This window comes from Sebastes fasciatus, chromosome 8, assembly GCF_043250625.1.
Source record: "Sebastes fasciatus isolate fSebFas1 chromosome 8, fSebFas1.pri, whole genome shotgun sequence".
Taxonomy (NCBI): Eukaryota; Metazoa; Chordata; class Actinopteri; order Perciformes; family Sebastidae; genus Sebastes; species Sebastes fasciatus.
In genome coordinates, this window is record NC_133802.1 from 9,975,386 (window position 1) to 10,031,051 (window position 55,666).

The 55,666-nt window shown below is 41.3% G+C and overlaps 2 protein-coding genes across 6 annotated transcripts; one reads left to right on the forward strand and one right to left on the reverse strand.

Moving 5' to 3' along the window:
• Positions 1-5,972: 5,972 nt before the first annotated feature.
• snphb (syntaphilin b) lies at positions 5,973-33,584 on the forward strand. Of its 5 annotated transcripts, none has more exons than XM_074643227.1 (7): positions 5,974-6,655; positions 18,344-18,475; positions 21,175-21,321; positions 23,871-24,050; positions 24,670-24,777; positions 25,318-25,464; positions 25,624-33,584. In XM_074643227.1, the coding sequence occupies exons 2-7, from the start codon at positions 18,426-18,428 to the stop codon at positions 27,737-27,739; spliced, it is 2,748 nt and encodes a 915-aa protein (XP_074499328.1). In that variant the 5' UTR covers positions 5,974-6,655; positions 18,344-18,425; the 3' UTR covers positions 27,740-33,584. The 5 variants fall into 5 exon arrangements, with proteins under 5 accessions (XP_074499331.1, XP_074499328.1, XP_074499330.1 ...); XM_074643228.1 differs by lacking the exon at positions 5,974-6,655 and adding an exon at positions 17,735-18,257; XM_074643230.1 differs by lacking the exon at positions 23,871-24,050 and having other exon boundaries at positions 5,973-6,655.
• Positions 33,585-33,740: 156 nt separating this feature from the next.
• Positions 33,741-52,131, reverse strand: sdcbp2 (syndecan binding protein (syntenin) 2). The gene is made up of 9 exons (XM_074643239.1): positions 51,942-52,131; positions 47,778-47,829; positions 46,690-46,786; positions 40,498-40,598; positions 39,390-39,554; positions 38,539-38,714; positions 38,040-38,211; positions 36,862-36,953; positions 33,741-35,525 (listed from the first exon to the last, which is right to left on the reverse strand). The coding sequence occupies exons 2-9, from the start codon at positions 47,826-47,828 to the stop codon at positions 35,471-35,473; spliced, it is 909 nt and encodes a 302-aa protein (XP_074499340.1). The 5' UTR covers position 47,829; positions 51,942-52,131; the 3' UTR covers positions 33,741-35,470.
• Positions 52,132-55,666: the final 3,535 nt, after the last annotated feature.

Consider the following 55,666-nt stretch of genomic DNA (forward strand, 5'->3'; position numbering starts at 1 on the left):
CATAATAATTCAAAGTGGTAAACACCCACAGCATCCAGTCAGCTGTCCTTCCTGCATTTGTCAGTTCAAACTGTGTTTTTTTTAGTCTGATTATGACTGTAACTTCTTCGTATTTATGTAATATCACCATACGATCTGCGCACCAAGCTCTGATTGGTCAGTAGGCGGTGCTTTTATACGAGTTGATCTCTTATCTGGAACATAACCTGCTCCGGAGCAGGTTAGCTGTTCAGCATAAGTTAACATGGCGATCTACCCCGGTAAGAAGTGATGCACTTTCGTAGGACGGAAAACCCTGAAGGGTTAACCCTGAAGTTACCTCGCTAAATGCAAATCCTGCTTCGTAGTAAAGGCTTCTGGAGAGACTTATTTTGTTTGCATACATTTCAGTTGCTGACAAAAAAATGCTTGAAGTCGATTGACTGTGTTCTGCTTTTTGCAAAGTTCTGACAATAACAAATAGGTCTATACCGTCATATATTGTCAGACTTATCCTTTAACACGTCAAAAATAATATTAGTTTAGAGTTGTGTACACACAATGGCAGCAGATGTTAAAATAATTGTATTTTCCATGTTTTTATTAGGTGCCCTGTGTAAACAAATACAGTATTGTTCTGTTGTCATTTTTTCTTACCGCTCGGCAGATTAAATATTAATCACATCCCTTATTTTCTGCCGCAAGTGCGTCTGTGCTGTATGAGATATAAATTAAAGTACCAGCCGCCAAAAAGCTGTTTTCTGTCAGAGATTACAGGACTATTTATTGCATTAAAGGTTACACACTTTTATTTGATACAATAGGCTGATTTCCTCAGGATGATCAGAGCAGCAGTGCATGCACTGAGCAGCACAATAAATCGCCCATGACGACAGATCAGAGTGCTACTGACAAACTATTGAGAAAAGTGATCCAAAAAAACAGAGATGCCATCACTGTATTGTAATAAGAACACAACAGAAAGGAGCAAAGCATACGCAGGCAGTATAATGAATGTAAGTGACTTGCCAGACAGATGATGAATAACCATGAAAGTATTTTTTTAGAATTAGATGTAAAATAGTGTTGATGAATGACAGGTACATGATAGAATAATCATAAAACCAATATACCTCAGCAGGAGATGAAGTCATTGTAAAAAGCGTGTTTTAAAAATAAATCAAAACGGGTTATTTCAGAAAGACAGTTTCCAGTCGTCATATATTTAGAATCCCATTTATGCCTTTTCATAATAAACATCCAGCTGTACTGGTTCAGTGGTTCACTATAATTCATTCTAAGAACTTCAATTTCTTTGTTCGCATACTTTTCAACTTCATCTTGTAGACTGAATTGAGTAGGCCTATAATTTAACGTTGTATTAACACAAAGCCTATTTATTTCCCCTTGTGGAATTAATAAAGTATACCTTCTTCTTTGATGCTGCCAGCTCAAATTCTTCAAGTATGAACAACTACAATAGAAATGTTACACCGTGTCCTAACTGGATGCTCTAACGCTATGAAGGTGCTCAGACTCTACAGGGAGATTTGTAATCAAGGGGCGTCTGCCCTGAGCAGCAGCTAGATGAATCCCCCCCTGGAGTTCAGACACTGGTAGCGATGGTGGCTGATGGTTCTGCTGAGACTGGTAGGCTGAGGGACACACATAACAACAGCAAGAACGACCAGAGGCAGAAAGCGAATCCTATTCAAAAAGAGACAGCAGCAGGTGATAGGTTAACAATGTAGGTGTGTCGCTGTGCTACTGGATAAATGAGAACAGCTGATAACGTGATTGACAGCCCCAGAGAATAACAGCAGGACATTCTGAGTGAGCATGCATGAGTGGAGTGAATGCAGGATGTATGAGAAATATACTACAGGCCTCAGCTATGCAGATGACACACAGTTTTATGTCCCACTTAAAATTTCCGATTCCAGCTGTTTAACGTCCCTCAAGGCCTGCCAAGCCGATATACATTGTTGGATGTCCCAGAACGTCCTTCAGTTGAACTCGGACAAATCGGAGGTTGTCCTATTTGGCCCCCTCAGTCACAACGGCAATTTACAAGACAGTCTCCATTCCCTCTCATTAAATATCAAACCAGTTGCAAGAAACCTGGGTGTTTTATTTGATACAACAATTTGTTTTGAGGCACAAATGAAACGAGTGGTTCAATCTTGCTTCCTGCATCTCAGAAATATTTCTAAAATAAAATCATTTGTATTTTCATTTTTTATCAACTCATGACCTCAATAGAGTAGTCAACGTTCTCATCTGCTCCCGTTTAGATTACTGCAACGGCCTTTACTCCGGTCTCCGCCAAACTTCACTACATCGCCTGCAATTGGTCCAAAACGCGGCTGCCAGACTGATCACTGGTACGAGGAGATTTGAGCACATCACTCCAGTTTTAGCTGCACTTCATTGGCTGCCTATCAAATTTAGAATTGATTTTAAGATTTTATTATTAACTTTTAAAGCTCTGCATGGTTTGGCACCAAACTGCATCATTGAGCTCCATACACCCTACGTGCCACCTTGTAACCTGAGGTCCTGTGACTTGGCTTTACTGGTTAAACCCAGGTCTAGGCTGGTGACTAAGGGTGACAGGGCCTTTTGCCATCAATGCCCCTAGACTCTGGAACAGCCTACCTCAGGACCTCAGGTTAGCCAGCTCTATTATCAATTTTAAATCTATTTTAAAAAAACATTATTATAAAAAGGCTTTTTTAACTCTGTAAGGCAACAGCTTGGTGCACCTTTTCCACACCTTATATTGTCCTCTTTTGGCTTATGTATTGATATCACTGGTTACGGGTTTTCGTTTTCTCATTATTTGGTCTTGATGTTTTGTTCTTTTATTGTTGTTTTTATTTTGTCTGTATTTCATTGTATCTGTACAAGCACTTTGTAACTATGTTTAGAAATGTGCTATACAAATACAGATTATTATTATATTACTTTATTATTATTATTATTATATTAACACTAGAGCTTCATTTGGAAAAAAATACTTGCTGTGCTGGCTCTTACTTGTCTACAGCGCCTCCTGGAGGGTAAAAGCTCAAAGTTCAGAGAAGGATGGGAAGGATCTAGAAAGCCTTACTCTCTATTTAATTCATATTTCTCACTTGGTTGCATCTGGAGCTTCTCTATAATTTCTCTAGCTATATTTGCTGTTGTCAGCTATTTCAGTTTATATCTGACATGCAGATTTCCTCAACCCATGACCATATTAAAGAATAAAATACTTTCCACCAGATTAAAAAAAAAAAACATCTCCAAAGTTTGATGACCAACATTAAAATCATTTGTCTTCCTAAGTAGATACAATCTAAACGATGTGTTCAGTATTCTCTGTGAAGTTAAAGTGTCCATCAATTCCCTTTACAAGACATTTAAAACTACTGACAATGGGATTGTCAAAGGTTGCAGTTTGTCAGGAGTCTAGTGTGTTGCTAAAATAACTGCTAAATTCTAAAAGGTAAAAAAAATTGCTATCTTTGGGTGCTTCTGAATATTCGTCTCAGCCAACCTTTTAGATTTTTTTTAATATGCAAAGCAGATGTTAAATGCATAAAATGATCTCCATATATTTGCAAAGAATGGGATGTAAGTGTCCTAATGGGCACTAAAATTGTTTAGCTGATTAGCTCTGGACTTTTAAAAATTAAATTATTTATGAATGATGCTTTTGACACCGATTTAAAAACGTCTCCGAGTTGACAGCCTGAACAGGATGCAGACCATTTAGAGAAAGTAATGTAGTGAACTCTGCTGGTGAAGGTTTAGTATTACAGACAATGGCACTGAGCAGTATATCTCTGATCTACAGTACGTGTTATCTCCATACAGTGGATTATAGCAAAGCCCCAACCCATCCATACACAGACACCATTTCTTACTCATAATTTTTTTCATAGTAGCATTTGTATATCCATTCACTCACAGTCATTTATTCATTTGATTCCAGTAAGCTAATGAAAGTTTGTCCTTTCTGAGCTCTGGTGGGATTTCTTCTGATTCTACTAGCACAACACTACTTGGAGTTGACCTCATTGCATCAAAGCTCGGTCTCAAGGCTTCGTTTTATATTCTATCAATTTTATTAAAGTGAGATTTGGCTGCTGTCCAATAAACAAAACACCCATAATCGATTGCTGTATCTCATCCCTCTGCGGATTCGGACCCTGGTAAGGACTCAACCTTGGTACATGGGGCACCAGGTGAACTAACAGAGCCCCCATGCAAGGTCTTTTAAGGTAAAAGACAAACCTTAAAATCAGCTCCAGCTTCTACTGGTAACCAGTGAAGAGAGGCCAGAATGGAGCATCGATCAATGTGTTGGAAAATTCATAGTCATTGTTCTGAGAGGAGAGTGAACCAGTGAGCTTATCTCTTTTATTTGTATTAATAGATTTAGATGTATTTGTCCCAGAGGGATATTTGTTTCCACAGCCAATACACAGAAACACTCAGATATACAGATACAGATATAGATATAGTTCACAAAATCTTCATGTATGCACTCATTCATCCCAGCTCACTGCAGGGTCAGTGAGGCAGATTGTTCAGGGCTGCTATTGCAGAAGGAAGCGAGCTCTTCTCCGTCACAGTGTTCTACAGTATATCTCCGACCAGATGGAAGTGTTGCTTTAGGGGGGTGATCAGTGTCATTTGATATTGTGAAGGCAGATGATTTCGCCGGCAGTGCATGTGATGCTGGCATGTTCATCAGATGAGAGAAATATGCTGTCCTATAGCTGCTGAACAGTGAAAGATTGTAGGCTATACTTATCTGACACAAGCAAGGTGAGAAATCTCCTGTTTTGTCACACAAAGAGACGTTGTGAGGTGTGTCCTGTATAGTGATATAGGCCACATTTTGGTATTAAATTTGAGTCACATAGTTGTTATTTAAAAAATACACATTAGCCTCATTATAAAATATATGTAAAATAAATGAATTACACATTAAGAATCAAAGTAAGTGTGCCAGATGAGACCAATTTAGTATATTCACTAATATTGGCAAGTTAGTATGAAGTATTACAAAACATAAAAACATGGATTTTGTGTTATTTAAACAGGCTAATGTAGTGAGAGTGGAGCGGATAACCTACATTTTTCAGTCAAGTCGTGCAAATAGTGATACAAGCACCAAATTTGTCATGATGATTCGAGAAGGGTCACTAAGCAAATATAAACGATTGGCCACTTGAAAATCCAATATGGCCACCAATTGAGCTGCTGATAATGGTTCTCTCATAGATATTCATCTACTTCCAGTTGGTCGATTTGAGTGATCTTGGTGTCAAATTATGTTTTATAGCATGCTGGATTTAATTTTGATAGTTTTAACAATTTTACCTGCAATATGGTGGCCATTTTGTGTCTGTTTAGTGTCTGCTTCCTCATGAGAGCACGGGGTCACAGCATCCAGGGACTTCCTATTGTAGCTGATGGCTTTGTCTCCTTGTGTCGCAATGACTCTTTTTCGGCGGGAAAATGAAACAGCTTGATGCTTGATTGCCTGGCCTCAATATTGCAGTTAAAAATTGTTAAAACTATCATAATTAGATCCAGCATGCTAGAAAACATATAATTTGACACCAAGATAACTCAAATCAACCAACTGGATGAATTTCTATGAGAGAAACCATTATCAGCAGGTCAATTTGGTGGCCATCTTGGATTTTCAAGTGGCCAATCGTTCATCATCATGCTAAATTTGGTGCTTGTATCAGTATTTGCATGATTTTTCCACTATCTGCTCCGCTATGATGACCCTCGGTCAGTTAAAGGGCTGGAGGTGAGCTGACTGTCCTCTTATGGTACGTGTCCAAAGCCTCCGTACTTTCCACGCTCCCCATTCATTGTCTATGTAAACAGCTACGCAATGCATTCTGGTAGCGGGGCATCGCGATTCGAGAAACGGAGCGTCACGACTCCCTCTCCTCATTTGCATAAAGTTGAGGGCTCGTTTACTTTATGCAAATCACGGGCGTCCGACGCGACTCGCCGCCTCTCGAAATTCCCGAGAATCTTTTAAAATAAACGTTGTCGATACAAAATAAAGACAGATTCAGCAACTGCGTGGCTTATTTCTTGCCTCAAATGTTTTCAGAAACCCATTTCGGTGAACTATTTTCGTGAAATAAGAGAAGAAAGTTTCTAAACGAGCCTCCATAATGTTTCCGGTTTGATAGCTGGGAGCAGAAGCCCCCTGCGGGAAAGCGTTCATCCAATCAGGTGGGGAGAGTCTGTGTCTAGCGACACGCCCATCAAGCGTCCAATGCTGGGAAGCGCAGCGTCCCCTCGCGATAAAAAACGCCCCTGTGGACACCACCAGAGGACCACCAACTTAACAGGAATTTCACCCCGGTGTGTTTCCCTTTAAAAGAAATCCAACGTAACGTGACGCAGATGCCTCTGTCCATATCCCCTCACACGCTGCAGCCATCCAGCACCTCCTGCACCTCCTGGCCCGGCCCCATCTCCTCCCCTCCTCTCCTCTCCTCTCCTCTCCCCGCCGGGTGTGTGTGAGCAGGATCTCCGCGCCATCCAGCGGAGCTCTTTGCGAAGGAGAACAAGCAGGGAAACAATGAAAACCGAGGCGATGGATCCGCGACAGGACTGAAACAGCTTTACGCGTAAAGGGGTTGCACAGGTAATTACGAGGCCCGGGCTTGTCATTGAAACCATCGGTGCCACTGTGCCGCTGCAGAGCTGACATTTTTGCGGCGGATGCGCCTGCAGAGTGGAGAGATGTGCATCAAGGAAACAGAATAGAAATAACAGTAGATGTGAGGAGGGGATGTGTGATGCCTCTTTGGAGCCGTGCGTATTCCGCAGCTATTTTCTGCTGTGTCTGTTTATATTTTGCTGCAGCTGATGGAGGGATGCTGCGCAGTGCGCTCCAACCAGATGTTTTCGCGTCTTGTTGTCATCCTTGTTTGAGCGTGTAGATCCAGGGCCTGTGGGCGTCAGATCCATGTTGTCCACCGGGGTCAGCCTCATCCTACTTTTCTTGGTGAATAGAAACGTCCCTGACTGCTTCCCTTTGCTCTGCATGGACAGACAGCTCTCTGTGTCTTAAACCCAAAGTAAGTGTGACATCCATGTTTGCAGGCAGGGAAGTCGTGACAGGTTGCCTGCGCTGCAGTTTGACCTTGCAGCATTTCTGTTTTTCCAGGAACGCAGGTCCCACCTGTCAGATAGCAGTGACACAGCTGCTTTCAAATGTTGCCACTGAATAGCTGCAATAATATCGAGGCTTTATCCGATTTCCAGGATGCTGTATGGGGTTAGCTCAGTGTTCATTGAATTTACTACCATTCTATTCCTTAATGGAGCAACACAGCTGCACACTCTCAGATATGGATGGGTATATAGTGTGTATGGCTGTTTTTTTGGAGAGTCTGTCAGATCTTCCTGAATAACCTTGGCACAAAAACACATGCTTAATTATGACAGCTAATTGCAGACTGATGGTCTTATAATATTCTTCCTCTGTACCAAAAAATTCTCAAATATTGCAAGCATTTGGGTACAGCAACTTCAGGCACTCTTAAATTACATATGAACATGGATGGACTATGTGACAATGGGCCCCTGGGCTCCCCACCCCATTACAGATAGGAGCAAGAGCCCCAGAATGAAAGAGGTGCTATGTGGTCATTTTTCAGTCTCTTTGTGGCTGTTTTGAGTCTCTTTGGTCGTTTTGATTTTGTGGTTGTTTTGAGTCTCTTTTGGGTTGTTGTGAGTCTCTTTCTGTTTGTTTTGAGTCTCTTTGTGGCTGTTTTGGGTCTCTTCCTGGTTGTTTTGAGTCTCTTTGTAATCGTTTTGAGTCTTTTTGTGGTTGTTTTGGGTTTCTTTGGTTGTTTTGAGTCTTTTTGTATTCGTTATGAGTCTCTTTGTAGTTGTTTTGTTTCTCTTTGTGTTTGTTTTGAGTCTCTTTGTAGTCGTTATGAGTCTCTTTGTAGTTGTTTTGAGTCTCTTTGTGGTTGTTTTGAGTCTCTTTGTAGTTGAGTCTCTGGTTATTTTGAGTATCTTTGTAGTCGTTTTGATTCTTGTAGCTGTTTTGAGTCTCTTTGTGGTTGTTTTGAGTCTCATAGTCATTTTGAGTCTTGTTGTAGTTGTTTTGAGTCTCTTTGTGGTTGTTTTGAGTCTCATAGTCATTTTGAGTCTTGTTGTAGTTGTTTTGAGTCTCTTTGTGGTTGTTTTGAGTCTCATAGTCATTTTGAGTCTTGTTGTAGTTGTTTTGAGTCTCTTTGTGGTTGTTTTGAGTCTCATAGTCATTTTGAGTCTCATTGTATCCGTTTTGAGTCACTTTGTAGTTGTTTTTGCCTCTTTGCCCCCTGGCCCTGTGCCCCTTAATCCTGTTCAGTAATCCCTCCATGTATAGGAACCTTTATTTTTATTAGGCCACATACAGTCTGTACAGCATCTGAAATGCTCGAGTGAGGAGAGCAGAAATACAACATGCTTTGACTATAGAGACAAAGCTCTGTGTTATTCACTGTCCTTTGGTGCAGGTCACTTTTGTCCTTTGCAGCATGGCCATCTTGTCTGCTGCAGGCTCCTCCATCCTGTTCCTCAGCACCCTCAGCCAATGGCAGCTCTCCTCCTGCTCACGTTCCACACAAGTGGCGGACCGACCGTCGCCATGGTGACTTGGCAATCGTTTTCACAGCATGGTGTTTGTTCAGATGCACCCATGGTGGGAAAATCCCTAATTGCATGCCTTTTTTTTCTCTCCTGTGATAATTCTAACTACAAATAGAAGGATTAAATGCAACAGTTCATTTCATTTCTTCATTTGTGTAAAATCTCCAAAGGCTCCTGCTTAATGTTTTTCATTCCGCTTTAGTGCAGTGCATTTAGTCTAATCTGTCTCCTCAGACTGGTGGTAATGCTAATCACACCATTTAACTCAATGGCTGCTCTTGCTGCAGTGGAGGAAACCGCATTTCCATGTAAGTGTTTTTTGCCGACTGGGGCCTTTCACTGTGGAGTTTGCATGCTCTCCCTGTGCCTGCATGTTTCCTCCAGGTGCTCCGGTATCCTATAAGACTGGAGTTGGAGTTGAGAGACGACAAAACGTTTCCGATGCCAAAATCGTGTCCTGTTCCTGCAGATTCTACATTAATATGCAGATATCTGTTTATAGAGATTATTAATTGTTGTGAGCAGAAAAGGAAAAGGGATGGATGAGTGCACCAGACATTTGAGATTCGCAGTAAGTATTATGAGGTTGTTTAGTTATCCTCCCTGGAGGACAGTGGTTCCCAAACTCTTTGGCTAGTTACCCTTTAAAGAAAAGCAGTGTCTACTCGTGATCCTTTGGTTGTATACGTCTATGAGTTGTGAGCAGGCCATTCAAACAGTGATGATCCGTTCTCAGACTTTTCGAGCTTGAGGCCTGAGCCGGTCAAACGGTATTTTACAGTTAAAAATATCATAGAAAAGTCTGAAAAACTGACAATTTGTGGAACAGCATTCGTTTTCTTTTTCATATTCCCTGTGATCCTTCACATGTATCTTGCCTTTTGGGATGCATGTTAAACCTGATTTAAAAAAAACTGTTTTGTCCTTTGTGTTTCAAAATGCCCTCCCAGCAAAAAGTGCAGGAAATGTTTAAACCAGCATTAATAGATTTGGCCTCTTGGGAGCAGCAGAAACAACACAACATATTCTCACCTTTTATGTTATGTTATATGGGAACTTGTTTGCAAGCAGTTGTTATCCAGCAGATATGGAATACCATTAGCTTTCATTTGGAGCCTTCTTTCTGGTTACCTGATGAATGTAAGTCCAATATTCACCTTTTAGCTCTGGTTTTGGTCTCCGCCAACTCTTTAGCTGTCATGTTGCTAAAGAGCTATGCTCACCAGCTAGTTGCTAACTGTGTCTGTCTGTTTGTTCGGTGTACTTTTTCACTGAGAACGGCTGCCTGCTGCAGCTGAAAAACAACGCTGATGATGAGAACAGTGAGACTGAATCAAATAAATTAAACAATGTGCTGCCAGTTGCTGTAAAGGTCTGTAGAGCTGAGGGGAACTGCAGAATTGGATGATGATTCTATGTGGGTTCGTCGCTACGAGCGAATCATGTCACATACAAGTAGTCATGTGATCCATTGTTAATGTAATAAATATTGGTTATAACAGCTTTAAGCTTTTCTCAAATTTAAACCCCCAAATCACTCTGTTAGGGTTTATTTTTAAAGCTGCAATATTCAATACTTTTATACTAATGTAATGTGATAGGGGTCACCCGTGTGACTTTAGTGTCTTTGAGCTCATTGTTTTGGTTTTACATTCTGCAATTTTATTGTTTTGTTCCAGTCTTACCATTTTCATCAACCCCATTTCCAACTGCACCTAACAACAGACAGTCAACGTTAGTGACCAGCTGGTGAACATAGTGAAGCATTTAAAAGCTGAAGTGACAGATATCTTTCTCAGGAGTTGGTAGAGACCAAAACAGAGCTAAAAAAGAGATAATGTTCTTCTAGTTGTCCAATAGACAGAAACACAACTTTAAATGCTAATGCTGCTCCGTGTCTGCTGAATGTGTAAAAAAAAAAGCCAACTGTTGGCTAACATGTTCGCCGTATCATTAAAAGGATATAGTACTATTTTTAACATAAAGCAAAGGATTTATTCAGATTTAGTGCTTTCATAGTCTATCTTTGCATCTTCCTCCTGAATGGAGCCTGATGTAGACGGCGACAGTGAAATAGATTAATGTGTGTAGACTTCAGTCTCCTTCTACCTCATAACTTGATTGTGAATATTGATTTCCTGTTTTTCTCAATGCTCTTTGCGTGTCTTGCCTCTGAGAGAAATAGTTCACACAGACTATTAGCATGATCACTTAGGCTGCAGCGCTCTGGCATGCTTTTAATGGCTGCTGCTTGGCTCACTAATGACAAACCCATGGTGTAAGATATTTTGAGCATTTGACCTGATTATATTAAGCGCAGATAGTCCCTCAGAAGTTATACTAACACCATGTGCTTTTTACCCCATTACTTGCAGCCAATGAGGGCTAAATCTTGTTCAAATCTTGTGGTGTGAGAAATCTGTGAAAGAACCCTTTGATGGGCTTAATGTCAAACAAATATGCAAGAAAATCAAGACCAAAACCCTGGTTATGATTAAAGTTTAAGATTTAGTCAAATTTGCTACATCATATTCTCCTCTCTCTTTTCCCTTCTCCCTCTGTGTTACGTGTTGTGTTGATTGATGGTCCAGTAAGAGCTGTGCTGTAGTTTTATTGCTGTGCTCGGCTAGATGTTAGCTAAGCCAGTCTGCATCCGCTGCAGCAGTAGGGTGACTCTGCAGGATTGGCCCTGATCTGTGCACACTGTGAAAACCAAAAGTCACTGCTCGTTATTTCCATCCTGCATTTACTGAGGAGAGATTTGATGTATGCGTGAGTATATGCCTGACTCTTCTCCAGTGATGTCTTACTTCACAACTACACTTTCACTCTTGAACTACATGCATGTCCAACAGAGAAACAGAGGCATGAAGGACAGTGTAGCCGCTAAACTGTGTTGTTCTCCAGTCTACTCTTGTGTTTTAGAAGTGTAGCCACTTTGGTGGCTTTAACAATTGCTGTGAAGGCTGTCTGAATGTCAGTGTATATACCAGCATGCATTGCACGAACTGCTCAAAAGCTAACAGTCAGAGTGGCCGGGAGTGGCGAGTGAGTATGTTTATGTGCTTCAGCGTGAGCTCTTTATGATGCGTACTGAAAGCCAGTGTTTTTTGTTTGCTTGACATAATGTGCAAACACAACATACACTGCATATACCGTACGTCCACAGTGAAAATCACAGAAATGTTGTGACTGAGTGGGCAATTGGAACTCAAATACTACCAGTCCGCTCTACCGAGCAGCTCTGTTTCTGTCATCCTGGCAGGGGACAGTATACTGTCCTAGATGGCACTGCTGCTGCCAGGCTCATTAGTTGCCCCTTGTGGCTGATGCGAGATAAACACCCGTCACACTGTGTTTCTCGGTAACCATAGATGCAGTGGGTGTTTCGTGCCCTCCGGCCTCACGGGGGCAATACTGAGCCCATTCCAGCTTGGTACTGTAGATCACAATGAGGCACAAAAAAACATACTGAGACAAGCAACACAGAATTAAGATTTCTGCTTTATTGGAAGTGTTTTCTTTTGAGCTTGAGGCCTTTTTTTCTTTACAAAAGAGGGCTTTGATGACGAGGTGGTTGGTTTGACAAATGCTCGTCTGGTTAACCGCCTCACCTCTGATGAATAGCAGCGAACAGTAGAGTTGGGTCGATTTCTGGTTTTAGTTTATTTTGGTTTCAGTTATTAGTAACGTTATACTGTAGCTGTGAACATAGCAGTGCCATGTGTGTACAGTTTAGGCTGTCGGTGAGTAAATACTACAACTCCTCAAGACCAAGCCAAGTTACCGTGCCTTGCTGGCCAACTGCTGATTAAAGTGAAGGAGGTTAGCCCAGAAGTTAGCCTCAACAACGGCCCGAGCTCACTTAAAGATCCCATATCGTACCCATTTTCATGTTTATACTTGTATTTTACATTTCTACTAGAACATGTTTACGTGCTGTAATGTTAAAAAAAACAACTTTATTTTCCTCATACGGTCTGCCTGAATATAACTGTATTTACCTGTCTGAAACGCTCCGTTTTAGCGCATTTCAATGGAATTGCAACGGAATTGCGTTGCTAGGCAACAGTTTGGGTCCATGTTTACTTCCTGTCAGCTGATGCTATTTACATACACTGCAACAGGAAATAAACTCGGACACATTTAGAATGTTTACGTTTAAAACCGTGTGATGATCTATATATTGTATATTTGTGATATCACAAATGGACAGAAATCCTAACGGCTTGTTTCAAACGCACAGTTTCTGAATACAAGCTGTGTGTATTTCTCTGTGGATTGAGTGTTTTGATAGTTTAACAGTATTTATATAATCACTTAAACCTGCTTTATAATATAAAAGACATGAAAATCTCACTTTTTACAATATGGGACCTTTAAGGTGGGCTGACCTTTAAGGCGGACCAGCTATTCTCATTTTTAGCTAGCTAGAAATTTCAGTAAGTTAGAATATATGGCCCCGACCACGGCTCTGAAATATCAGTAAGTTAGAATATATGGCCCCGACCACGGCTCTGAAATATCAGTGTCAGCATTGATAAATCCATGGTGCTGTCCGTGGTGCTGAAGTAGCAGACAGATTTGTAATTGTGATGTTTTCTCTGAGTCCCGCCCTTCTGTCAGTTTTGTCTTGGATCAAATAATGTTATCTGAACTAATTATATAGCTGAGGGGGAGATATTGGGTTTGTAGGCCCTCCCCTAAGAAAATTTGAAGGTTTTTGACATAAAACTATGCAAATTGACATAATTTTAGACCATTATTATTACAATAGATAACTCCAAAAAAGCTTGAAGACAAAACTTAGTATAGTTGAATAATTATTTTCTCGTTTATACATATCACAGCCTTCATCTGAAAATTAAAAAAATGTCAAAATATTCTTTAACATTATGCACCGTATTGTCTCACAGCCCTGCTGCAGGTTTATTATTATTTCTCATACGTAAAACTGTAAACAATGAATGGGTGAAAGCAAATGGTCAGCATAGTACATGGTGACAGGTCGCTGATGGACAACTCACCACAGCACCCTGACTCAGCACAACGTGGACCTCTGCATGACACAACATCAAGTTCAAGTTCAAGACCTTTATTTGTCGCCGAGGGGCAATTGGTTTTTGCCGCAGTAGCAAACAACAACAACAACAACAACAACAACAACAACATCAACATCTCATCACAATAAGACAATATACACATACTGTACATTCCCACATACTAAAACACTGAAAAAAGGTGAAACCTTGAAGTACCAAAAATATTAAAAGAGTTACAATATTAAGATAATGAAACAACAGATGTGCTGATACTACCTATACAACATGAACACAAACACAGAGACATAGATAATATGCACAGCAAGGAAAGAAAATAGCATTTGTCCATGATTCAGTTCCTCTCACTGATCAGTATCCGGACAGGAAATGTGCTGGGAAAGACCAGAGGGGCTTTGGATGAGCAACACTCAGCACACAGACACACATACGTACACACAGTCAGTGTGGAATGGGTCTCCTGGATTAACAGCAATGACTCAGTGTTGCAGACCCAGCCTGTAAAACTCTGTTTGTCACACAGTTACACCCCCCGCCACCCCCACCCTCCCTGTCCAACTTATGGGGTGAACGTCGTGAGTTGCGTTACCACTGCAGTCTGTCCGGACGAGGAGGGGAGCTTTATTACCCCATGTTGACATGCACGCTCCAACTGTGCAGTTGTTTTAGATATGCAGAGCTGAGTCAAGGTCATAGCATCATAGATAGTTAGGACACTCTGTCTTTCATAAGAGAAACCGCAGTGTCTCCTCTGCTGCAGACACTATGTGTGTGTGTGTGTGTGTGTGTGTGTATATGTGTGTGTGCCCCTCCTCTCTTTCTCACCTTCACAAGGTGCCTGACACGTGCCGCCTCCTCCTCTCATCTCATTGGCTCTCCTCTCCTTTCCATCTCTCCCCCTAACCCTCTTCCTCCCCTGTCTCACACCCTTATCTCCTCTCTTTTCGCTGCCTCTGTGTTTCCTTCACGTCAGCACAGAAGCTGCTTGCGTGTGTCTAACTCACTCAGGCTGTCGGTGGCTGGGGACGGTGTTACATAACACAGGCCTAACTTAATAAATCCTGTATGATGTGCTGTGATGTGGTTTCATCGGTTGTGACAGCAGCCGGAGCTGGAGAACACGCTGCCTTTCCCGGGTCTACGTCACAATATGTACAGTACATTATGATAACGTGATGTTACACAATAGACAGTGAATATGTATGCACTTATTCAAGTCATACTGATGTCATTACTACATTTAATCTAGTAAGAAATAGACATGACCATGATTTTTATTCTGTCTGCGTCTGTGATATGTACACGCATGTGTGCACATGTGAAAGGTATTAATTTAGTAGTAGTAGGTAGTTGTGATCTGAACAGCCCCAGCAGCCAATCAAATGTCAGTAATGTTGTTTGTTTACTACTACTACTGGCCCAATTTTCATGACACCTGGTCGAAGGGTGTACCTTGGGCCAAGGAAGAACCAATTACATTTAGGAGCGGATCCGAATCACAGGGTGGATACAGAAATTAGTTTTCACTGTCATTAACATTGCGTGATAGGGTTAGCCCTCTCCGAGTCCCCTTCTAGTTGTCTATATATCTATACTGTGAAATGTACTTGCATGATGAAATATTGAAAGCTGAGGAGCAGCTGCTGGCCAGTGCTGCTGGTTGTGTTGTACAAACTATGAATAAAATAATAGATTTAAACTCCACCACATAGCTGGATAATTGTGTTGTGTTAGCTACTTGGAAATGTGTGGCTGATGTAGGCCAAAAGCAGTAAAAACATGAAATGATAGAGAGCAGAGGAACAATGTTAGATGAATTAAAGTATAGAGCTCAGATATGGATAAAGTTATGCAGGAGGTGTGAACAGGATTTTAATGAATAATTAATATTTAAGTGACGCAGCAGAGAGATGTCCTCATTCACTGACTGTAGTGGGAGAGAGGACAGTCAGTGTTGGTTGGCACAGAGACAACACTGCATGTAGAGGTGTTACAGCAAGAGGGTGACTTTGCATTTACACACATACACAAACCTGGCACCCAAGAGCTGCACTCAGTTGTGTGTGATGTATTATTGATGTGAATAATCATCCTCTCTTCCTCTCCATGTGCTTTTTCCCTTCTATCTCTGTCTCTCACGCTCACCTCTCTATCTCACAATATCCTGGCAGGGTTTCATCACATACACTAGAGATGTTGACGGGATGATGACGAAGTTGCTCGTTATTATTCGGGGTTGGGGAAAGCCATGATTGACATGTCTGTGTGTCTTATGTGTCTTCAAATTGATTCATATCATTGTGGATAAAAATGCCCATTCTCTTTGCAACATAGGACTTTGATTTCATTAACTAGTCCTTTCATCTACTGCACACTTTTGAAGTATGTACTACCCTTTATTGAAAAGGGATTGCTATATTCTGTAGTCGCCCCACTGAGCCAGCGGGCTGACAGTTGACCGCTCCCGGCTGGATTTATTTCAAACTACCGCAACAAAATGAATTTTAGAACCTGTAGTTTTTAGCTGTATGTGTTAATTCCTCCCATTTAAACCTTTTCCACTCCCCCCTCTTTTTCATAGACCCAGTTTTGTCTTTTTTAGAGGGTGGTGGGGGTCTTTAGGGGGAGATAGCAGGTCAACAGATGTCACATAGTAGTGGTGTACATCATCTGAAAGATGGGAACCTGAAGATGCAGCTCAGCATGGTGTCAAGTTGTTCTCGTCATAAATAAAAGATAATAATTAATTAATTAATATACATTTTGAAAGTGTATAAGAGTTTAGAACATTATGATAGAAGTATATGATGATCATCCCCATGCTCACCTATGTCTAATAAGTTGTTGGAGCAATTTTTGGGTTGATACCATTTGTTACACAGATTTGGTGCAAAATTTAACAATTTTCTACAACTGGAGAATTTATAAAAATTATCAATAATCTTCCCAAAATACCACATTAAGACACCAAGACCTTGAGGAACACCATAGAAAAAGCTGACTAACATCATCACACATGAATACAGTTGGGCTCATTGGATCCACAAGAGTCTCAGCTTTACAGTGATACCCAATTTATATAATTAAAGACTGTTTAGGGACCCTAGTATGCAGAAATATTCAAACACACCATTTTAGAATTGGAGAAAATAACACATTTATACTGCATTAAAAAAACTGCATGTGATTATCATCATAAAGTGGGTATATCTGTAAAGGGGAGACTCGTGGGTACCTATAGAACCCATTTTCATTCACATATCTTGAGGTCAGAGGTCAAGGGACCCCTTTGAAAATGGCCATGCCTATTTTTCCTCGCCAAAATTTAGCTTAACATTGTAACATTATTTAGCGAGAATGAGAAAGTTTGTGACCCGGCAGCCACGTTGAGATCAGTTGAGGAAATACCAAGCACCGCCCACCAGCCGGAGCAAACTTTCTCATTTTACAGCTAAACAGTACACTACAAGATGTTTCTGAGAACATCTGAGGAGAGAAATAGGCATTACAGTAACAGAATATTGATTCATATATGATCAGCGCTGCCTAGTTTGACCGTTTGATTGGAGTTGGCGAGTGATTGACAGCTGCCTCTGTTTAATGAACAGCCAATAGGAACGCTCTCTCTCTGAAATGACCTGTGATTGGCCAAAGTCTCCCGTCACAGGCTAGATTTTTTTTAGCCTAAAAATAGAGCCATGAGGAGGTGCAGAAGTCTAGTTTTCTCTCAGGACACTTGCATTACAATATGCTGAAAGGTTATAATGGAATTTGTTTGCCCAATGATGCCAAAAACATTCTGCCTACTGCAAGTTTAAGTCGTAATGTGGAAACATCATGGATGCTACAAAGATGTGTTGTATTTTATTGCTTAAAAAACATGTTAGTTGTTTTCGAGTTGTTGTTCAGACTTGAGGGGGCGTTCCCATGACTTTTCCCTGTCGGAAGCTATTTTTTCCAATTATTCCGACATCACATGAATGCAGCACAATACCCTATCCTGAACTATTAATGAAAGTGAAACATATTGCGTATACAAAAAAAAAAAAAAAAAACGTGCCGAAAACATAACCTCCCTGGTGGAGGTAACCAACTTTTAGTGGTACGGAGTACCGGACTGTACCGGCCTACGCATGAACACCACGGCTGTGGCAGAAACCTATTTGCATTTGGCCTTTCCAGCAACAAAATGCCAGGGTGAGCTTTGTTCGGTCACTGACAGTGATAATGATTAAATCTGCCTTCCTCCTCCTGCATCCACACATCTGGTGGTCACACACACATGAACAACAAAAGCACACAGATATCTGTCCTCACATACAGATTCAGATGCAAATGTCAGTTCCCTTTGCTCACTTCTGCCACTCTCCCCAGTGTTCTGCCAGAGACGAGACAGATGAGCAATGATTGGTTAGGTTTCCCACATGGCTGGTACGTGATTGGCTGCTGAACCCTGATGTCAAGTCTTTGCCAGCTAGTTGTCAGCTTGAGTCAGCAGCATCATGCTGCATGCTGAGGCATCCAGAGCCGAAAGGAGAGGCAGTCAGCAAAACTCATCCCTTATTGTGTGTGTGTGTGTGTGTGTGTGTGTGTGGTTACTCACTGGTCATGTCTGTGTTTCCCTCCAGACGCTCAGTGTTGAGCTGAAGAACAGAGAGACAAAGTGAGGACAGAACAAGCCAAAGGTTGCACAAGAGGCTGTCTGGCTCCATGTCTGCCCCTGCTCCAGCCAATCGGAGGTCTGCGTTGGGCTCTCGCCGGTAGGTAGCTGATGAGGACCTGTTACCTGTTTTGATGTTATGGTTTTCAGTAAGATAGTCACAGTTGCATATCTCTAGGGAAGTAAAGTTTTAACCTCCATCATTGTATGTTGCAGTGGGAGGGGACCAGGAGTCTCATTTATAAAACCGTGTGTAGGATCCACACGAGACGTTTGCGTACAAACGTGCAAAAATATTCTTATTTATAAAAAACGTGCGTACGCCTGTCAGTGCGCAATTTTCCTTTAGAAATCTCAGATCAACTTGGAATTACCCGCTCGTGGATCAGCCTCATATCCCGCCGTCGACACACAAACGTGATGGTGACACAGCACTGATGAAATACTGAGTGGAATTTGATTTGAGATTTGAGTTGGCTTATATCTTTTACATTTGAATGGTGCTTAAGGAATAGTTCCGGCTCATTAGCACAAATAACACTGCTGGTTTGAATGTTCATGATAAAAGTGGATCTATGAGTAAGTAATGAGTAATATGATGTGAAATTAAATTTGTGAAAGGCATAATTACACGTTTAATTATTCCACTCATATTTAATTTCTACAATCTGGCTTCAGTTCACCACTTCACCATCTGCGTCACCAGTTCCTCGTCTCCATAATGTGCGTACGCATGGGTTAGAGTTTCCGTACAGCTGCACACATTCTCCCATAAAGTCTATTTTTGTACATCCCAACTTTTGCGTGCGTTGGAAGTGGCGTACGCACCATTCAGGCCCCGTTTCGTGCGTACGCAATGGTTATAAATGAGACCTCAGGTCTTGTGTTTATCAAGTGTCTCAGAGTAGGAAATCAGTCCTAACTGACTCCAAATCTGAATTTCGCTTAGGGCACCAAAAGGGCTAGAGCCGGCCCTGAGTCTCACTCTCAACTAGGAGTGTTTATAGTCACAGGTTAACTTGTAGCTTGATTGCTAGGAGTGATTCTGAGACGCTTGATAAATACAGGCCCATATGTTTCCTTTAAGAGTTTAGTAGTACATCCTACTTGTTCACATTTTTTCCTCCTTTCATCAATCTTTGTTGTGTGTCTCTCATTTTTTTGTAGCTTAGTTATGTTGCTCTTTCTCAGATTAGTAAATTAAACCCTGTGACATGACCTTTTGAGCATACTGTGTGTGCTCTGTGTGTGTGCAGAATATTTTTTTCTAAACTTAAACTTTCTGAACACAGCATCCTCCAACTGAACCAGCTGTTTTAAAAACCCAACTCAGTACCGCTTTCTAATTATGGGCTTATTCTAAAGGGTTTTTGAGTTGTAGCCAATTGCTTGATTAATGGTTAACACATCCTTTACCAAAGCTTTGTAGATAACCATTTATAAGAACAAACATTGGGTTGCCAGGTTGTGAAAAATCTCTCTGGCTGGTGTTTATCCTCATCCAGTAAAACTCTTCACAACCATAAAAGGTCATAGTATAGTATGTCATGAAAAAGTCATTAAAAAGTCATAGTAAAGTATGTCATAAAATTCATTAAAAAGTGATAGTATAGTATGCCATAAAAAGTCATAAAAGGTCATAGTATAGTTTGTCATAAAAAAAGTGTAGTCATAGCATAGTGTCATAGTATACTATAGTATACACGACCAAATACATAACCTCCTGGCAGTGGTAATAATTACAGATAACTTACTATGTTTTGCTGTGGGCTGTATAGAAAGTGAAGAACCTGTGACCCTTTCTTATTAATATTGATATCTGCAGACTATGTGGTTTGTTAGAAAGTGAGAAACATACCATTTATTAATAACTTTATTAATGGATTTACTATTAATAACTCAACAGTCAGATAGATGTTTCACAACCTGGCAACCCAACATTTCTCCCAATTAAAGCATTAATAATTAATTTTTTTAACATTAAGAAAACAATAATTTACATGCTAAAAGCCTCTTTAAAATGCGCCATGTTAGAGAGTGGTACGCTCTACTCTTACTCAGCTCTCTCGTTCTTTCTTCCTCTCTGTTGCTGTCATGGATATGTCCGCATGTTACCCCAATTTGTTTCTGTACTTTTTCATTTAGCTCTGATGATCCTTATGGAGGAGCTGTGGTATTGTTGAATAAAGTAGATGCAGTCAGCCACCTCCTGAAGTGAAAAGCTTCAACCTGGACAGTTTATTGAGGATATTAATATGTTTTCTCCTACAGCTTCTGGACCTCTGTGACCCGTTTACCCGACACAGGATGTAGCATAAGAGCGTGTTATTGAGGTTTCGTTGTCTATAGGGACCTTTTTCCACATCCATTAAGCCTCAGACTAAATGTTTTCACTTTGAAATGCAAATGCTGCAATAATGTTGTTTACAGAATGTATGTTTCATACCTAGTGTACACAATGTTGTTGCACATTGATTTAATTCTGTGGTCCAGTTTTACACAGTCACTACTTTAATAATATGGGGAGCTTACTTGGCATTGATGTTGGCTGGGGATCTGAAGAATCACCACCAAAGTATAGGTCAATAATACATTATTGCCAAAAATCCACTCAATCTAGTTGTGTGTCAAGTGATATTAAAGTTTTTTAATCAGTAGTCTCATCTCGATGTTGAGATGATGTTGCAGGCCATATATTTCTGTGTGGATCACAGATGGATAACTCGGCTAACTGAAGCCAAGACGGACGGTTCAATCTGTAGCTGTGGTGTCCTCCTCTCTCTCGTCTCTTTTCCTCAGATTCAACCCGTTGAAGGCGTTGCAGCCCAAACGCCGTTTGCAGCAAATACTGGCGTCCACGCCCGTCCCGGTGCCCAAGCCGGCGTCAGGGACGGCGGTGCCAGCAGCCTCAGCGCCGGTGGCCATTCCTGTGCCCGCGCCCCCTGCGTGAGACACACTTCAGTTACAGTCTCAGAGAGCATGCTGTAGCTGTAGCTGTAGCTCTGGCATGTATTGTAGCCACTAAAACAAGAACCAAGTACACAGGCAATATTTATGCTACCTGTCTACTACTATACATGGTTATGGTCATGAACATGAAAACAACACTGAGATCCCAACCGGAGCTCTCAGTGTTCATATTCAGCTTAGAAGTTGGCATCAACAACAGCAAAGATCACAGACTTGTGTGTGCGTTGTTGTGTCACATCACCCCAGAGTCTATTGAGGGAAACCCTGATGTACAGGTGTGCACTTAAACGCACCACTGACGTGTACATTAGTAGAGTCACAAGGTAAATTACTACTCTAGAATTGGAGAATTTGTAACACCATTTGGATCCATGTTATTTTTCGTAGCATGAAGTTGTGTTAGAGGCTACATGCACAGTAGAAATAGCGCTATCATACTGTGATCACAAGTGATCACTGGTTCACCGCAGCTGCTCAATCAACAGCACCGTGTTTGTTACGATCACTATCACCATTTCAACAGCAGAGAGCTGGTGAGACACCGACGTTGCCTGAAAATGAGGATGTGCTTTTTGGTTCGTTTCAAAATGAAAATTCAGCTTCTTAAGCAAAGTCTCTGTCTCCACCAGGAACAAACCACAAGTGTGAAGGAATATTTCTGTGCTCCACCCACTCACACTCACCAACACCTGACTCCTACAGCCTGTCACCCAGCACCCACAGTCCAGACACAGGTTCCATCCCAACAGATGGACGAGATAGACTGTCACACCTGAAACACTGTTGTAGTGTTGTGTTCCGCCGGCCTCCAGGCTCACTGCTTCAGCTGATCCCCTCTGCCTGTATCTGTTCTGTCTTGGCTTTTGTCATATATTGATCTTCAAAGAACTGCAGAGTCGTCAATATCTGGCTTCACCCTTATTATTATATCACACAGGACGCGATAACTCAGCACAACGCCGGCTCGAAACTTGAGGAAGTTTGGGTAGCCCCCAAAACCAGTGAAATATAAAGCATGCCTGGTTTGCCCATTTGATTGGAATTATGCTTCCAGGAGGTTGTTGCTCTAACATCCATATACATACAACCTCAGGCATGAAGTGACTCCATGTAACTTTTGCCGAACAGTGTCTAAATCCTAAAACAAACACACTGAGTTGGGTGCAACACCATGTCCATGTTTTGGGTTTCAGTGCGGTGGCGTGGAGTTATTGGGTCCTGTGTGAAAATCCCTCATGGCTGCTCCGATCGGTCCTGCTTGTCCCCTCCTCCCTCTGCGGAGAGGCCAGTGATTGGGCAACAGTCATGTTCTTTAAAGTAACAGGTCTTTACAACATTCGCTATGTGTCATACAATATCTGATCATAAAACATTTACAGTATTTATTATCAGCGAGGAATGCTTTGACAGAAGTTGCCTATCACAGATCACCCTTCCTTCTCCTGGCTACCACTGATATAACCATACTGTGAAACTTTGAAACAACTTTATATCTTCTTTAGCAGGATGGTAGCAATGGTTAAAGGTGAAAATACGGGTTGGTTTTACTTTTTTTTTCAACATTATTATTTAGATGATATTTTATGTGGTTGTATATGGTCTCTAAGGTGATTCAGTCAGCGGGCTGCTTAGCTTTGCATAAAGACAGGAAGCAGTTCACTCAAAAGCTAAAAAATCCACCCAATCTAGCTTTACATTTAATGGACAGACATGAGAGATGTATACATCTTCTAATCTCACTCTCGGCACAAAAAGTGAATAAGTGTATTTCCCAAATTTTTGTTTTAAATTATAATCTGACATTGTAGTCCAGGATCAGGTTGTCTCTATTATGGGCTGAGGAGAGAGCAGCTTCATGATAGGCTGGCTATTATCAGCATTGGTTACTTTACAGAAGAAGAAGTAGAATAAGAAGAGCATCCTCCCTGGTGGTGCGGGGAGAAAAAGCAGGGATGTTGGATAGGTCTTTATCATTTCACATCTGGCTAAATCTGACACCATTCTGACAGTTGAACGGACCCATGTGTTCATTAATAGTCAAACCAGATATTAGCAAACTTGTCCTTTCATTTTTCTGATAACCTTTTGTGTTGTATCAGACGTGTTGAAGGTTGAATTTATGTTTGATTATGTCTTCGATGTCTATCTGTATTCAAAGCAGATCTGTGTTGTTGTTTGGAGTGAGATGCTCGGGATGATGATCAATCGTTAGAGTCTCAGAATATTTTTTCTCTTTCGTTTCAGGATGCAGAGCGTTAGCTTGTGTTCTGTGCCAGTAAAGGCCTCGTAGCTTTTAGAGAGCCACCTCTCTTGGGCCCCATCAGTGTTTGAGTGCTTGTTGCTATTTAGCATCTGCCTGCATCTCAGGCTCTGAATCAATCAGGTGACTCCTAAGACATGCCGGACAGCTTCGCCTCACCTCAGTAGTGTGCACACATTTGTAGCATGCACATTGTATCAGTCTGGTATGTCCTCTGCTGTCTGTCCTCTGTGATTTAACACCCTTGTTGTCTCTGCCTGGTTAGGTTTGACTACTGCAGGTTCATAGAGCTAGACTACGTCCCTATGGAGACAGGCTATATGGTCTCAATGCGCCCAACTAAAGGCTACGCGTCGACCAAGTCGCCGACTAAAGGATACGCTTCCACCAAGTCTCCGGATCGCCACAGCCGTTCAACAAACTCCCCCTCGACCCCTCGTTCTCGGTCTGTCCTGAGTCCCTCTTCTTTCCTCATAATCAGTGTTGACTTTCTGAAGCATGGGAATGATGAGAGCCTTTGCACTGCTGTGAATGTTTCATGATGTTTTAATGTGGAAAACATGACAGGATTCATGTCTCGTCTGACCTGTTACTCCCTTCTTCTTTTCCTCTTTGTGTGTTTTCATACCCTTTAGTGAAAGCTAAATCCTCTCTTTATTTTTTTTTGAGGAATGCTTCTTGCAGTTATATCATTGAGTTTCGTATTTCTTTAGTTTGGTTTTCATCTTTGCGGAGCACATTCACTTCTATAAAAAACTGCCACATCACTGTCAGTGCCCAATGAGTGCGTGTCCTTGTTTCTAAGGCAGAACTGTTGTCTGTTAGCAGTAACTTTGGCCTCTGTATTTGTAAAGTGTCTGTGTATATTTGTGCATTTCGGTGTTGTATTGGCATGTTAGTGGACCTGGATTGATGTTTACTTCATTCATGTCTTTTTTTGATATGTGGTTTTGAACGATGTCGTGATGGTTTCACTCAACAGCTCTCAGAATTCACTGTCACATTGTTGTTTAGAGTAAAAATTTTACATCTCCTTTTTAACGTCTCCTTTTAATTTGGACCAGGCGGACACCGGCCGCACCCAGTAATAGAGATCCCCATGGCAACGCATCCCTCAGCAGCAGCAGCAACTCGGGCTCTTGTAAAGGCAGCGACTGCAGCCCCACTAAAGGGTAAGACACCAGAAACTGCATGGCTGGTTCACTAATGGAGATGAAAAGTGTCTCTAAGTGCTCTCGTCTAATATACTTCCTATAGAATGAGTGATTGCACGCATTTGGAACCAAACTTACAAATAGAAACTGAAACTTTGCACGACTTCCTCACCTTAGTGAAAATCCGAACTTGATAATCAACATGTATTTCCATTCTTCAGCTGATTCATTAGCCTGATAATCAGGCTGAAATGCCATTTCATTCTCACTTCATCATTTAATGGCTAAATGGGGTGGCAATTCAGAGGTCTGGAATCACCACAAAGCAATATTGCCTAGGGCATCTAAATGGCTAGCAACGGCCCTGGTTAAAATAAACCCTTTCTGGCAGAAAGCCCCGAAGGCAAACTTCTCCCGTGTGAGCCGAACAGTCGAAGCAACCAGTAGGCTACTAGCCAATCAAGACATATAATAAAAAATTAAAAAATAAAACATGTCACTGAAGTGAAATCAGTTCTAAAGAACTTGAGAAACATTGTTCACATGTTTGTGTCCTAGACGTCTTCAGAAGTACTCATGTACGGACAACCATGGTATCCGGCCCCCTCCACCAGAGCAGTACCTCACACCCCTGCAGCAGAAAGAGGTGTGCATTCGACACCTGCGGGCCAGGCTAAAGGAAACCATCAACACTCTACAAGACAGGTGAGATCATGAGATAGAAATACAGATTTTCATTGTTGACCAGAAAGTCAGTTCTTATATAGTCTGACTTGTTCTTACCAGGTTCTAACCCTAACCCTAAGTCTTTATCCTCATAATTCTCTTGTTCTTCTTTTCTCCTCTCCATTTTCATCCTCTTAGGGACACAGAGATAGATGATCTGAGAGGCCAGCTTTACAGGATGCAGGAAGACTGGGTTGAGGAGGAATGTCACCGTGTGGAGGCTCAGCTGGCCCTGCAGGAGGCGCGTCAGGAGATCCAGCAGCTCAAAGAGGCTGTGGACACTGTTCGCGCCAGGCTCAGTGATGCTGGGGGGCTCAGTGGGGACATAGGGGTCCAAAAGTACTTTCAGGACATCAACACTCAAAACCACAAGCTTGAGAATCTTTTGCACAGCATGGAGCTAGCCCAGGCTGGATTAGCCAAGGAGGGGGAAGCCATACCAGGCTGTCGGATCCGCGTTGGAGGTTCGGCACCAGCGTCTGTATCAGGGGAAAGTCCAGGGGGCCTACCCAAACCGGCAGTAGGAAGGAGGGGGTCTTGCTCCTGCGACGGTTCCCCAGCCCGTTCTCTGACCCGGAGCTCCACTTACACTAAGCTGAGCGATCAGGCGCTTGCGGACCAGAACGGCAATGGCTCGGACTTTCCTTGTCTATCAGGCGACGGCACCCAAGACAGCGGCTTCGTGTGCTGTGGGGGGAGTAGTGTACAGAGCCGGGCCGACCTGCTGCTGGAGGCCGCCTTACTCTCTGAGGAAACGGCATCTTTACTCAACTCCTACGCAAAGACCTTTTCCCAATCTCTTCCCCACTGTCTGCCGCACTCTCTGCCCCATTCTCTGCCCAACTCTCTGCCCAACTCTCTGCCCAACTCTCTGCCCCATTCTCTGCCCAACTCTCTGCCCAACTCTCTGCCCAACTCTCTGCCCAACTCTCTGCCCCATTCTCTGCCCAACTCCCTGCCGCACTCTCTTCCGCACACTTTCTCCCATACCTTACCTCATTCTTTCCCTCACAATTTGTCCCACTCTGTGTCCCACACTATGCCACACTCCTCCACCTATGAGAAGCTGTGCACGGGTGAGCGGTTGGCGCCCATTCGTTGTGGCATGGGTGGAGTGGGCTGTATGAGCCACCCTTGCCTGTCCCACCACCTCTACCTGCACCCCCTGCGGGAGACAGGTATTCAGACCGAAAGCTGCCCCATCGCCGCAACAGCAGGTTACCCCTCTGACCTGGATACCATTGCGGAGCAACGAACTTTCCGCTCCCAGGCCTGCAGCCCCACCTCAACCTGGATGTCTGATGAGGAGGAGCTGGACTCAATCACCACCACAAATTCAGTAACCACAGCGACGATCATGAGTACGGCCACAGAGCCGATCCCGGCCTCCAGAACGCCGCCGGTCCCTCCCTTACCACGGTCTGCTACTGTGGCGTGGTCCATGGAAAGTCCTCTGCATGGGGGGAAAGAGGGAGTGGAGGAAGAGGAAATGCAGGAGAAAGAGAAGAGAGAGACGGAAGCTGTGGCAACGGGGCAGCAGGTGGAAACAACAGTGATCAGACTGGCAGAAGAAGGGCAGCAGCTGCAAATGGGCTCAGCGAGAGGTAATGAGGTGGAAGTTCAGGGTGCGGTGGAGGAGGCAGCACCAGGAAAACTGTACGATTTAGCGGACACATCAGCAGGGATGCAGGTTGAGCTTAAGTTGGGAGGATGCTGTGGAGAAGGCAGACAGGGTGGGACAACACTGGAAAACCTCAGCATGGAAGAAGATTGTCTATCAGAAGGATCAACCCTACCTGGAGAGACAGCAGAGCTCAGTCCAAGCTGTCCAGCAATATCACCAGATGTAGAACAGCCTCACACCTCCCAGCCGAGGAGATCTACTTCCCATGAGGAGATAGCTGGCGTCACTGTAGTGGAGTTGCATGATGAGGATGATGATGAAGATGAAACTGAAGAACAAGGCGCCACAGGGGGCGCCACAGGACAGCAGGGAGAATCACCCGGCTCTGGGACAATTGAGAAAAGCTACTGGAGTCGTCACTTCCTGGTCGATCTGCTGGCAGTGGCCATTCCCGTGGTGCCAACAGTGGCATGGTTCTGCCGCGGTCCGGCGCGTGGCGGACAGCCCATGTATCATATAGGGTCACTGCTGCGAGGCTGTTGCACTGTGGCGCTGCACTCGCTGCGCAGGGGAGGTGGGTTGAGGCATTACCCCGCAGGCGGGGGAGACATGGGCGGATCCCAGATATGAGGACAATCTGTTCAGCACCTCTGTGGTTCTTAACTGCGACCTCTCCTGTATGGGTCTGGGTCCTTAGCTAAAGGAAGATAACTGAAGTATGAGGAGAGGAAGAGAAAAAAAAACTTCCTGTCCTGGTTTCCTCATCAAGGTTAATACCTGAGCGGAGCATCAGGAACAGGAAATGTGCATTTATGACTAAGATCTCTGACTGGTAAAGTCAGTTCTGTTTGGTCCTGCTCTTTATTGTCTCTCACCCTCTGGTCCTTGCTGTTGTTACCAACATGTCTGCTAACACTACTGACTTGTGCAAAATTGAATGAGCTGATTGAAATGAATGATCTATGCTTGGATGTTTAATGCTGATTGTTTTCTTTTTAAAATGCAGGGAAATGTTAAAGGTTCATTGATCTGTCAACCTACCAGGCTGTCTCAGTTCTGACATGTTCTAATGATGTTGGTGAGTGTGTACATGAAAATATGTATAAGAGTCTGTCTATGTATAACCAAATGGTCTAGTTGTCTGCGGTGATGAGCTACGCTCTGTGACTAAGGGACAATCCACCCTAATTCAGACTTCACACGTGTCCTATGACTGCAGACAGTTTTCTTTGAGTCGTTGACGTCTTCAAGACTGAAAACGTGGAGTTTATTTCCTATGAAGAAACAACAATCTAGACACAGAACTCTGGTTGATTCTAAGGGTAGAACACACCGAAACGCACCAAGAACCATAGACACTTCTCACGCTCAGCCGTCGGAGAGGGCAGATCAGTCGAGCTGTCAAACCGACCAGTTTACTGTCGCTTCCGCTGTTGTCTTGTGGTTTGAGCCATTGCACAATTCACTGCATGGCTACTGTCAAAAGTGCTGTTATGAACTGTAGCTCGTATGAAGCCGGAGCCGGCAGGCGATTAGCTTAACTTAGCATGAAGACTGGAAGCAGGTGGACGCAGCTTACACACAGTTTATACCACCAGTGTATACCAGCACCTGTACATTTGACAAATGAACATGTTATATCTCGCCTGTTTAATCTGTACACAAACAGAAATGTAAAAACAAGTCAGGTGCTGGAACTATTTCTCGTTCGTAAACATTTAGATGCTAGAAATGCAACTGAACTTTGCTGCAGATCAGACAGGATAAAAAGTGAATTACTTCAATCACAGTCGATAGTCTGCTCTTGGATATGAATGGTAAATGGACTTGCATTTATACAGCGCTTTTCTAGTCTTCCGACCACTCAAAGCGCTTTACACTACATGTCAGCATTCACACACACATTCATACACTGATGCCTGAGGCTGCCATGCAAGGTGCCAACTTTGCCCATCAGGATCTGATCTAAATACTCATTCACACAACGATGGCTCAGCCGACATGTGGACTGGAGGAGCCGGGGATGGAACCTATGACCTTCCGATTTGTGAACGACCCGCTCTACCTCTGTGATATAGACCTGTACTGTGCAGGAAATCAATAACTGATAGAAAAACAAAAAAACTCGGCTTGATTTTGCCTCTAAATTCCACTCTCCCAGGTGATACGTTAACATCTATTTCATCTTTCTTTAGAGTTGACTTTGCAATAGACGCTGCTCTTTTATTTCCCTCAACCCCAGCATGCCCAGGAACCCAGGATAGCCTCAAAATCTAATGAATAAGGTCAGGTCTTTAGGAGGGATTTGTCACCCTTCATAGAAAAAGAATGGGAGGTGGTGGAACTACCCAGCTCACTGTGTTCGGTGTGTTTCTACCCTGAGAGTGTACCATTACATCTCCAGAAATCAATGAAAGCTGATTCATGATGCAAAAGCTCAAACTCAAGTTCAATGAATCCACAAACTTGGTCCCCAGTTAATCCTGCAAATCTACAGATTTATTCAACTGAGCAAAAAAAATGGCTTCACATAACACGACGAATCCAATCTAATAGGAAAGTCATCTAATGATCAAGACACTTGTTTGTAGATACTCACTGGCTCAGTTTGACACTTTGATGTAGATCTGGATGAAGTGAGTTGTGCTCAGTCTGTGCTCTGTGCTGTATATTTCTGCTAACTTAATGCTCATGTGGTGTAGCGTAACTGTCACTCTGGTAGTGTGTATTTCAAGTCTGCTGTACACGAGTTTAGTCAGTCACTGCGAATAAATCAACTTTATTTGTTTAATAGATCATTCTGCAAAGCATTTCTAGACATGAAGTAGTACATGTTAGTCAACACTCAAAATGTAAATGGATAGGATATCTGGGTTGTGATGGCATTTAGGATCAGGGTGTTTACTTTGTGTGAATGTGTGTTTTTCGAGAGGACTTTCACGAAAGTGGCACCTGATGGCAAGTTCCTCTGTTTGCTGATCTTGTGACGATGTTTAACTTCATGTGTTGTAAGGGCAAATAAGCAGCCTGCAACTGTAAAATCAAAATGTGTCTGATTGTCAAGAGACTCGTGAGATCACAGATGGAGAAACACCCTGACACAACCAGCAAAAACAGTCTGACACCAACTGACTTGTTTAGTTCTTCAGTGAAGAAAATGAGCAGCATGATTCTTTTTTTTCTTCTTTTTTTTTTTTACTATTTGGTTGACATATTTTGCACTATTGTTCACTTTATGAATTTTAAGCAATTACTTGAAGTCGGGATTGTATCCAAAGTGTCGTATCTCCTCTGAGTTCTAACTGATTGTTCTGTTGGTCTGCAGCGTCAATTCAGTTTGACATCGTGCTGATAAGGCAAAGATGGAAGTGTAACTAAGATAATGCAGACTTTTCAGGTAGATCCTTAAAAATACTACTACATTACATGTCATTATTTCTGTTAAAGCAGTTGTCTTTCATCCATGAGAAGAGCTATTGATCTCAGCTCTTTACATTTGACCACAGTATGTATCTACAGGCCAAACAGAATAATGGACATTTAATTTAAGTTTAAATGCTGTCGTAAAAAAACACACTGATAGAGAATGAACCGTGTTTATGCTGTGTGTAATTGTCAGACGTCAGTGACAATCATTACAATCCCTGTCTGTGTTTAGTTTCCACTTCATCCATCTAAAGGATCCATTATCAATGTATTGAGATCCATTAAAAGATTGAAGGAATGCCTTAGAGACTCTGAGGACTGCCTCTTCTTCACTTGGCCACATCATCCATAACCTCAGCATCACTCTCATCATCATGAGTTGTGCACTAGTTGTGTTCCCGTCTCCTGACTAAAGTGGATTAGGAAGCCAAAACAATTTTTTATGTTTTACTAAAAGCCATATAATCCTGTGAGGGAACAGGTGTGAGAATGTGGGAGGCGGCCTCCCTTCTCCTCTCCATGTTGATGATGAAAGTCATGTGAATGATAACTACTGTATATCAGCATTGTACTTTGATTTCAGTCAGTCCAACTCTGCTGCTGTCTGTTGTAACAAACGCGGGGGTGGTGTAGGAAAGGAAAGGGTCCATTTAGTGACGTGCATTCTGCGTTAAGAGGTTCAGGTTTAGGATTTCAGGCTTGTTGTGGGTAGCAGCAATCATCTCAACCCTCTTAATTTACCTCTATGCACAACAGTCTACACTTTAGCTGCTTATGTGGTCATGTATGTGAGTGTCTGGTGAGTTTATTACTAAACCGTAGTACACTGTTGTTATTATTGTATTATTTTTATCTTGTTTGCTTTGGATCGTGTGCACACAAGTTATTATCTTGTGCATGCAAAAACATATACCTGAGGGGTGTACTACTACCTTAAGGCGCAGAAAATCAACCTGATGTGTTAAGGGGTCGATTTTTATTGCATTAAAGCTGCAGTGGAGCAGAAATGGAGCAAATGAGATTAAAAAAAGTTATTTTTATAAAACGATCACTATATCCTGACAGTAGTGCATGAGATGAGGTAATCTGAAAGAAAATCTTGTGCCTCTGTGTCCTCTGGTGTCCTCCACCAAACGGTCAAACCAGGCAACGCTGATCAAATATGAAGGAATATTATTTTTTAAAGCCTGAAAACAGAGCCATGAGGAGGTGTAGAAATCTAGTTTTCTCTGAGAACACTTGAATTACAATATGCTGAAAGGTTATTGTGGAATTTTTGTCCAATGATGCCAAAAAATTGTTGCCTCCTGAATTTAACGTGTAAAAATGTGCGTGTTAACACGACCAAACTCTATGCGTTAACGTGCATTTTAATGTTGTCTAAAGACGAAATCTCTAAAATGTTATTTGCTCAAATGGCCTTCCATGATTTTGTTGTGTCAATGTGTAAAAATAGTGTTAACACAACCAAACTCTTCACATTAGCATACATTTTAATATCAAAAATCTCTAAGATATTATTGCGCAAATGGCCTTCCATAAAAAATTCAGTGTTAACACACATTATAATGGCGTCTGAAGACAAAATCTGTAAGATGTTATTTGCGCAAATCCATAAAAATCTGTGTTAACAAAAGCCTAGTAGTAGTAGTAGTAGTAGTAGTAGTAGTAGTAGTAGTAGTAGTAGTAGTAGTAGTAGTAGTAGTAGTAGTAGTACACCCCTCTTGTGCACACAAGTGATGGATCTTGTGTATCGTTTATACAGACGTTTCTGTATCATTCAATACTTTGTGCACACAAGTAAATGTCTTGTAGGCAGAAGATCTGTCTTGTTCACACGACATATACCTGGTGTACACAAATTATTCATCTGATATATCTTTTAAACACAAGAAACACAAATTTTCATTTAATACCTTGTGCACATACGGTAAGTTGTCTGGTATGCAGACGATATTATGTTGTGTTCACAAGATAATACCTTTTGCGCACAAGTTATCTCGAGCATACAAGTTATGTATCTTGTACACAATTTCTTAACTTGTTCGTACAAATAATAATTTGTGTTCAAGAAAAGAATTAAGACAAAAACATATGTTCTTCTCTTGTACACACAAGATTTAAAAATGTATTTTTGGGGGGCCTTCGTATTCAGTAGTTTTTTTATCATTTGCTTTAATATGTTTAATGTATGCTGGTGTTTCTAACATGCCTGTATTACACCCTTACGTCTGCGCTTGGTGAACATAATCTCATCCTTGGAGCCATTTTGTGCCCTACATTTTCCATTTTCCTATTTAATGGGTAACAAACATTAAGGCCTGCAGTGGTCAGGGTTCCAACCCCTTGTTATAAATGCTTCAGTTCCAGAAGCGGCTCGTGGCTCTTCAGGGTGTGATTGATTTAATCATTAAAAGTTTAATCTGACCTTCCTCCGATCAATCTTCACCACACAGCACTTTATCAAAACCCGTTCCAAGATTACTGCATTGTCGAGGAGGCCGGTATCCCGAGAGTGTCCTACGCTGTCTCTGCAAGAACGTTGTTGTACCTCACAATGTCCCTGTTTCCTATTTCTGTCCCATAGTACACCTGAACTTCCTGCTGTAGTGGTTGTTGTGCCAGTGTACAGTATGTGAGTGGAGGGGGTGGGGGGGTGACTGATTATATACTACGTATATCCTTAAACACATATGATGCTGAATATTTCTTGATGAAGACAGAAATGTGAATTTGAATTGTCATTTTATGCTTTATTATTCCTTGTCTGGTTGTCTGAGTATGTGTTCCATAGCCTATGTAATGATAATTAATGTATACAGAGGTTATACCAAGTCCTTTAACATCCTACCATTGAAGGCATCCAATGCCTTGTATAGGAATTTAGCTGACATCAGTGATATCTACAGATAACATCATGTAAATTAACTATTTTAATGGCAATAGTAGTGTGTACAGTTAAAAGACATCAATGGGCTACATCTGCATTCACACTCCTACCACACTGTATAAAGAAAGACCAAAAGCCCCTATATTAAACAGCATGGAGGAAACCTTTCTGTTGTCTTCATCTGTGTGTTTGTCTGAATCGTGTGTGTTTTTTTCTTGCTTGATATTGTGATCCGACCACACTAAATCTAAAGAATAGATGTTTAGTATGAAGATAAATGTCCTCAGGGGAAGACAAAACACCACCAAGCCAATGTGAACAGAAAGACTGTTTATTTGTTTTACAATATTATCTTGGTTACATTCGAATATAAATTTTTAGATTTTCTTACAGAATGACAGTGATGTTTATCAGATTGCATACCTAGAAAATTAAAGGAATACATGCATCCAAACATGAACAGCATTAAAAGGAGCAACTTTTATATAACAAGTAGAAATTTCACAACTGCGAGCTCTGCTCAGTCTCATTGTGCTCATCAGTTAAGGAAGGAATATTACAGAGGGGGACGTCCTCTGATGACACTTAGCAGAGGAGAGCGAGTTCGTCGGCTAAACCCATGATGTGGAATTCTAAACGCCTTTCGATTTGAGCAGATGATTTTTTCAGCATCAAATGTCAGCAGTTTTCCTATGGTTAACACACAAGTTTGCTTTCATGAGTTCTCTCATTAACATGAGGCACCACAAACACAATAATAAAAAAAAAAAAGAGCTGTTGAACGTCACTGTTGAAATGGATACAGGAAAGACAACCTTTTAAAAGGTAGTGGAAAGTGCACTTAGTGGGTCCGCCCAGCACAGACCCTGTCCAGACAAACACCAACAATTCCCTCGGAAAAAAAACACAGTTTGAAGCGCAAAACCATATCCAAACAAACACCTTTCAACTAACCTCCGGCTCCGGCTTAACTAATCACATCAGTGCACTGTGATCTTGCTTGCTTGTGCCTTTCACCGTCTCATGGCTCGTACAGTGTTTGCGGACAGGGCTAAGTCCCAGCTTGCATGGGGCAACAAACGTCGACTGCTGCCCTTTTCCCTACACTCTCCCCTGGAATGTGCACACAGTGTTCCCCAGTACCTACAAATTCAACGCATCAGAGCCTCATCATGATCATTTGCCCCGCAGAGACAGGGAAATGTGGTACAACGATACCTCGCCATCTCTTGGAGAAGGTGGAAACTGCTATATGCTTATATGTTAGAAATGTTGGGGTTTCCTTAAAGAAAAAAATACTCTCCAAAATCAACACACATTTTTACCAATATATGGTACGAACTAAAAACAACGCCTTTGCTAAAAAACCTATTTGTTTTTTACTGGCCGAGTAAAAATGACACCGCAATCTAGAATCAAGTCAACAAACTTGTTCACCTAATATGAGGCCCCAGGTGTTTATTCAGATCAGATTACATACACACATTAAGGGGCCAAGTGCAGGGACTGGGGGCACAGCCGTAATCTACATGATAGGGCTCTGATGACTGACCGTCAGCTTTTACAGCATTTATGACAAGATGAAACGTCACGTGCCAATGATACGTCTCCACAATGAGGAGGAAGCTCTGGACTCATGATGGTGTGCATGGCTTTAAAATAACATTGAGTACTGTCCTTGATCTCAAGTACAAAACAAAAAAATAATACATGTAATACTTAGACTACAAGGTTAACGTATAGAAAGTACTAGACGTGTCAACAGAGATGGGGGGAGAGGGGGTGAATGTAGAAAAGGTAAAGACTATACTCAACAACTGAAGAATAGAAAAAAAGGCATTTTAAGATTATGTTAAAGATGAGAAATGGCAGCGATGATGATTGTGATGCAGGAGGTGGTTTGGTATGAAGACAGAAAGAGAGAGAGAGAGAGAGGGAGAGGGAGAGAGAAAGAGAGATAAAGATATGAGTGAGGAAAAGAGAAAGAAAGAGAGATATCTCTGTATTGTAGACATCCAGACAGTTTACAGCCCTCCTCCTGGTCTTCACACCTCTGGGACAGAGTGATCCATGGATGACCGCAGGAGACCTGACGACATCCTGGAAAAAAGAATCATCGATAAGCTTGTCAGTGAATAGCATCATGCCAAATCCATCTTCACACAGGGTTCATGTAAAGGGTAACCTCGGTACTTTTCAACCTGGACTCTGTTTTCCCATGTTTTTGTGTTAAAGTGGCAGTAGGCAGTACATTTTTGGCATCATTGGGCAAAAATTCCATAATAACCTTTCAGCATATTGTAATTTAAGTGTTCTCAGAGAAAACTAGACTCCTGCACCTCCTTGAAGGGGTGGTCTCGGTTTGCTTCCAAATGAACTGCGCTACGGTTCGGTGCGCTTCGTTTGTGGTGCGAGCATGATATTGACCTTGATCCGGTAGCAAGCTGCGCTGTGCATGTCAACACTAGACAGCAGACAACATTACTACAAAAGAGCCTACGCTCGCCCTCGCTATTCACATCAGTACTAAACAGGTCTAACATCAGGCTGTGTTGAAGACCATGGGCGTACCTCCTGATGGATCTTCGGAAATATTTTCGGCTGATGAGCATGTCACAGTTTAGGAGGGTTAATGCACGCCTCCTCCTCCTCCGTCTTGGGAGGCTACAGTGCATCAATACATTGTTTTCTAGTCGCAGCCGCGCCTCATTTTCAAACTGTATCGTTTGCCTTGAGTGAAAAGTTGCTACGAAGTAAAAAAAGATGACAAGGGCCAAGATCAAGCCGCGCAGTTGTCCCTCCATTGTTGCGTTCTGGAAGTCTGCTCTTCTTTGTTTACTTCCGGGAGTTTTCCAGCATGGAAATTCGGACCAATCAGTTTCTTTGCGCACCAAAATGTTGGTCTGCTTGTCAATGCTGCCGTGTGAACACAAACCAAACTCGAGGCAATATGCAACATGGTAACAATTTGGTCCCTGATTCAAACCAGAGCAAACAAAATACAGGTGTGAAAACGCCCTAAGCTATGCTTTCTATACTCCAACACAACAAACTCTGACAACACCGGCACCCCTCTCCAAACTCTCACTCACGTTTCCACCGTTGTCTTCCGGCAACACGTCACATGACACAATAACAAAAGTAAGAAAAGTGTTTTATTTCTCTGTGGGGTCCTTTCTATAATGTTGTCAGACACTAATAACAATCTGGGCCTGTCGGTGGCAAAACAAGAACTTTTAGTGGACGTACATTGACGGTGAGGAGTTGCCCGATTTGATTACATTGCAGCCAGTGATACGGCTGCAGCGTTCTCCCTCAATACTGGACCAGTTTAAAAAATGGTTGTCCCCATTAGTCAGCACAAAAACAAAAATAGGTCCAAGTTGAAAAATATTAAAGTTAACTTTTAAGGTTCACTGAAATGTTGAAGTCCTACCTCTTAATCATGTGTTCGTAGATGAACTTGGGCATGATGGTGATGGTCATGGCGGTCGGAGAGGTGGTCAGAATGTCCTTGATCTGAGAATCCTGGAATTTTCACAGAGGAAGAGTGACATGTGAGGACCTCATATGATCAATGAATTACCCTCACATTGTAGGTTCCCTAACCCTTGTGTCTTTTCATTTTTCGATCATTTTGGCTTTTAATGCATATGGCATAAATTTTGGAAAGAGTGTGAATTTTTTTTTCTTCTATTTGCCCTCTGGGGCAGATACATGCTGTTCTCATGGTTTCCACAGGGGGGAATCGCTGCTGTATTATGGAGCACTGCAGTGTTTGATGCAATGCATCAAAATCAATGTTGTTGCTAATCATTGACATATCCCAGACTGGGGCCTAGCATTTAGTATACAGAAAACAATTCAATGTTTGTGGGGGGGGGGTTAATAGAAAATATCAGTGGCATTATGTAAACAAACCGTTGTTGCAAATCAAAACAAATCCCCCTAGCATTTAGTAAACAGAAAATAAATACATTTTGTGTTTTGTGTGGTATTATGTAAACTAACTGGCATTTAACGGGTTAAAATTCTCAAAACTAATGAATATTTACAATATTAATATATCATTTTATGGCAGTTTTTGACACAGACATTTTTGTCCTCTAAGGACACCAGAGCAACTTTTTTAAAAGGGATGCACAAAGGGTTAAACATATAGGCTAAGAACACATTCAAAGCCTTCATCACAGGGTGGGATGAAACTACACGCCTACCAGAGACTAAAAGCAAACTACGGCTACATAACTGATACGAACTAAACACCTTTTCACGTCACATGTGTACAGACGTGGGAGCTGGTAAATGCTGCACTTACTTAAAAACGCTGCACGTTCCCGCGTTACACTACATTCTGCAAGCGTGCAAGCAGCCATCCCAATACAAAACTCAAATTAGCCACCAAACATTCTCTCGGCATCACACATGTTCTGTAGTTATTCTAATTAAAATGTTTAGTCCATGTTTTTCCACAATGCTACATCACTGATGTTCATCTTATCTTACAGCATACACATTACTTCCTCATGTAATGAGCACTTAGTAAACAGTTTGTATCCACAAATGACCAGACTATCTGATGAAAAGACTCAGATACAAAAACAAGTGTCTGACCTTGAGTCCAATAACGTTTTGTCCATTGATTTCACAGATGAAATGGTCAGTCAGCACGCCGTTGCGGGCAGCAGAGGCATCCTTGACCAGTGAGGTGATTTTACCAGACTTATAGATGAAGCCCACGTGGCCGGAGCTGTCTTTGTGCATGGTGACGGTGCGCTGAAATGGTCTAGAGAACACAAACACAGAAAGGATTAAACAGAGAGGAATCTACCGGTGTACAGCTTCGTCATAAAGAGCCCTATCCTTAGACAACGTACCAGTATATCTGTACATTTATAATCATGATCGAGAACATACAACACAACAACTCTATCTGATAGTGTTTGTGAAAACAAAACTAAAAGAAGAGCTGAGCAGCAAAGTGCAAATGATGGAGCAGCCAGCAGAGGGAGCCAAACTGTTCAGCTTCTAAGGACATACTATGAAACTGCAGAGCAGCATGGTCACTGTATGTGTGAACCATTACGGTCTTGTATCAACAGATAAACCTCACCTGTCCCGGACCACGAGCTCAATGCGGGTCTCGGCCGCAGCCTTCAGGGCCTTGTGGGCCTTGTCTACGCTCCAGCCGGCACAGTTCTGCCCGTTGACCTGCAAGACCTGGTCCCCAAAACGCAGCCCGGCCAGGGCCGAAGGGGAGTTAGCCTGCACCAGCTGGACAAACACTCCCTGAGAGAGGACAGAGGAAACAGATCAAACATTCATAATTAATCCAAGGAATGCAGAGACAAGAGACAGAAGACAGACGCCAATAGTGTAGAGAAAACAAAGGAGCAACTAAAGAGGAAGGGAGGCAAGGACACACAGAGGAAAGAGGAGATAAAAGAAAAGATATTGCTAGATATTTGAAACAGTGAAAGAATGGCATTATGTAGACACACTAAAATTAATATATATTTAGTGGGCTGACATTGGTTAAAAAAATGAACATTAAGTGAAAGTGGAAAATAGTATTAATATACAATTTTATAGCCATTTCGATCATTTTGGCTGACGCAGGTATTTTTGTCCTCTGAGAACACCAGAGGAAAGCACAAAGGTTAAAACTTAATTCAATAAACATCCCTCTGAATAACACCATCCCAAAAAGTAGTCGACTAATTGCTAAATTGGTATCGGTGAAACCCCTAGTGATCAAGTTGTCGGATCATGATGCTCCAGATAAAGTTAAACAGGTTAAACACTGAATGTTTACACCACACTCTGAAGCAGAGTTTGACTCCAGAGTCTTGTGTGGAAGAGTAGCAGAAGTCACCAGTGTGTTGTCAAAGGGGTGTTAATGACTGGGCTGAATAATTCATGCGAGAACAGGTGCCTGTCGGAGAGTTTGCGATGCTGACTCACGTTGTCGATGGCCCTGAGCCGGAGTCCCACCTTCCCGTCCTGGTCCTTACAGAGGATAATCTCCCGCAGCCCTGGGCGGATCTCTGCCCTCCTGATGCCCACGTCCGCCCCCGTCACCGGCCGCACCATCCCCCCGACACCTGACAGGGAGGGCAACGCCACTTGCTGTGGAGGGAGGAAGGAAGATCAGATAGTAAGGAAGGTGAAAGAGTGAAAGAGGTGGGTTGAGAGAGAACAAGAGGGTAAATTGAGTGGGGGTGAGACGGAGGCGAGAGGAAGAAAGGATTAAAGAGGCATGTTACATTATAATTCATGCTGGAGATAAAAACGAATGCTGCATCAAATAGAGGCACGTGGGAGGATTAATTTCATCTCCTCCTCCACCAGTGAATGAGATCAGGAATGCTTTAGGCACTGCTTTTGAAAACTTCATCATTAATATGCTCTGCACTAACAACGAAGAAATTAAAAACATCAGAAAATAATGGTAGAGGTGAAGATATCAGCAAATGGCAGAGGACACAGATGGTTAAATGCCAGCTGACAAGCTAGTAGGGTGATGTGAAAGCCTTGGCATCTGCAGGATCCGCAAGTACGCGCACACAAACACACACATACACGCACGCACAAATGGAGGGGAGTGAAGAGCTCACACCCTCCCACACTCTGCTCCAGGCCTGCGGTGAGTCACTCAGTAATGTGGATCTCCAGGAACAGAATACTGTTATGCTCCGATAGATCTACAGCTCCTTCCATCTACTAAAACCAGGTTTTTAATCAGGGCTGATGTGGCTTTAATGTGACCTGAAATCTAGGAGGTCATTTTTTATAATTTATTACAAGTCTTATTTTTTTCTTTACCCAAATTATAAAAACAATATTTTTTGGATGGATACAGGTGTTGGAGAGTTCTATGTGAAAAAAGTTGTAAGAAGCCTTTTTTGGCTCCAGAGAGAGCTGTGTGAGGTCTGATAAACTAACCCTAACCCCAGTGTTGTTTGGGGGCTGAACACTACAAGTGTGGAAAAGAAAAACAATCTTTCTTTCATCTTTCAGATGTTTGCATGCATTGACACCCGGCCCCCCCAGGACATACACAACTACTTACATTGTCAGCCACGGGCAACAAGGCCAGGTTCCTCTGGACTTCATCACTGTTGAGGGCCAGACCCATGTAGTCTCCCAGCTCCCCTAGGTTTGGGTACAAGGCTGGGACAACAGAGAAAGGAGTGGAAGGAGAAGGAGGAGGGTGGATGAAAAAGGGAGTTGAAGAAAGGTCCGAGCAGGTGGGAGAGGTGGAGAGTGAGAGACAGGTGGTTGGTAGGGTAGAGAGAACAGAGGAGAGAGAGAAATGATCAAATGTTACATACACATCAGCACTGGAGATAACAGGTTCATAGGTGTACAAACAGTGTTATATTAGGTGCACCTAAAGCATCTTTTTAGCTCATCTCATTCTTTCCTACATTTTATATTTCATTCATGCCGTCCATCACTAGGGCTGCAGCTATCCATTATTTTAGTAATCAAATATTCAACCAATTATTCCATCGGTTAATCAAGTAATCGGATAAGAAATCATTTTGCTTTATGATTAAAGAGCAATAGTAAATATACAAAAGAGAAAATAAGACTCTTAAAATGAACAATTAATTGGTTTCCTTCTTGGAAAAGTCAACATCTGTATGCTTAAATTGCATACAATAATATTATCTGTCAAAAGTAAACCTAAAATTGTATGCATCTAAGTGCCATATTACATTCTAGGTTTTCAATAAAACATTTTCTGAAATGTAAACAAATAAATTAATAATTTATAAGTACTAAAAAAAAAAAAAGGTACACATTAAGGGCTACTCCTATAAATGTACTATGAATGTATCTGATCGAACTGTGATGTGTTCAAATTCCAAATTGATATTGATTAATTATTAATATTCTTGTTCCCTGTGCACTCTCGCTGCACGTCTCTCCGCTCTGCCGCGCTGCTGCGGACTACACAAGTCATTCAAACTGATCTAATTATGTGGGCACAAAACCTGCTACAGGATAGGGTTGAGCAATATGACGGTATATAGTAGTAGTAGTAGTAGTAGTAGTAGAAGTAGTATAGAGTTACGCCAGGAATCGTTTCAGTCCAATCCATCACAGTAGGGTCATGCTTGAGCTACATTAAACCCTCCATAGGAAGAATGCTGATAATGAGCCCTCTGTGATGCAGTGTAGTAAAATTTTCCTGGCATCAGTATTCAGTTCGTTTCTACGAATCTCAAAGAGTTAGCTATGATCTGTGTGTGTCCATTCATCTTTAAATATTACGATGATATACAATGGAAACCTCTTGATGTGATTACTTCTGTCAGGGTTAAATTGAGCAATATAAGCGGATGATTTTTTAGTTTTTTACCTTTTTTCTTTATTTCTCATGCAGATTACCATCTAATTGACCTTTGTATATTTATTACATGAATACATAATTATGAAACAGAGAGCCACACATGCTTTCCCCGCACGCATGCATTCTCTGTCTCCATCTCTAGCAGCCGTGGCTGTTTCTCGTTGTTTGAGAAAACTACACGAGGTAGCCTGAGGAACACCAAGTTTTGCTAATGCATGTCAGCTATGTTTTTCATTGAGGGAAAATTACTTTCTTTTTCCCCATCATGTGCACGTGGCATCAGCCTCAGGTAGCCAGCTGGAAGCAGACGGGTTATCGTGAGGCAAAGTATCAGGGGAGTAAAGTAAAAAAAATTAAATTACCGTAGTTTTAAAATGTTTTCCCATGTTGTCATGTATGAAAAGACCCAAAATGAACACGGTAAGCGGACTACTTGATTACTATAAGCAAAGTATTTAAACAGCTTTTGTAATAGGAACGAGTCTGTCTCAAGCTTTTTGATCTATATTAGCAGTTGATCTTGCCTGCATGCATGACTGCATCACTTTTCTGGCAACGAGAATCTGTCGTTGCCCTTGCAGCAGAGCAATTATTACTTTATCCTGGCAACCGTAAAAGAGAGGACATGTAAAGAAGGTAGTCAGAGGTAGGAAGATAAGGATAAGCTAATATATGCGACATACATGAATAGTTGTTTAGAATTTTCTACCCATTTAAATTGTTCTTATGTGCTTGGAAAGTACTTGGGAGCCTCTATGTGCAGTGCCAAAAAAATGCAGTATATGGTTTAACTGGGGCGAAGTCCTGTATGTGGGTTTAGGGTGCTTTTCCCCCATATTCCACCAGCAACAAGAAAGCGCTCCCTTCCTATATTCTGCCTTTTAACTTCCTGTCTACCACGGACGTGGGGCTGTGTCACATTGCGCAGGTTGACTTTTTCTTTAGGGCTTGTGACCATATTGCAACTGCATTTTAGCAAATATTTGACTAATTTTACAACAGCATGTATAGCCGTAAGGACTGCCATAACTGTAAGAACAACAAAAACAACTTACAAACATTAGCCTGCGCTAATTAGTTCAGTTTTTGTGATCCAATCAAACCTCTTCTTGTTAGAGGGAAAACTTATTGACATACCTTCAGATGTCTGTATGTGCTTCAATAAAGCAGATATAAACAAGATCAATCCAGTTCTCCAAGACAGGCATTGACAATATTGTGTAATTATCATTACAAATGATATTATAAATAAAATATACACAATATATTAAGAGTGAAAAGTTTTGTTTATAAATCCAGACCAACAAAGCAAAAGTCAGCTTGTTTAATGATTGTGAGGATGACTGGATGAACAGTTATCTGACTCATTATCATTCACTCTGTCAGTATAAATATAAAAACGTTTTGTATTATTAGAGGCAAATAATATTAATTATTCAAAAGTCTGACACAACAACCAACAAGATCTAGATACAGTACCAGGGAGTAGCTCAGTGATTCTAAGTCAATACTCATATCAATATTGAGTATTTCTTTCATTTCAACAACGACTGTGCAATGACTGTACCAGGTGGGGTCGAGTCTAAAGTCAACATGGTTCAACCACAAACACACGCTCCACCCAAGCACTCACAATCACCCAACTGCACAGGTGCAGGTAACAGAGAAACACCCACATGTTGTTGGCCATACATAAAGTCATAAAAAGAGCAAATGATAGAGATCCTGACTCATCCTGTACATCCTGTACTAGGCCCTAATAAAGAACACTAAATGTGTTGTATTATTTCACAAAACGTTTTTCTTCATTTATGTTTTTGCGCTTTCCTGTTTAATCCAGTCAAATTCAAATAAGCTTTATCACCGACTCTTTCATTCACCTCTCCCACACAGGCCTGCTCCTCATCTACCCACATACAGTAGGCAAATCAGTGAACTCCGCTCTTTTATTCAATTCACAAGTATGTCTCTGTTCTTGCGTGTCACCCCTCGCCTGACCCAATTCTTCTCAGAAGTCTATCTTTAGCTACAGTATTTGGGAAACAGCCCCTGACCTCAAACCTCTATTTCCAGATTACCAGTAGTCTTTTTTGTGAGAATGTGACTGCATTTAGAAAAAAAAAATATATCTTAGGATAAGAATTTAGCTATTACAGAGCCGTCCTACCTTAGGGATTTGGCTGGCATAGACCGCCCTAAATTCAAAATAACTGCCAAAAATGGCAGCACCACTGTTGTTAGGTCTGTATGGCAATGACAACGAAGGTGGGGAACACGAACACAGAAATATACAGACTGAAAGGCTACTCAAACAGTAGCATGGTCCATGTATTAATAGGTATATATCGACCGTCAAGACGATTCATTTTGAATTTGATCAACGTCTTTTTTTTGTCCATGATAGCTAGCTAGCTAGCCAGTGACGAGAGAGAGCCGTTGATATCATGGCTTGTCCATCTCGAGTATCCTACTGGTACATTCTAATCAAAGATACAAGCAGGACTCAACCCTACAGGTCAAGCCCTGGTTCTCCCCAAGGTTTCAAGTTTTGCTAGAGTTGCAACGCGCTCTCGTGATCTTGATTGTTTAGTGTACGGTGGTCATTAAACTCAGTCCAAGCTGTCTTAAGTCAGTGTTTTCCTCGTCTTCATGAAGTTTAATATTATCCTAAGTTCAATGATGCGAACAATGTCAACAACCAATAGGAGCGCTCTCTCTAGTACCAAACAGGAAGCAGCAAGCGGGGAAGAAGGTAAACATGGAGGAACTGGTGGAGTTGTGGAGTGAAAAAGAGCGCCTCTTTGACGTGTCCTCACATTTGTACCACGATACAGTGGAGAAGGAAAAAAGTTGCAGTGATTATGCTATATGCTATAGCTAGCTAGCTAAACACTGTCCCAAACGGGGCTACTTGCAAGCTAACGTTAGCTACTGGAATGTTTGCTAATAGCCTACGAGCTCATCGTACGTTTCAGCTGAGGATTGCTGGCTTCAATCATATAAATCCGGCTGAAGTACTCGCTCTCTCTCTCTCTCTTTCTCTGCAGCAATTCTGTCCGCTTGTTTCTCAACTGTTTTTCTTCTAGTAAATTTCCACCACAAGCAGGATGTGACACCATCTCTAAAGAAATCTAGTTGTAGTCTGGTAAATAGTGACCCTGCAAGATCCCCAGTCTTTACTAAGTATTAAAGACTGTGACTAATAACTCTGTGACTTACGACACATTGTCTTAAGATGTGAGAGGGTGTCAGACTTCAGTCTTTTCAAAGTCTTTTCTCAAAGTCTCCTAGGTAGTGTCTGGAAGGCATTTTTGCTATCTTTGAAACTTTAGATAAGACAAACAGTTAGGACATTTTCCTGTAATGAGGCCTCTGGACTCGCGTCTCTTGAGAAGTTCCACTGGCTGATTATGAATCTTGCTTTACCAGGCTAATGTGTCTTATTGATGCTTTACAGTAAGGAATCAATCACAGTTGAAATTATTTTGCAGCTTTGAAAACGCAGATGAGGGTCGTGTGTGAATATTCCTGTTTACTTACACAGATGATAAAAGGCTAGGCTGTGGTCCCCTGTTGATGTCAATCAGTCACCTATCACTTCCCACTCCGTTTCTCTCCTCCACACCAGGAGAACAAACTCCTCCCATCTCTCCTCTAGCTCACTTTTAAGACCAATTCATACTTTACGCGTTCACGTGTCCGTTGGGGAACACTTTGGCCCGTGTGACGTAAATGTCGTCATCCGCCCGTGTCCGTGAGGGTCCTATGCTAACGTCTGCGTACAGACTGCATGCATAGCAAGCACACCGACTGCACATGCTCCGGTTAATCTCTTGTTCCTCTCTCCAGTCCAGTTGGGGGCGTATGCACCTCTGGTTTGCCAAGAAGAAGAAGAACAAGAGGATAACAAAATGGATGCTTGTTTTGAAGATAGGTTGAGCGAGGAGATCGGCTGTTTCCCACATTTATATAATTTGTCTTTCAAGGAATACAAAGACAGCCAAATGGTGTCGAAGTCCTGGCAAGAATTGAATAAGCGCTACCATTAGAGGGTGGATCGGGAAATGTGCATGTGTGAAACGCCTGACCAACGCAGACCCTCATGTAGTATGGATTGAACCGTGTGCACGGAACGCGGAAAGTATGTCCGAGCCTTCACACCCCCAGCTCTCTTCCTCCTCCCTCCTTTTCAAATCAACTCCTCCTCCTCTCTCCTTCTCCCATCATGCCCTGTCCCAGCGCAACTGCCAGAGCCAGTCTCCATGGTGACTCACAGCTAGCTCTGCTGAGGTAAAAACAAAAGACCAAAAGCCCACAGGACTTTGCATCCAAACAGAGAAAGGAGAAACTGAATGAGTGGGAGACTGGGAAAAGGGGGAGAAGTGAGTGAAAGTAAGTAACAGAGTTGTGTTCTGTAATCTCTAACAGGGCCCCTACCCATCTTTTACCCACTTTTAATCTTTTCTGGATGCCTCCTTTCTCTCGCTGTTCTTCCATCTCAGCCTGGCTTACTGCAAAGTTCATGACTACTTTCAAACAAAATCAAAAACAAAAACATTTCCCCCGAGCAGAATACAATAAGGGAGAAATCATAGCCGCTGTGGGGGCCCATTTACCCCCGTTATTATCCAAAGACACCATAACTCCTCCTCCCATCCCTGTTCTCTCACTCCACTCATCTTTATCCATCCCTAATACCACAGAGCTGTTCTTCTCCAAAGAATAGCAAAGGCTCCAAACCACAGACACCCCCGCTTAGAGACATCAACAAATAGCCAGCACACATGTTACGATTTAGAGAGAGGGTTTTTTTTTACAGATTTTCCTGAGCGTAAACAAGTTAGAAACACAATAGAGGGTTAAAATACTCTCTAAACTTTCAACGGTATATGTGAGACTCACTTGTTGCTGGCATCCCAGCAGTGGCAGGCTGAACCTGGTAGGTTCCCTCGGTGATGGCTGGCATGGGGGCGGCAGTCTGGGCAAACTGGGCCTGGGCCTAGAAAGTAATCAGACGCACCAGTCAACTGGAAGTGTACTCGAACTTTAAATGGTAAATACTGGATGAAAGGCGGTGCAACACAAATGAGAAATGAAGGAGAAATGATTGAAGCTGGGTTGTGAAGGAAACATGCATCTTCATTAGAAAATGCATGTCGTATTGAGTCTCAAACCCTGAATGAATGGTTTTTAAGCAAGTGTGAGTTGAGTGTACCTCAATGCACTTCAAAATTAAACAGTGTACTGTGGGCCAAAGCAATACAACTATTGGTAATCAGATTAAGGGATTGCAGAATACGTCTTCCTCCACAACAATGTACCAGGAAAAATAAAGGATATTTTCAATGATAAATGTTAAAGGAAACTTTGTGATTTAGTACTCAGTGACTTTCTATTGACTACAATTAAGTCACAAGAGACAACTTAAAGACAGAATGGTCCCTTGGCCAGGTCTTGTCTTCAGACATCCTGACATTTGGTCCCTAATATGGGTCAAGGATAAAAAACACTGCATCCTACATTTCCCATAATGCCTCTTGATGGAATATTTTATTAGATCCCCAGCCTTGTAAATGCTCACTTCTTTCAAACCCCTAATCACCAGCAGGCTTTCCGTTTGAAATCTTAGAAACTCCAGAGCCACAGAAGACATTATACAACTGTTTTCAGAGGCTGTGTAACACTCCTTGTGACGAGTAAACTGAATTTCTTTTGTGAAATCTGTGCTGTGCTCCTTTAATACTAGTCATTTCCAAAAATGTTAAAATTTTGAGTAATCTGTGTGCATTGTAACCCTCCTGCATGTTGCTATATTTGCCACATTTCTCAGCTTTACAGTCTGGAATCATATTAGCAAACATCTCGCTCCCTGCACATACGATCAGGAAGCATAAGCTATTTTTGTAATCATGCCACTACAGTCAGACTACAGAGCTAATTATCTCCGGATAGATGTCTCCGTCTAAATCGATTCACCCTAACACACTTACCTTGATGACCTTGTCGACCTTGAGGTCCTCGAGGGATGGATACAGGGACATCCTAAGGAGAAAACACAAACAGCTGTGAGTGGAGGACCTTGAGAAAGGGAGGATGGCATAGCTGTATGAGATAACAAAACAGCCAGATGAGCCTCGCCAGACTACTGACTGGGATAACCTCGTAGTACCTTAATGTCATCCATTAAGCTATAATCTATATTAACATTGTATCAAATGACTCGGTGGGGCGGCACGGTGGTGCAGTGGTTAGTGTTCCACCTCCCAGTGTTCGCGATGGTTTCCTCCCACCACCAAAACACGTACCCTCGCCACCCAGGTGGGGTTGCGTCGGGAAGGGCATCTATGCCAAATCAATGTGCGGATCAATGATCTGCTGTGGCGACCCCTAACAGGAGCAGCCGCAAGACGACCAACAACAACAACAATCACATCAAATGATTCTGTGATGTGATGGGATGATGAAAATGCTGCGTACCTGCCTGGCATTAAATGGCACAGAGATGACACATATGTGACTGACAGATGAAGAAAATCAAACATTCAGCAGGTCAAAGAGAGTCAGATGTTCTGCTCAGGATGTGGCAGCACAAACCACCGCTACAACACCTGAGGATGCTTGACATGCATGTGGTAAGTAGCCATTTCGTTCAAGCTCAATTTCGCGATGAGGCTGCATTGAAAATACAGTAGTAAGCAGGCGGATGGAAATGTCACTAAACATTGATAAGACTGTGTGTGTTGATTTTGACTTTCTCTTACTGCTGTAAATGACGTACATATGGACGACAGTACCAACTGAGAGGAGGACAGAGGGTATGCAGGTGGAAGTAGCACAAGAATTAAGGAACATTTATCATCTTTCTCTTTTATTCATTTACTCTCAAGCTCAGCACTGTGTTTTCATGATAAAGCTTTCTGTTCAAGGTCAAACAACGACACTACACTGAAAAACACAAGGTTCTGTACATATCGGTGACTTGTGTGAAGTACAGGGTGCCACAAAACACACATGATACAACATCATATTGTGATGAAACTTGTGATTTACACCCCTACATAATACATGAGTAAGCAGGGGTGGAGGGAAAACACATATGAGAGCATTAAAGCAAAGACAACGGTTAATGGCTCTCAGGGTTCTTTGATAATGTAAACCATTATGATACAGTAGTAATGACCAGTGATCGACTCATCACACTAGACTACTCAGAGGAACTCAGTGCCACAGCAATTAAACAAAACAGCAGCCAAGAGGGAAGAGGAAATGAAAGTCAGTCAGTCAGCTGACAGAGATGAAGCACAATACAGCAGAACAGGCTGAGACACACAGTAGAACCACGTCAGCTAATAAACACAGGTATGTTTGAGTCTTACTTCTGTCTGTGTGAATCCAATTCATTCCTTGCCTTGATACACTAATGCTCACACTGCTCCCTGTGGCCCAGTGTCTATAGTGATTTGGAACAAAAAAAGAAGGCTTTGGCTGCTTCTCAAGCACACGGATTACATCTATCTATCTGTTAATATTAAACGTGCTGGTGGTCAAAGGTGCATACATTGTAAATAGCAACATACTCAGTTTGATTCAAGCTGGATCTGTACATTTTTGCTTTATTTTACTAAATATATGACCTGGATGTTCTTTTTCTTTTTAACAACAATATTCCTGTCTACCCTTTCTTGACAACCCCACCCTGCTTTTTGTTGGTCTTATCTACGTTAAAAGACGTTGTGCAAGAAATCCAATGAGCTCGTTCTCTGTACTTGTGAAAGTGCCAAATAAAGTTATTTGAACTTGAGTTTCAAATCTATATATACCGTACCTCACTGCATGGAATTTATTTGAATGTAAGGTAACGTGAGGTCAAACTGAGTTGGTGTGGATTGCCGATTTGCCATGTCATGGTGAACACACGACCCAACGAGTCCCTAAAATAAAAGGCAAAAAATGCCAAAAAATAATCTTAAAAAGCAAACAGATTAGTCTTCCCAGTCACAAAAGCATTACTAATTCCTTATCCATTGTCTTCACCACATTGTGACAACTGTGTGTCACAATCACGAGATATGTGAACATCTCTTACTCAATAAGGAACAGGAAAACAAAGTGAGGAGGATGACAGTATAACATAAAAAACAACAGACATCACGACCGACCTCCTAACGGACTACAAAAAGACAAATGTCTGATGACTGACATGTTAGACACAAAAGACAGCAATAAGAAATATCAAGTTAAAAGATTTGACTCACTCCCTTTTGTATAGATTAACCCCATCACATATAATTTGTAGGGTTCGGCGTTTATGTTTTTGTTTTATTTATTAGCATTTATTAAAAAACGATGTGCTTTTTACTTTTTTACGACTTGACAAATCAGGCAAGTGAGTTGCTAGATTAACAAGCCCGATGTGGCATTTTACATATTACTGTTGAGCCCTGACTTCCACAGAAAGCTAATACACCATACTGCACCAAAATAACCCAACAAAAAAGAATGTATATTCAAATGTTTTAAAGAGTCACAAATATGAGTCCACATTGATATGCCACGTCCACACAGTGCTAGGTTATGTAGTTGTTTTACACCAGTAAGCAAAAAAAGGCCTCGAGTCCCTAAAATAAGCAAATCATTCTGACCACAATCACATTACTGCCACTCTCCCAGCTACTCCAGCCACTACTCTACTCTGTTATTCTCAGTCCTCACAAGACAACAGCATCATTGTGTTAGTGGACACAGAGGGGCATTTTCATACCGTCTAGTGTTTACCTTGCAGCTGTGTTTGTTTGCTCGCTTAAGTCCCTTTATATTCCTCCCTCATTCGGACTAGTTGGACAGAGGTAGAAGTGAATAAGCCTGGAAAAAAATTTAGCTTTTTTTCCAATGACATAACTTAATCCTTGAGTCACTTCTGCCACTCCAGTTCAAAGAAGGTGGGAAAAGTGATGTTCTTTGCAATGTAATTTCTACATCTGTATATAAACAGGCAAAGAGAAACGGTGGTAAAAAAGCTTGGTGAGTATCTTATGTTTGCATTGCTTTGATGAGGGCAGTTAGAATAGAATAGAAAGCTTTATTGTCATCGTATTAAATACAACATGATTCACAGTTGCAACTTCTGGTCAGTGCTTTAAAACAAATCCTTGACAAGACTAAACGAGGCAGATAAAACATATAACAGGTAAAAACACACACAGTTATAAAGCAAATAAAACAGGTAAAGTAGATGTAATAAATAAATATAAACAGAAATGTTACACTAGAGGAATAAAATAAAATAGATGTAATGTAAACAGAGGTAATTGCACTTGTAAAACAGGTAGAGTAGATGTGATAAATAAGTTCAGGAAGAAGCTTTCCCATCACTGCTGAGCTCAGCCTCAAAGTATGTAGCTATAGCAGAGCAAAAGCTTTGGTTGGAAACTGGAAAGGAAAGAGAGGACTAACTTCAGTAAGCCTGAACGAATTGGTTTGATACAAGAATGTGGTCTTCTTGGCAGCTTATTCCGGTCTATTGACATGGCTGGGAAACAGACAGAGGGAGGGATGGAGGATGGAGGAGGAGGAGGAGGGCTGACAACGGTCTGAACTGACCCACACCCTTTCTACTGTACCGTTAAATGGCCCACACTGTGTTAGCTTAGCTTATTATGACTTCACACGTTACATAACATACCGTTAGTATGTTATTATAAACAAGAACTCACTGTTAACGCTATAACAACAACAGGCTCAGGGATGACAATACACAGGGATTAACTGAGTATAATAGTAGCTAGGCGTTTCCCTCAGCGTCTAATATCTGTTTATCATTTAGTCTGTATCACGTGATTATAGTTAAGTTACAACATGAAACAATGCTAATCACCGTCATGCTGCCTCAGTGCAGTTACATCAAAATAACCTTCCGCTGGTTGACCGCAGAGAGACTGCTCTGCTAGATACTAGACATTAGAAACAGATTGATAGATGAAGACACAGCTGGTGTGTTTTAGCTGAGTCTGGCTCAGCACACCGTCTTTGTTCCGTGATAAACAGCAGGAAGAGCTAGCTTGTTAGCTTGTTAGATAACGTTAAACGAAACCTAAGTGTTAGCTGATAGCTGCTAGCGGGGTCCGTTAGGGTTTCTTTAGTGGAGACAGGCTCACCTTTAAAGTCTTGGTTGTAAAAAAAAAATCCGCTTGAAGACTTCTGAATCGCAGACAGCAGCTAACTCCTCTATTGTGTTTGTCTCTCTTCTCAGTCTCTCTGGCTGCTCTTCGTCGTGCTGAGGGGGATTCTGGAAAGTGATGTCACTGCTGCTGCTGCTGCTGCTGCTTCCTGGTCCTGCACACACGTCAATCGGTGATGATGACGTCATAAGCCACGCCTCCCGTATCGGTCACATGAACTTTCTGACTCACCAAATGACCATTTATTCAAGAAACAGACCTTATAATAATAATAATAATAATCACCATGACCATTTATTCAAGAAACAGACCTTATAATAATTCTGTTTTTCTGTTAATAGAGGTATGAACTCCAGGATAAGGGCCTTGTTTCAGGACAGGGTGGTTTCTACTCCGGCAGCAACATTTTATTGGAGTAGTTTTGTTAGTGATATTGATTTATATATATATATATATATATATATATATATATATATATATATTAATCTTGTTAGTGATATCGACTTACTATTATATATATATATATTAATCTTGTTAGTGATATTGACTTATTATTATATATATATATATATATTAATTTTGTTAGTGATATTGACTTATTATATATATATATATTAATCTTGTTAGTGATATTGACTTATTATTATATATATATTAATCTTGTTAGTGATATTGACTTATTATTATATATATATATATTAATCTTGTTAGTGATATCGACTTACTATTATATATATTTATTAATCTTGTTAGTGATATTGACTGGAAGAAAGTTTGGTCCTTACCGCAAAAGTTCCTTCTAATAAATCAGGTAAAAGAGGTGTCATTGATCCACAGATTCTATCCAGTGAAACATTTCTTAGAAAAGTTAAAGTGACATAGATGTAAATTGGTCCTTCTGCGAATCACATCCTGAAACTTGCTCTCATTTATTCTGGTCCTGTAAATATACATGTGAATTGTGGAAAGATGTCAATAATTTTTATACTTGTTAACATTTTCTCAGATTTTGCACTGTACTATAGAAATATTATATTTGGTTGCTATGATTACAGTGACAAAGACAGTAATGCATTTTTTCTTATTAATTTGATTTTAATTCTTGCGAAGTTCCACATTCACAAGTGTAAATTTACCCCCAAAAAAGCCTAATTTCTTTGTATTTATGAAAGAAATGGATCTATATCTCTCAACAATTTATTCCTCACAAAACAAAAAAAGCAATGAAAACAATGAATTTATGCAATATCTTTAAAGTTTTTAAGTGAAATTATTGTCATTCTCTCGCGTGATCTTTTTTTGTTTTTGAATTTTATGTTGGTTTTGTTTCATTTCTGTTGTCCTTTTGTGTTTGGCACAGCTCTTTGTTTATGTTTTCGCTATGCTTCTTTTGTATGTAAATGTTTTTAATGTTTTCTGCTGTTACTATGTATACTGTCATTTTGAAATAATTACAAAAATTAAAACAATTTAAAATAAAATAATCACCATGACCTCGGGGGGGATAGAGTAGGGTAGACCAACAGGCCATGTGTGTGTGTGTGTGACAAGGCTGTCCTCTGCTCAGCATCTGCCATATGAACAGGAGAATAGCCTACTGGGAATATTAACAGAGGATATAGAAGATAACAATCGGATATTACTACTCAGAGCCCTACTTTTAATTGCTAAGAAGATGATTACAGTCTCCTGGCTGATGCCGAGGCGAAGCCCCCCTCAGTAACACAATGGAGAGAGAAGGTTAAAGAGGTTTACTACATGGAAAACATCACTGCAAGGTTACAACTATAGGACAGATGCATTCTTAACTAAGTGGACCCCAATAAACTTATTTTTCCTTAATTGATGTGAACCAAATTAATATGTAACAACTTGGGGATTTTTGTTTTTTATTCTTCTACTCATTTTTGTTGGTATTTATTTTTTCGTTGTGATTTATTATCACTATTTACTTTGTTTCTCTTTATTTTTATTTTATTTATTTATTTTTCCCTATTTATTTTTCTCTATTTAGTTTTTGTTTATTATTATTATTCCTATTCTATTTTTATATTCTTTTATTTTTTATTTTCTAACTTTATCTTTTATTTATTTATCCTTTTTCAATTTCTCTTCTCTATTTATCCTCTCTTCTCTCCTAATATAAGTATAAACAAACATTATTCCGTTATTTTTCCTCTCTGTACATTTATGTTTTCTCTGGGCCTATGGACGAAAAATATTATTCATCCCTTCTTAATGGCACAATGTATGGACATTGAGGGGATGCCGAAGCTCACGGACTGCCTCCTAAGGACACTTATGACTGTTGTGTCTTAAAACATGTGACTGTGCTGTACGACTGTACCCGTTAAAAGGAAATAAAAAGGAGTGACCGTAAGCCCAAATATAGCCCTCAGGAACAGTTATTTTCTGACACTGTTTTCACTAAGAGTATGGACCCTAATCGACTCCTCCATTGATTGATTTAAGTGTCCACCATAAGTTACCCAGCCCATAGGCCTATGGGTTTACAAGAACAACAACCAAGATGATCACATGGCTAATTGTAATGTATAGATCCACAAAAATCTCCTCATTAAAAGCCCAACCCAACATATTGGTTTATCTCAGATATCCTCCTTCTATTGTCCCTTATAAATCTTTATTCCTTTTAGTTTGACTATATACAGTTTATATTACACTGGGTTAATTGTTCCTGAAAATCAAATGCAAGTCATAAGGAGAAAACATTGTAGCACCATCCCTCAACCTGTTTGTGTTGTTTGGATAGAGTTACCATCAGAGACACCCTTAAAACCCCATACTCCTGCTGCAGCATAAATTAAATGTGATCCTACCATGGAGTCATAAAGTTTGACAAAAAAAAATCAAGATCAAGACAAAATTTCATTTAGGTCATCAAAGAGCCTCAGTCTAAGGTATAGCAGGGCACTGACTTGGAGATACGAAATTTATAACTGATGACACCAAACGTCTACAGTACCGAATGCAAATATGTCCTTTTCCATTATTGAAATCTCAGGATTTAGAGTTACTTATTAAAAAACAAAACAATTGTTGAGTTTTCATTTTAAAGGGACACTCCAGTGATTCAGTATAGCACTTCCATAAAGTTGGGGGACTCAAAAGATAGAGTAAAAAAAAAAAAAAAGAATGGTCAAAATCAGTGCCACAGAGGCCGAGATATCCTGATATTTATTACCTGTAGTAAAGTTCAAGCTCCAAAAAATACTAGATACTGCATTTCCCATAATGCAACCAATGGCTGATGACATAAGCTGCGTTATTTTTTCAGACTTGGCAAAACTCCCCCAAAGCCACAGAAGACATTACACAACAGTTTCCACAGACTAGTACTCATGGATTTATAATAAGACCTGGATACGGTGCCGCCGCTCAGCCGTGACCACCGTTGTAAAATAGACATCGGTAAAACTGTTGACAGGACACCTCCAACTGCAAACAAGGTCGATTAGGGACTCTTTCTATTCTGAACTTTTGATCCATGGCGGTTTCATATTTATAAAACTTCCATCGAGCCGAGAAAAGCGATTTTTAAAAATATGTGACACTATGTCATCACAATGTAAAGTCTATGGGCTGGGCGGGAGCTCGTGGGCGGGGCCAGCGGGAGAAACACTATTGCACATATTCAGTGGGCCGCACAACCCGGAAGTAAACAAGGAAGCTAGAAAACT

Excerpts from the sequence above, each read along its gene's own strand:
- snphb (XM_074643227.1), top strand. The coding sequence starts at position 18,426 with ATGTCTGCCCCTGCTCCAGCCAATCGGAGGTCTGCGTTGGGCTCTCGC. Across the intron at positions 24,051-24,669 it reads CCCTCGACCCCTCGTTCTCG|GCGGACACCGGCCGCACCCA; the intron begins GTCTGTCCTGAG and ends AATTTGGACCAG. Across the intron at positions 25,465-25,623 it reads ATCAACACTCTACAAGACAG|GGACACAGAGATAGATGATC; the intron begins GTGAGATCATGA and ends TCATCCTCTTAG.
- sdcbp2 (XM_074643239.1), bottom strand. The coding sequence starts at position 47,828 with ATGTCCCTGTATCCATCCCTCGAGGACCTCAAGGTCGACAAGGTCATC. Across the intron at positions 46,787-47,777 it reads AGGTCGACAAGGTCATCAAG|GCCCAGGCCCAGTTTGCCCA; the intron begins GTAAGTGTGTTA and ends ATTACTTTCTAG. Across the intron at positions 40,599-46,689 it reads TGCTGGGATGCCAGCAACAA|CCTTGTACCCAAACCTAGGG; the intron begins GTGAGTCTCACA and ends CTGTTGTCCCAG.